At 37.0% G+C, this 69,557-nt stretch overlaps 11 protein-coding genes and 1 pseudogene across 11 annotated transcripts in view; 6 read left to right on the plus strand and 6 right to left on the minus strand.

The window, feature by feature from the left end:
• Positions 1-4,686: 4,686 nt before the first annotated feature.
• Positions 4,687-5,413, minus strand: LOC110744649 (uncharacterized). Its single transcript, XM_021944636.2, has 2 exons — positions 4,832-5,413; positions 4,687-4,721 (listed from the first exon to the last, which is right to left on the minus strand). Exons 1-2 carry the CDS (start codon positions 5,406-5,408, stop codon positions 4,687-4,689), a joined length of 612 nt encoding a protein of 203 aa, XP_021800328.2. The 5' UTR covers positions 5,409-5,413.
• Positions 5,414-10,451: 5,038 nt separating this feature from the next.
• On the plus strand, positions 10,452-12,275 carry LOC110766754 (alpha 1,4-glycosyltransferase family protein). The gene has a single exon (XM_021970118.2). The coding sequence runs from the start codon at positions 10,681-10,683 to the stop codon at positions 12,082-12,084; it is 1,404 nt and encodes a 467-aa protein (XP_021825810.1). The 5' UTR covers positions 10,452-10,680; the 3' UTR covers positions 12,085-12,275.
• A 2,109-nt stretch (positions 12,276-14,384) lies between these two features.
• On the minus strand, positions 14,385-17,755 carry LOC110766753 (putative polyol transporter 4). The gene is made up of 2 exons (XM_021970117.2): positions 17,120-17,755; positions 14,385-16,297 (listed from the first exon to the last, which is right to left on the minus strand). Exons 1-2 carry the CDS (start codon positions 17,337-17,339, stop codon positions 14,934-14,936), a joined length of 1,584 nt encoding a protein of 527 aa, XP_021825809.1. The 5' UTR covers positions 17,340-17,755; the 3' UTR covers positions 14,385-14,933.
• Positions 17,756-19,030: 1,275 nt separating this feature from the next.
• Positions 19,031-24,952, plus strand: LOC110766778 (proline-rich spliceosome-associated (PSP) family protein). Its single transcript, XM_021970148.2, has 18 exons — positions 19,031-19,338; positions 20,180-20,299; positions 20,403-20,525; positions 20,607-20,669; positions 20,760-20,867; positions 21,363-21,440; positions 21,978-22,070; positions 22,196-22,282; positions 22,641-22,742; positions 22,835-22,954; positions 23,062-23,124; positions 23,390-23,526; positions 23,750-23,831; positions 23,924-23,982; positions 24,076-24,121; positions 24,344-24,435; positions 24,521-24,590; positions 24,695-24,952. The coding sequence occupies exons 1-18, from the start codon at positions 19,117-19,119 to the stop codon at positions 24,764-24,766; spliced, it is 1,737 nt and encodes a 578-aa protein (XP_021825840.1). The 5' UTR covers positions 19,031-19,116; the 3' UTR covers positions 24,767-24,952.
• Positions 24,953-27,810: 2,858 nt separating this feature from the next.
• Positions 27,811-29,758, plus strand: LOC110766729 (uncharacterized). Its single transcript, XM_021970093.2, has 2 exons — positions 27,811-29,333; positions 29,604-29,758. The coding sequence occupies exon 1, from the start codon at positions 28,390-28,392 to the stop codon at positions 29,224-29,226; it is 837 nt and encodes a 278-aa protein (XP_021825785.1). The 5' UTR covers positions 27,811-28,389; the 3' UTR covers positions 29,227-29,333; positions 29,604-29,758.
• Positions 29,759-30,133: 375 nt separating this feature from the next.
• LOC110766731 (1,3-beta-glucan synthase component (DUF1218)) lies at positions 30,134-32,050 on the minus strand. The gene is made up of 3 exons (XM_021970095.2): positions 31,824-32,050; positions 30,736-30,935; positions 30,134-30,610 (listed from the first exon to the last, which is right to left on the minus strand). The coding sequence occupies exons 1-3, from the start codon at positions 31,911-31,913 to the stop codon at positions 30,355-30,357; spliced, it is 546 nt and encodes a 181-aa protein (XP_021825787.1). The 5' UTR covers positions 31,914-32,050; the 3' UTR covers positions 30,134-30,354.
• A 1,413-nt stretch (positions 32,051-33,463) lies between these two features.
• Positions 33,464-35,116, minus strand: LOC110766719 (uncharacterized). The gene is made up of 3 exons (XM_021970084.2): positions 34,875-35,116; positions 34,189-34,245; positions 33,464-33,976 (listed from the first exon to the last, which is right to left on the minus strand). Exons 1-3 carry the CDS (start codon positions 35,056-35,058, stop codon positions 33,663-33,665), a joined length of 555 nt encoding a protein of 184 aa, XP_021825776.1. The 5' UTR covers positions 35,059-35,116; the 3' UTR covers positions 33,464-33,662.
• A 4,520-nt stretch (positions 35,117-39,636) lies between these two features.
• On the minus strand, positions 39,637-41,566 carry LOC110770899 (uncharacterized). The gene is made up of 4 exons (XM_021975129.2): positions 41,400-41,566; positions 40,788-40,910; positions 40,322-40,417; positions 39,637-40,002 (listed from the first exon to the last, which is right to left on the minus strand). The coding sequence occupies exons 1-4, from the start codon at positions 41,470-41,472 to the stop codon at positions 39,695-39,697; spliced, it is 600 nt and encodes a 199-aa protein (XP_021830821.2). The 5' UTR covers positions 41,473-41,566; the 3' UTR covers positions 39,637-39,694.
• An 8,892-nt stretch (positions 41,567-50,458) lies between these two features.
• LOC110770900 (monothiol glutaredoxin-S17 pseudogene) lies at positions 50,459-57,902 on the minus strand (annotated as a pseudogene).
• A 4,495-nt stretch (positions 57,903-62,397) lies between these two features.
• LOC110770881 (polyphenol oxidase latent form, chloroplastic-like) lies at positions 62,398-63,372 on the plus strand. Its single transcript, XM_021975107.2, has one exon. The coding sequence runs from the start codon at positions 62,486-62,488 to the stop codon at positions 63,170-63,172; it is 687 nt and encodes a 228-aa protein (XP_021830799.1). The 5' UTR covers positions 62,398-62,485; the 3' UTR covers positions 63,173-63,372.
• Positions 63,373-63,518: 146 nt separating this feature from the next.
• On the plus strand, positions 63,519-64,688 carry LOC110770880 (polyphenol oxidase, chloroplastic). The gene has a single exon (XM_088252514.1). It carries the CDS (start codon positions 63,853-63,855, stop codon positions 64,549-64,551), a length of 699 nt encoding a protein of 232 aa, XP_088108640.1. The 5' UTR covers positions 63,519-63,852; the 3' UTR covers positions 64,552-64,688.
• Positions 64,689-68,445: 3,757 nt separating this feature from the next.
• The window catches only part of LOC110770866 (polyphenol oxidase latent form, chloroplastic), a 2,306-nt gene continuing 1,194 nt past the window's right edge, over positions 68,446-69,557 (plus strand). The window contains exons 1-2 of the mRNA XM_021975091.2: positions 68,446-69,229; positions 69,466-69,557. The exon at positions 69,466-69,557 is cut by the window's right edge and continues 1,194 nt beyond it. Coding sequence (XP_021830783.1) covers positions 68,485-69,229; positions 69,466-69,557 — 837 coding nt within the window. The 5' untranslated portion in view covers positions 68,446-68,484. The remainder of the gene's footprint in view (positions 69,230-69,465) is intronic.

A 69,557-nucleotide genomic window follows, 5' to 3' on the forward strand; every position in this document is an offset into this window, starting at 1 on the left:
GTTATAGATCCGATTCTCACCTCCCTAATATCAAATATATAATATATAAAAACAGTGACTGTGAAACCCCATGTCAAATGTGGATTTCAAATGAGGAAGATGAGGGCTAAACGAAGATGTGGATTTCTCTGTTGAACAAATTGTGGCTCCAATTCTGCTCTAGAGAGAAAATGCAGCTTGTGAGATTTGGATTGTAGAAAATTTATAAGATTATTGTTGGCTTAATGAGAGCATACAATTTATCTTTTCATCATTTTTGGCTGGATGAGTTTAATATGTCTGTTTTTCTCAAACTCTATCGTACAAAACTGCAACTTTGACGTTCATTTGTGAGAATTTTAAGGTAAATAGTCTCACATTGGAAATTTAAAAAACGTTGCAAGAGCTATAAGGAGTTAAACTACTCCCCCATTACCAATTGATTTTGGAGTGAAACCTCAACTTCCTTCATTATTATCCTAAAACTACGACACTATTTTATTCATACCAGGTTTGCCTTTCAACTGTATACATACATTTTGAACCAACCAAAAAAAAATGTAGACATACATAGAGCACTAAAAAAAGTTCCTGACAATGTCATAAAATAAGATGCCACGTGTACGATCAAGATCTTGTAAAACTATACTAGGTCTTTATAACTTAACACTAACCTTGTTCAGACATCTTGATTTCTGAAGGGATCGGCTTAGCTTCTGAGAGGATCTTCTTCTCTATGCAACACCGTAGGCTATTTCTCTAGATGGGGTGAGAGCTGAATTGAGCGTATCTTGTTGCTAGAGAAGGGACCTCTTTATATAGATGCATTACTCGAAAGCCTTGCCCATCAAGGAGCTGTCGAGTAATCTGTTTGCATTAGGAGTGGTTTGTTCAATCCATATAGGATTAGGAATTCTATTACTCTTGTATTTCAATTAGAATAGCTTCTGTACAAGAGTAATCTGATAAGTCTGAGTCTATCTCCTAATCATGCCAACCTCTCGAGTCCTCATTAGATTAGAAGACCACAATTCGTGGTTAAGACAAAAGATTGTCTTACATTCTCCCACTTGGTCGATTAATCATAAGAGTGTTTGCATAGATTACTTTAAGGCCTTGTGAGATATGACTCAAAACAATTCCTACTAAGCAATTGTCAACTATAAAGCATGAAGAGGGGCTATCAAGACTTCTGTGAATATCTTGTACTTCAAGGTCTTTATAACCACACTCATCACCCTTTAAAGCCACATAAGCTTCGATCAAGATTGAACAGCAGAACAACATGATATACTGTAAAAGCTTAGATTTTACCATGTTTGTTCAATGTCCCTGATTTGACTGCCAAGGTCTAATTATAATCACTGTCATGAACACATTTCTGTGCGCAGCTTCTTTAAGCTAGCAATGCTGCTCAATGTCATTCATGTATTTCAAACATAATAACAAATAATAAAATAAAATTTTAAGATGAAATTAACTTGATTTGAACCAAACTGTACCAACATCCATCGAAAACTACAGAAAATAAACAACTGTTTAAACTTGAAGAAAAATGAGCTCCCACTGATTTAGGCATCCATATCAGCTGTCAGTCCCATGCTTGAAACATGTCTATGGAAAACAGCATTTGGTATTCCTTTAGTAAGTGGATCTGCAATCATCTGATCTGTTCCTATGTGATCTATGGTGGTGTATCCTTGACTGATCTTTTCTTTTACAATTATAAACTTTACATCCAGCAGCCTTGAACCTCTTGTTCTTTTGTTTCCCTTAGCAAAAGTCACTGCTGCACTATTATCATTCCATAGCTGAATAGGTCTGTGAATTGATTCTACCACACTTAAACTAATGATGAAATTCCTCAACCACATAGCTTGTGAAGTGGCTTCATAACATGCTAGGAATTCAGCAAGCATTGTGGAACCAGCTGTGAGAGGCTGTTTTATGCTCCTCCATGAAACTGCAGCTCCTCCAAACATAAACACAAAACCAGATGTTGATTTTAGTGTGTCTTGACATCCCGCAAAGTCTGCATCAGTGAATCCTTGTAATTCCAAGTTCTCACTTCTCCTAAATACCAACTTGTAATCCTTTGTTCTTTGTAGGTATCTCATAACTTTCTTCCCTGCAACCCAATGCGCTTGTCCAGGATTAGACTGAAACCTTCCTAACATGCTGACTGCAAAAGCCAGATCAGGTCTTGTACAGACCTGCGCATACATTAGGCTCCCTACTAGTGAAGCATAAGGTTTGTCAGCCATTTCCAGCTTTTCTTGTTCAGTTTTAGGTGCCTGCTCAGTGCTTAATTTATCACCTCTTGCGATGGGAACATCACTGCCTGCACAATCCTGCATATTGAACCTTTTGAGCACTTTCTCTATGTAAGATTTCTGTGATAGTCCAAGTAAACCTTTCTCTCGATTTCTGCTTATATCTATGCCCAAAACATAGCTTGCTTCTGCCATATCAGTCATTTCAAAGTGTTTGAACATAAAACTTTTACAATCATGCAGCATATTGAGGTTTGTGCAAGCCAATAAAATGTCATCTACATATAGAACCAAAATAATAAATTGTCTCCCACTGATCTTCATGTATATACACTCATCCAATGCGTTTTCTGTGAATCCATATGCTTTTACTACCTTGTTAAATTTCAAATACCATTGCCTTGATGCTTGCTTTAATCCATAAATTGATTTGCACAATTTGCAAACCAAATTCTTCTCCTTTTCTTGAATGAAGCCTTCAGGTTGCATCATATAAATCTCTTCTTCAAGGTCTCCATTTAAGAATGCAGTCTTAACATCCATCTGATGCAAATGTAAATCAAATTGTGCCACAAGAGCCATGATTATTCTCAATGAATCTTTGGTTGAGACTGGTGAAAAGGTCTCATTATAGTCGATTCCTTCCTTTTGTGTGAAGCCTTTGGCAACCAATCTTGCCTTGTATCTATCCACCTGCCCTTTTGAGTTTCTCTTTGTCTTAAATACCCATTTACAACCTATTGGTTTGCAACCTTGAGGTAAGGTTACAAGCTTCCAAACTTCATTCTTTTCCATTGAATTCAACTCTGATTTCATGGCTGCCCACCAGTTCTCACTCTTTTCACTCATCATGGCTTGTTTGAATGTCATGGGATCTTCTGTTCTATTTATGTCATGTTCAGCTCCTTGCAGGTACACAAAATAATCATCTGTCAATGCTGGCCTTCTTACTCTATGTGATCTTCTTAATTCTGTGTTCTGCTGCATTTCTGCATCTTCATTTATTTGAGTTATGTTCTGATTTTCTGCTGGCTGTGTCAAATTATTTTCTATCTGCATTGGTTCTGCATTTTCAGTTTGATCTGTGACTGTGTCCTCAATATGATCCGGTTGTAAGTTGTCTAGATTTGTTTGAGGCAATCTAACAGCTTCTGCAGAATTCTGTGCTATCAAACCATCTGCAGTGATCTCATCAAAACTGAAATTTTCTTCTGTAGCTTTCTCTCCATCAGTTTCGATGAATATTGCTCTTGATGTCTCTATGAATCTCATGGTGTGATGAGGGCAGTAGAACCTGTAACCTTTGGTTCTCTCAGGGTAGCCTATAAAATAACAGCTTATGGTTTTAGGATCTAGTTTCTTTTCTGCAGGATTATAAGGCTTGGCTTCTGCTCTACAACCCCAAGTTCTTAAATGTTTTAGGCTAGGTTTTCTTCCATTCCAAATCTCATAAGGGATCTGATTTATGCTCTTGGTTGGAACTCTATTTAGAATGTAATTTGCAGTTTTCAATGCTTCTCCCCAGAGGAATATTGGTAGGTTTGTACAGCTCAACATGCTTCTTATCATGTCTTTCAATGTTCTATTCCTTCTTTCTGAGATTCCATTTTGTTGAGGGGTACCTGGATTTGTGTATTGAGCTATAATTCCTTCTTGCTGCAAAAATTTTGCAAAAGCTCCAGGATTTCTTCCAGTCTCATCAAACCTTCCATAGTATTCTCCACCCCTGTCCGATCGAACTACTTTAATTTTGAGGTTCAGTTGATTTTCTACTTCAGCCTTGTAAATTTTGAACATGTCTAAGGCACTTGATTTTTCTTTTATGAGATAGACATGTCCAAACCTTGAAAAATCGTCTGTAAAGGTTATGAAGTAGATAAATCCTTCATGAGTTGGGTTGGGGAAGGGACCACAGATGTCGGTATGAATGAGTTCTAAGATACCTTTGCTTCCTATTGCTCCCTTTTTCCTTAAATTCGTCAATTTCCCTTTGACACACTCTATGCATATTTCATTTTGATTATCATGATTCATTGGTGGCAAGATTGATTCTTTGCATAGTTGATTAATCCTTTCTTTCGAGATGTGACCAAGTCTTTTATGCCATAATTCATAGGAGATGTCATTGCACATTTTGGTTTGCACAGTGTTAACTTCCATTTTAGTTCTTTTGCAATTTAATTGAAACATTCCATCAATGAGCCTTGCTTTGCCAAATAACTCTTTATTCTTGAAAATAGAACAACCAGTGCCATCAAAATTCAAATTGAATTTTGATTTTACAAGCCTAGTAACTGAAATTAAACTCTTCTTCATAGAAGGAATATAAACTACTTCATCTAACTCCAAAACAAAACCAAAATCTAATTCAATTCTAACAGTTCCTATGAATTCTACTTGAACTTTTTCTCCATTGCCAACGAACACCTTTACTTCATCCTTGCTTGGCAACCTCTTCCTTATGAATCCCTGCAAAGAGTTAGCTACATGAATAGAAGCACCACTGTCTAGCCACCATGAATCATGTGAGTAATCAACCAAATTAGATTCGAAACAAACTAGAATTTGTTCATTTTTACCTTTGTTTTTCTGTTTATCCAGCCACCTTTTGTACTTTCTGCATTCTTTCTTCATGTGTCCTGCTTTCTTGCAGAAAAAACATTTCATTCCAGTCGATGGTTTCAGATATTTTTCAGTGCTGCTGCCCTTTTCTTTTCCAGCTATTGCATTGTGCCTATTTTCCTTTCTCTCCTTGGTCTGAACCATGTTCACCATTTTTGCTCCTCTTTCCCTTATGATATTGTGTTCTTGTTGAACACATATAGTGATCAGATCATTCAATGTCCAGCATTCCCTCTGAGCAATGTAGGTTTCTCTAAGAGACTTGAAATCCTTTGGCAATGAGTTCAAAGCGAAGTGTACCATCATGTCCTCATCAACTGTCATTTTTAGTTCCTGCAATTTGGTTCCTACATCGATCATGTTCAGAATATGTGCCCTCACACAGCCTTGGCCATCATACTTCATGTCGATCAACTTGTTTAGCAAAGTGCTTTTGAGTGCTTTCTCAGATTCCTTAAACCTCTGTGCAATTGCCTCATAGTACTGCTTAGCATTTTCTGACTTAGGAATGCTACCCTTGACTGATGATGCCATAGCCCTTTGCATAATCAATATAGCCATTTTATTTGCTTTATTCCACCTAGCAAATTTTGCCTTGGTTTCTGCTGAAGCATCTGCAGCAGGTTCTTGAGGAGGGTTTTCTGTGAGAACAAAATCGTAGTCCAGGAAGCCAAGAGATATTTCCAGATCCTGCTTCCATCTCAAGTAGTTTGATCCGGTCAGAGTTTCGATGGTGTTGTGGTTCACTGTAAGGATTTTACAAATCATATAAAAACTGTCCCCAAAACTTTACTTAAATATGTCAGTTTATACCTGTGGGTTTAAAAAGCCATATTCCAAAATCCCAAACAGCAAACTGCACAAACTTCCTGCGCAAGAGAATTCACATCTGTGGATGTAGAAAAATCCTGCTAGTTTGTGTAGTCTGCTGCTCAGATTGTTCCACCAATATCGTTATCAATCTATAAATTCCCATCTGTGGATGGAGGAGGTATAGAAGGCTACTTATATTGATGCAATTTTTGATCAAACTGTCGTCTTAAGATCTCTCATACAAACTGAGCAGCTGTGGCTTGCCCAATTTGCACAGTAGATCCCAAAACTTGATCAAAAAACTTTGTATGATCGAGCAGTGATACTATATGCCCTGGATCATACTTAAACAGATAAAATATGCAAGAAAATTTCATGTTGCAGCTTTATCAAATAACAGAAAATTTATATACAGATTTGTTGAAACATGGATTAGATTAAGAAACAAAGCCTAGAGCTCTGATACCACATGTAAAACTATACTAGGTCTTTATAACTTAACACTAACCTTGTTCAGACATCTTGATTTCTGAAGGGATCGGCTTAGCTTCTGAGAGGATCTTCTTCTCTATGCAACACCGTAGGCTATTTCTCTAGATGGGGTGAGAGCTGAATTGAGCGTATCTTGTTGCTAGAGAAGGGACCTTTTTATATAGATGCATTACTCGAAAGCCTTGCCCATCAAGGAGCTGTCGAGTAATCTGTTTGCATTAGGAGTGGTTTGTTCAATCCATATAGGATTAGGAATTCTATTACTCTTGTATTTCAATTAGAATAGCTTCTGTACAAGAGTAATCTGATAAGTCTGAGTCTATCTCCTAATCATACCAACCTCTCGAGTCCTCATTAGATTAGAAGACCACAATTCGTGGTTAAGACAAAAGATTGTCTTACAGATCTCTCATGGGAGAAATCGTGGGTTATCACGATTGAGCTAAAGAGAGGCCATGGAACCATGGAACCATTTCTCCAGAATCTGAGATTAAAAAGTTGGTTTTCAAATGGTACGTAAAAGTTTAACAATCCATTAGAATTGAACTAGAAAACCCAATTAAACGATTTTTTTTCGGTCAATTAAAACCAGTTGAGTTGAGTTCGATAAAAACAGATAATTATATCTTTCTTTAAAAAGTATCCTAAAATATAAAGAGATTCTTAATTTTGTCTACCTATTTATAATATAGCCTCATGAAGCACAATTACAAAAAGTTCCGAAAGCTGAGTTACCAGGGTCCCAAAATAAATTTTGGAATTTCGATTGCGACTTGCAAGAACATTTCGCTGGCTTAGCCGAGCTCAACTTGGCGTGGCTCATGGACTGCTTATTCATAAGGATTTTTGTTTATTTTAATAAGACACATTATCCTTGCAGGGTGAAATGTTCAAAGTCAACATATTATTTTTCTCACTTGTTTGTTTGAAGTCTGCTTAATCCACATCTAATGGAGGTGAATTAGATTGTCTTAATTTTAATATTAGATCTTTCTGTTATTTTAATGACCTTTTATGGTTAGTTTGTATTGATCCTTTGTGGCTAATAGCTTTTTTGGCTGAATTATAAATGCAATTACATAATTTTTCAACCAAAAAAAACTCACACCTAATGATCATGACTTAACACCTAACGTGAAAAATAAGATTATAAAAAATGAGCATAGATGGTACTAAAATTGATGACGACTGAAACAAAATCAAAACCCAAAAGCGAAAAATAGATATATCTAAAACTTGCATGCCCCTTTCGATGACTCAATTCATTTGTCGGTGTTAAAATTTATTTTCCAAACACTATATAATTTATTGATATAAGTTGGGACGGAGCCCAACAACGAAAACTAATAATCTTGGGCCTCGAAACACTACAACTATCTTTAAAAGCTTGCCATTAATATACTATAGGAGTAGCGGCCCAAATTTTAACCAGCCCATCAACTTTTGCCTGAAGTTAAAAAATGCACTTCATGTGCATTGACGTGGGGTATGTCAGTTATTCATGACAATGTGCTCGCTTCCATATATTCACATTCGATTATCCCTCTATGTAAATTTGAGTGATTTAGGGTTTAGGGAGACAAACTCTTGAACCAATTGACCCACTATTTTTTTTAAATATTTTTAAAAGATCTTTCCTATTGATAGGGGCGATAATATACTAAATTCACACATACTACACGAGTGCTAGGACTCGAGCCCAGGACCTTGCATGAAAGAACAATTGTTCAAAACCACTGCACTAGTGGGTCCTTTGCACATTCCTTTCTAAATCACTACAATCAGCCACAGCCCAACAAGGAAAACTAAACAGCCATCATCTTGGGCCCAGAAATTGTCTATACTGTAGGAGTAGTAGCCTAGATCTTTACCAAGCCCATCAAAATTTGGCCAAACTAAACCCTTTTTAGTTAAACCACAAATGAAGGAGGTAATAATTTCAATCTTTTGTTCGTTGACTTAATTTTGGCTATTTTTACCAAAATGTCAAATTTATCGCCATAACCTAATTAGGACAAGACATTTGATTTTCTCCCCATGTCTTTATTTATTATTATTAATTTTTTTTTTGGTGAAGAATAGGGCACAAGCCCAGATACAACAATAAGAACACATCCAGGAAGTTCTTGCAATACATAGACTAAGACAACAACACCAACTAAATACAAGTATTACAAGATTGTTAAAAGATAGAATACAACTTTAAACCCATCTAACAAGGAGTTACAGATGAGGAGGACCCAAATTCTTGCAGCAACGAGTACTTAAAGAAGATCAAGACAGAAAACAATCTCTCAAACTTCATGGGACAGGAAACACCTCAAGAGTGGAGGGCATAACCGCTCAACTTCCACCAGGACATTCCAAAGAATATCACAACATCCCCTAATCTCCTTGATCCCCAAGCACAATAAATGTAGATACGCCAAATTCAGCAGCTCCACCCCAAATACAGAGAGATCTACATGAGATATACCACAATAGCAGCATATCTAACAAGATCATCCAAAAAACCAGCCACAGAAGACTGGAATACAAACCTTAAAGAAAAAGGAAAGAAAACAAAACCTTGCAAAAGCAAGGTGCAGACAAAACCCAACACAAGCTGGGAGGGAAAACTCTCCACAACATAACGGGAGGGAGAGAGGCCCGGATTGTTAACCGAAGGGGGTGGTTCTAGGGGAAAACCCCTGGAACCAAGGAGAATTTCAGATATGGAGTTGGTTTTGGGTTAGGGGAGAAAGAAGAGTCGAGAAGAGTTTATTTAGGTGTTTTTTTTTATTACCCATGTCTTTATTACTGTGTCATTTAGTAAGCTTAATCCTTTTTTTGTTGACGCGTACAAATGACAAAGCCGTTTATGATTGGTTTATCATTTGCTTGTCTTAATAAAAGAAATTTTGTTTACTCAATCACACAAATCTTTATCATTTGCTTGTCTTAATTAATTAATATGAACCGTTGTCACTTTCTTTATTCTTTCACGAATTTTATTTTATTGCATGCATTTAATAAAGCGAGTTACATTCTCAAATTTGGTCAGTATTTTGATTTTTCATTATCCTTCTTAGCAATCTTTTATTTAAATAAAACAAATAAAAGCTTCAGATATACGCGCTAAAAGCGAGCCACTGGCGCGGAGCCAAGCCTAAGACTTTCTCTCTCTCTACAAACACAGAAAAGTGGTGGGAACTTCCACTACCGGGTGTAGGGCTGTGCAGGATCCAAACCAATCCGCTAAAACCGACCAATCCAATCCAATCCAATCCAATTTTTATTGGTTTCGACAACATCGGCGGATTGGATTGGATCAGAAAATTGAAAATCCAATTGGATCGGTTTGGATGGCGGATCAAGTTTTTAAAATCCAACCAAAACCGAACCAATCAAATATATATATATATATATATATATATATATATATATATATAATATTGTTCTTCCCATACGTTCCTATTGATTAAAACTTAATATATTGACCTTACCCATACCAGCATGCTAAACATGCTCAGAAACTCTCATATTTGTTTCCAACAGACAACACAGCATGCTCAACATGCTCACAAACTCCCATATGTTATTAATATATTAGATAGCATGCTTGCTTTATTTACCAAGGGTCCACATGTTTGAACAAGCTTAGAGGAGGGCATTGTTCACTTTGTTGTTATATGCGGTGGATTCGAATCTCATTGTTTGGGAACTGGAACTTCTGGTGGTTTTTTGTGAAAAATTGTGGAGTATTTCTCCAGTTTTGCTCTCTATTTTCTGCTCCTCTCTTGCATATGCAGGCTGGGTTCCGTGGGTGGGGGGCGGGAGCAGGGATCTATAGCCGCCGTCGGGGAGGAAGGGAGGGATGGATCTGGAGGCAAGGGTTGGGGAATGGAATGGGTCTGGGTCTGGGGCTAGGTCTCGGCTGGGGAGAGAACAAAAAGAATGAGGAGGAGGGGGGAGGGATCTGTGGGGTGGGGGATTGATCTGGGGATGAAGGATTGGTCTAAGGGTAGAAGGTGCTGGTTACATGGGGAATGGGAGGAGAAGAAAACCCAAGGGGGGCTGGGCTTGGGGGTTAAAAAACAGAAAGGCGGAGGTGAGGGGAGGGGTTTGCGGGGTGGGGGATTATATTTTCATACAAACCGATCATCCAATCCAATGTACATTGGATTGGATTGGATTGGATCCTGATATTTGATTATATTGGATTGGATTGTAAAATCTGTAATCCAATGAAAAATTGGATTGGATTGGATTGTTAAGAAAGCATTGGTTTCGACCCGATGCTCACCCCTAACCGGGTGTATATTTTTGGTTCCAAACACAACATTTCACTTCAATCTTTTGCCGCTTTCGCCGTTAAAATGCTCTTCAACTTTCTCTGCAACTCTCAAGCTGCGTCCTCTCTCTTGTCAGTAGTCTCTACCATCACAAAACCAGAGCCAATTGAACTCTCTCAGTAAAAGCTAGCACAAACCAGACAACCAGCTAACCAACCAAACAAACCATGTTTGATAATGAAAGTCTCAAACTTCCCAACCCACTCATAGTCTTTATCAACCAATTGCAATACTTAAAAAGATCGATACTTTCCGTTCTTCTTAGCTTGCCCACTTCTCTTCTTGCTCTGCTTCTCCTTCTCCTTTTGGCCTACAATGGCTTCTATGTCTTCTGTATTTACCTTCCTCTTTCCAAGCCCTCGCCGGACCCCGCCATTTTCTCCCCGGGAAATCTCGCCGGGGAATCTGTAAGTAATTGGGTTCCTGCGCATGTTTCTTCTTCTTCTTCAAGTTCAAAAATTTCTTCTTCTGTGATGTACGTGGTGAAGGAAGAAAATGCGCCTATGTTCTTAAAGACCCATTTGCCTCCTCTGCACAACCCAAGAAATTCTATGGTACCCATCTCAAAATTTTCACTCCGAAGGCCAAGGCGGATCAGAAAACACAAGCGCAAGCTCAAAAGCTTACCCCCTGAACCAAAACTCTCTCTGTTTTCAACAAGAATGAGAGACTTCTTTGCTGGTAACTCTTCTTCTTGTAAAGTCAGGTTCTTTATGACTTGGATTTCGTCCAAGACTTTTGGAAACAGGGAATTGTTGGCTGTGGAGAGCTTGTTCAAGTCCCATCCAAATGCTTGTTTGGCCATAGTCTCAAATTCGCTGGATTCAGAGAAAGGAAGTCGAATTTTGAGGCCATTCTCAGAAATGGATTTCAGGGTAATGGCAATTTCTCCGGACTTTGATTACTTATTCAAGAACACTCCTGCAGAAGCTTGGTATTATGAGCTAAGGACAGGGAAAGTGAATCCTGGTGGAGTTTCTTTGGGTCAAAATCTCTCTAATTTGCTTAGGCTTGCTTTGTTGTATAAGTTTGGTGGTATTTATTTAGACACAGATGTTATAGTGCTAAAGAGTTTATCAAAGTTGAGAAATGTGATTGGAGCTCAGGCAATTGATGCCCAAACTGGGAATTGGAGCAGACTGAATAATGCTGTGTTGGTATTTGATAAGAACCATCCATTGATATTCAAGTTTATCCAAGAATTTGCTCTCACATTTGATGGGAACAAGTGGGGTCACAATGGCCCTTACTTGGTTTCAAGGGTGGTTTCAAGAGTGAGAGAAAATCCGAAAAACCCAGGTTTTAATTTCACTGTCTTAACACCCTCAGCGTTCTATCCATTTAATTGGAGCCGAATTCGGAGTCTCTTCCGGGGTCCTAAAGATGAGCTTCACTCAAAGTGGTTACTTGCAAAGCTGAGGCATATTCGTTCTCAAAGCTTTGCACTGCATTTGTGGAACAGCCAGAGTAGACGGCTGAATGTTGAGAAGGGAAGCATTATTGATCATCTAATGTCAGAATTTTCAATCTTTCCCAATTCTTCAGCTTCAAGCTCTGTCAAGATAGAATAAGGTTGATAAATTGTGCATGTGTTACTTTGTCTTGTTCATTGTTTTAGAGGTTGGTTGTTTTTGTATGTAAGATATGTTTCAACTACCAACTCGGTTCATTCAGATATTGTGGTGGTGAATGGCTGGGGAGGAATAAAAGAAATAATAACAGAAAAAATAGAAAATCAAAATTATTTTTTCTTGTATATTTATCATTGGTTCTCATGATGAAGAAATTTATCTTGGCCCTTTTAATTTTCTGCACTTGTACTATCTTATGGAGATCAGAAAATGCAAAGAAGTTTATAGCATTTGAAGATTTCGTTTCCTGCTCTTTTCTGAGGAGGCTTTCTGCATACTGCATGAGGTGTAGGGAATCTTTCATGAACTTAAAATGTCGAAGCTATAGGAGTAGTTTTGGATTGTCTAATTTGTTTGAAGCAAGTTATAAGGAGCAAAAAGCTTATTATAATATATAACCTTTGAATCTCCATTCTGATTACATTATTGTGAAAGCGATATATAAGCTTCCAATCAATATGGGCACCTACTTCCTGGCCTGATGATGCACGTCACTATATGCTTCCCTTTTATATTCTCTCATTAGTCCTAAGATTAGATGCCAAAATTGTAACCCTTAATCCATAATTTATTATGGCCTCTGAGAGTTTCAATTTTGAAAGTAAAGACTTTTCTTGTCGGTGCTTTTGTTTGATGGGTTCAAAATCATCAAAGTAGAAGGTTGACGCAGATTGAATTGGGTTCTATCGGGTTTCGCGTGACTTGTAATGCGATCAAGTACGGATGTGTTTGAGGAGGTTAAGCACTAGCAAATTGTGGTGATCTATCTGAATTCGAGTAAGCATGTTTAGGTGAGGCACATACTTCTTGCTAATTGTCCAGAGCAACAAGGCAGAAGACATGCCGCTTATCATGCTTATCTGCCATGTGTTTTAAGATATCAGAAAAAAACAAGAAGAAATAAATTAATTAATTGAGTGAAAGATGGACTTAAACAAGTCATTGACTTATTGTTTTTCTTCCTCTGTAAAGTTTTCAAGCGATCTTAACGATAAAATTTCATTCAAGTATATTTCAGAACATGCTGAAGTTGCTAACATCAGATCTCAAGCATTAATGGGTTCCAATCTCTGTATCATGGAGTGTGACTCACTACATCTTCTTTGCAGATAGTTTTTTGTATTTTACAGAGTGGCCACATGGCCATATTTATGATCCACCTTAGCCCTACATGCACAATTAGTTTTCTCTTTGTATAAAGACAATGGACTTGTTGCTGAAGCGGTTCTTAACTCTGTATTCTAGGTCATAGATTTGATTCCCCCCCCTCCCCCAATATCACTTTGTACAAAAAAAAAGAGAGACAGTTCTTGTGAATTGGCCTACGTAGATTCTAATTCTTGATTGAATATGCTTGACCTAAAAGGAGGGATTATTTTGGGACCAGTTTCTACTCAAGGACAAGATTCACACTGGAAGTTGTATATGTTTAAGCATCTAAGTATAACCTTTATGTGATTGTCCTTGTCTTTATGTTGAACGTGTTGGTCTCCACCACATGTGGCCTTAATATGTTCTTTCACTTTCACTATGTTCCTGCTCATCAAGTAAATGTTGATATCATCCTAAAAGAACATATTGATTCAGGGATTACTGCTAAAATTAAGGTAGACACGATAGTACTGTCAAGCTTATTCAATCAAACAGCCAGAACACTAAGCAATGCACATATTTCAATTTCTCTGAGATGCTTCTAACATTACACAGATATAAGGCTTTTAGGTAATAGAAGATGATATATTGCACATCTCGAAAGACATAAAGATCAACTATCACAAAGATATCGATGCCCTTTCGGCCAAGAGTTTTGGAAATGCCAAAATCGGATACATGATGAACCACTGAGGTTGAATAACCATGATGCAGATATTCCAACGCTAATGCAACATCTAGCAGTATGTTTAGTCTTTGCAGTAGATCCAAAAAATAGTTGGGAGAATACAACAAATTCTAAAGGCACCCACTAAGCATGCCCTCCAGTATATCTCAAGGCTCTGATTTTGATGAGAGTTCTGTGGCAGATGTTGCTCAATGTTTCACATTCACAATCAGAAGTCTTTGGATGTTGGAAAGTGTTCCTTTGTTCACAGAACTGAAATCTCCTCTGCCTGGCAACCTGCGTGATAAGGTAATGTATTTGCTGGATTTGATGTGTCATGCACGTTTTCTATTTCATTGAACCATATTATCTAACAACGATAATTGGATTCAAAGTACCCTTTGAAGAGTTGAACAGAAACAAGAAAAAAAACTCTCACATCAGCTACATTCTGATAGGAAAAATTGAGTGGAACAAGGTTACAAGGCCTTTGACTAAGCCCTGGTACAAATGGCAAATGAAAACAAATTAAGAGTCCATAGATTATTCAGTAACAAATGAAAACCACCAAGAACCATAGGAACCACACATCTAGATTTAGAGCTGCTTAATAAAATTTATATAGTTGTAGAGAACCAGAAACACAATCCTTATTGTTTCAATTAACTCAACGCCTTCTGATTTCTATCTTACGAGCCTTCATGGTGAAGAACATGGAAGCTCTAAATAAGTTCAAGTACATGGGGGCCAAGAACAAGATGACAGAATCTTGACCTCTTTTGGTTCTGTTATAATATGTGCAATCGGTACACTTCGCAGACAAATCAGTATAATAATACTCAAACAATTTGGTGAAAAATAAGTATACTAGGAAAAAATATGTGTAACCCGCAACCTGCCTAATATGGCTTCGGGCTTGCAGGCTCTACTGATGGAAGTTTGTGGTTTAGCAATCAAGTATGCCTCCCACTCATGCTTTTTGCACTAGACGCTCTGCATCTCCCATTTCAACCTCACCGCTTTGCCATTCTCCTTCATCTTGGAAAAGCATTTCAATTTCTTCTAAAGACTTTCCTTTTGTTTCTGGAACACATGTATGGACAAAAGCAACAGAGAGAGCTGAAATCACTGAAAAAATAAAGAAGGTTCCTGCTACTGTTATTGCTCGAGACACGGAGAGGAAGGACATGGTAATCACACCACTACTGACCCTACTACCAACAGCCCCCAGGGCGGATGCTTGAGCTCGAAGTTTAAGAGGGAAGACTTCAGATGACAAGACCCAACAAATCGGGCCAATTCCTACTGAAAAGAAAGCTACATTTCCACAAACAGTTAATATTGCCAATCCAATTCCCAGTTTTCCATTTCCTGGAAGAGCTAGAGCAAGGCTCAGACCAAATAAACAAGTGGTCATTCCTATTGTGCTCACATAAAGCAAAGGCTTTCTGCCCACTCTATCAATGAGAAAGATAGCTACCAAGATGAACACAGTTTTGGTAAACCCAACAACAACAGTTGCAGCAAGAAGTTGAGTGTTGCCTTTGATCCCAGCATTTTTGAAAATTGTTGGACTATAATACACAGTTGCATCAATACCGGTAATCTGTTGGAAACATTGGATTCCACAACCAGTAATCAGCATTCGACGAACTGCAGGATTAGGACTCAAAATTTCGCTCCATATAGCTTTTGCTTCATACTTTTCAGCATTAGCCATCCCTGCAGCTAATTGTATTTCAGCCAATCTTTCCTCCACATCACTTTCACTCTCATTTGTCTTGGTCAGTACTATTTTTGCTTCTTCAATCCTATTCTGCATCACCAACCACCTTGGAGATTCAGGGATCACAAAAAGAGCAAATGCAAGAAAGACTGAAGGTATGATTCCCACACCAAGCATGACCCTCCAGCTTATATGCACTGGAAGTCCCGAAAAAGCATAGTTTGATATGTATCCAAGAAGGATACCTAGATTTACAAATATCTCAGGAAAAGATGTAAGAGAGCCTCTGGCTATTGCAGGAGAAATCTCAGCAATGTAAACAGGTGCGATCATGACCCCGAACCCTATCCCCACTCCGGCAAAGAGTCTACCAATCATCAGCACTTCAAAAGAAGGAGCAAGAGCCATTATGAGAGCACCAGTCTGAAAGACAAAGGATGCAAATGCAATTGTCCACTTTCTACCAATGGCATCTGATGTTTTTCCACCTGCTAAACTACCCAATAGGGAGATTATGCTCAAAATTCCAACAAGAAGTTCTTGTTGTACGTCTGTGATTTTTAGATCCTCTTGGATGAACAAAATTGCTCCACTCATAACACCCACATCTGCATAGTGATAAATACACATTATAAACCAGGTAGTTGTACTAAACCCACATTACCAGCTAAGTAAAGGGAGATAAATTAGAAAGGTTAAGATTGACTTCAAGAATCCTCTTAAATAAAAACCAAAATCACAATGGATTAGGCCCAGAGAAAAGAAAAAACAATGGAACAACATATTCTCGAAAGGCGATAACTTTCATTGTCAAAGCAGATTCTTTACTTCATTATGCTAGTTTCAATTGCTCAAAGCATTTAAAAAAGAATATTGCAAGATGACACTTTAACTTCAGAGGTGAAATTTGTCACCCTATATTTCTGGAACTTAACCCAAAACATGATATTTCTGTTCACTTGGGTTATCTCAATATATAAACTAAAATGACTCTTCATCTGCATCCAATTGCGTCCACTTAGATGAGCCAACTGTCTTCACGGGCTTGTAACATTTTAATCCAACAAGACAACAAGTGTCTTTTAACAATTAAGTTGAAAACATTCGTCGAAATTTTTACATCAATTGCAGAAAAAAGTTCACTAAAACACCAAGTTAAACGTGCACTATATTTGTGCTATATCTATTGTTTATATAAAATGCCAGACAACTGAAGAAGTTGATTGAGTCTGACACATAACTCCAGTTGATTGAGTCTTCACCAAACAAATAGATCGAATATAAACATATTAAAATAAAGAAAATACATTGAAAACAAAAAACAAAAATAGAAAACAAAAATTGAATAAAACCAAAATAGTATATCAAGAATTAAGCAGATCAAGCTGAAAACATATAGATCATGTTGAAGATCAGGTTCAAGTAACAACCGTATCCAAGAAGCACGGAATTGAGGGAGGCAAAGATGGCGCAGGCAAAGACATATTTCCTGGTATTTCGGTTTTCCTTTGTCAATGGAACATCTTCCTCTGTGTCTACAACCTCGGACTCCATTCTCTTGTACTTGGTCTTGCTCCCAAGTGGAAATTCAGAACCAGACACTCCATTCTCAGTAGCATTCTTATTTTCCTCTCCACCCACCAACCCCATCACCTCTTCTCCTTCTCTCTCTAGATATATAGATGGGTCTGTGTCTACAATGTATATAATATATGGGACTCTCTCTCTCTCTCTCTCTCTCTCCTCCTCCTCCTCCTCCTCTGTGCCGTTTCTGTGTGTTGTTATGAGGAGGAAGAGAAAGCGAGGACCTTTATTACGTGGTCAACTGTTGTTTTGAGCTCTTAAGCTGAGACAACTCAATTTTCCAGAGAAGAACAGAGGATTTTCTATGTGTTTTCTCACGGATCTGAAACAGAGGAGGATGTTTTTTTTGGTAAGAACTAGAATAGAATCCACATATGGTGAGTGAATGAAAGAAAGAAAGAGGTTTTTTATGGACTGACCCGCGTTTCTTACACACATCACGGACATTTTCTCATGTTTTTTATTTTTTTTGTGCGTCTCTTTCCCTTTTTTCTCAAGCAAAATAAGGATTCTGCACATTTAAGAAAGGGTTGCTTTTTTCGTCCAACAAAAAAAAAAAAAAAGGGTTGCTTTTTTTTTTTTTTCTTCTTCTTCTTTAAAATATATAAAATTTGCATTTTAAAACAAATTTTAAATAAATTGACATTTATAAAACTATTTTTCGTTCGGGAATTTATAAAACTATTTATAGAGTCTATTTAATTTATTTACATTTATAAAACTATTGTTTGATCATATGTCGGCGAGACTTATGGAGGTTGTACAATTAAAAGAGTCAAAAAACTGTCACAGCACATCGTCAAAGCTTTGTTAAAAAAAAAAGTCATAAATTCAAATTGCATGGACCAGTCAAATTTTATAAAATAAAAATAAAAATATTAAAATTTATCTCATTGAAGAGGATCACAATGTCATGCATGGCTCATCAAATTTGGAAGGCAATCTTCTTCAGATTCTATCCTTTTTAGAAATCTAACATAGGTACAAAATTCTTAAATTTCTGTTATGTACAAAGGTATGCACATCCATTAATTCTTAAAATTCAACATTGTTTTAAAGTGCTGCTATTTCCACCAATTTGTCATATTTTCTCATCAATTACCATATAAATTTAAAAAAAGACAATTCTATCTTTTTACTCACCATTATTTCTAAAATACCCTTTAATAACATTAAAAAAAAAAAACTCCCTTCTCTCTCTAATTTTACTAATAGTATTTTCATAACATTAAAAATACTCTAAATCCCTCTGTCCTCTCTCCAATTCTCGACTCACCACCACCCCCCTTAGCAACCCCTACCCCAGCCACCATTCCCTCCACAGTTCCCTATCTTTATACGCATTTGATGATAAATTAAATTAAAATAAAGTTAAAAAAAACCCAACTTCATCATAAAGATTGACGTGACTTCATATAATTAAAGGATCTCCTTTTTATTTATTTAAATGAGAACAAAAAAATACATAATTTTTGTTTGAGAGGAGAACAAAAACCATAATTATGGTCCACATCCACATCCACATCATATTATGGTAAGGATTGCCAGCTGGTGATAAATGGATTGGATGTCGCTTTGTAGTTGAGCAAACATTGGGCCTAAAGTCCAAAGTCCAGTTCAAATTTTATCTATCTTGGGGCCAGCGCAATGGGCCTTGACCCGGCCCAACTATTGCTATTGCCTCTCACGTGATGAGTCACGTGCCAGTTCGTGTACCTATAAAAACCAACCCCATCATCCGCCCCCCAATTAATTCCCCCTTTTACACACACACAGACAGTCACTGCGTTGCGGGAGCCTCTTTCTATTTGTTTTCGTTGAGGCCTCAAGACCGATCCTAAACATGACTGCGGAGGTTCTCTCGCAGCCAAACGGCGTCGTCGCGAACGGCGACCTGAACCCAGTCTCTAACAACGCGACCGCCTCCAAGAATTCGAAGGAGAGCGAACGACGTCGGCGCAGGAGAAAGCAGAAGAAGAACAACAAAGCTTCTCAGGCGCCGGAGGCCAGCGCCGGCGACGAAAGCGACGATGGTGATGCCAAGGAGAGCAAAGTTCCTCAACAGGTTCATTGCTTCTCTTTCTGTCTGGTTATTTTGTAAAATGTTTAGTTAATTGTTATTGGTTGCTGATTTCTAGGGTTTTGAAGGTCTGATTTCGATGTCATTATGTTTCGTAGTTAGTAGATCAGTGGGATTAGGGTTTTGGGTTCAATTTCTATTGCTTAAGTAGCGTAGGGTTTGGACACTGCGCTTTGTGCGCTTACTTAGAAACTGCTATGGAAGTCACGAAAACAAAAGGCAATGTTAAGTGTTTAATCATGCCCATCCATTAATTGTAGAAATTGGTCGAACCATATTCTTGCTCTGTCTCTCTCCCTCTAGTTTTCTTTATTTTGGATGTACTGTAAGAAGTACACCTCTTGATTAAATTTCACAAAAAGAATTCTTACCTGGATTGGAATTTATCTTGATATTTAGTCCTTTGGCTGTAACTTCTTACCTTGTAATGAGTATATCGTATGCAGCTTAGGAGTAGCCATTTTCTATTGCATCTTCACCCTGTGTCTTATCTATATCTTAAATGGTGAAGAAAGTGGAATTCCAAACTTTATTTTGTTTCTTTCTTTCTTGTTGTAGGTAGTAGTGTTAATCAATTTGCTCATGTACACGGCGGTGGTAATTTTTGCAAAATCATTTTGAAAATTGTTGAACTACTTTTCTTCTAGTGTATTTTTTTAATCTTGAAAAACTTTATATGTTTTTCTTCAGAGATTCATTCTTCTAATTTTTCTTTCCCAGTAGCATGTGAACGACTGAATAAAGCTTTCTAATGGTGTTGAAATAATCTGCTGATTCTGTTGTATCATCTTATAATGTGTATTAATGTAAGTTCTGAACTGTGTAGATTGTTGAGAAAGTTGAAATTGAATATGTTCCAGAGAAAGCGGCATTAAATGATGGCATGGATGAGGAGTTCAGAAAAATTTTCGAAAAATTCACTTTCCAGGACTCTGCAGGTGCTGAGGTAAAAAGGGAATTTAAAATAAATAAATAAATAAAAGACATTAGTGTGCTTAATTTATTTTGGAAGGATATTGCGCAATGCATTAATCTTTTTATCCATCCAGGAGGATAAGAAGGATGAGTCTCAAGATGGAGCCCCGCAAAAGAAGGCCGACTCAGATGCGGATGAGGACGAGCAGGATAATCAGCAAAAAGAGAAAGGAGGCATTTCAAACAAAAAGAAAAAGGTTGTTGATATTGTTATTGTTAACGTTATTTATTAGCAGCATTATTTTTGTTGCTAAGACAATTTTTTTGTTACCTTTCAGCTTCAACGGCGAATGAAGATTGCAGAATTGAAACAGATCTGTGCAAGGCCCGATGTTGTTGAGGTGTTGATTTAAGTTACTGTTATCTGTTGTTCTTGTTGTTGTCCATTTATTAAGGTTTGAAATTAAGATTGTTTGGCTACATATTCTCAGGTGTGGGATGCAACTGCAGCTGATCCTAAGCTGCTGGTGTTCTTGAAATCATATCGTAATACTGTACCTGTGCCAAGGCATTGGTGTCAGAAAAGGAAATTTCTGCAGGTTAGTGATCCCCCAATGTTAAAACTATTGATTAAAATGTGTATGCATGATTAATGGGTATGATTAACATGATGGGATTAGGGAATAGAGTGCGGGAAGATCACGTCGATGAGGTTTCTCTTATATGTATACATGTGGTTCTTGCAGGGGAGCGGCTGTGACAACCATGGAGCCTGGACTTGTAGGTGTTTGGAAAATGGCACCTTGAATGATTTATCTTTATATGTATCTGCTAGTGGGGGTGGGGATCTAGGCATAATTTAGTACTATTATTGTGGATATTTGTAGCACCTTTGCATGATGGATTTTGGGATTTCATTCACTTTAAAGGCGCTGATATATCTGCTTTGAATTTTCAGATGCCTTCCCATAATGCTTAGTCATCAGGCCCAATACGACTCTAATTTTAAAATTTAACACTGATGGTTTGGATGTGGAAAACTATAGTGGTGATTCTAAATGATTACTTGTATCTCATCTGGATTGATTTTGCAGGGTAAACGTGGTATCGAGAAACAACCATTTCAGCTCCCTGATTTCATTGCTGCAACGGGAATTGAGAAAATTAGACAGGTAAATTGGTCATGAGATAATTATGTTTAGAGTATTCTTCTCTGTGGCGTCAACTTGCATCTAAATTCAAATAGTGAACATGAATAGGCTGTAATTGTCTCGATGAGGTTTAAGTTTGACTTGTGTTGTTCAGCTCATTTGAGCTTGGACTGTAAAAGAAATGAGTGGAGTTCAAAGAAAATATTAGGTTAATTAAACAAGCCAAGCTTAACCTTTTGTACTGTGCTTGAAAACTTGTGAGGAGCTTGGATTTTTATGCGACAGCATGAGTTTGGTTCAAGCTCTACTTGTTCATTAAAGTTTGGATCATAAATGTTAAATTTTTTAACCTTATAACTTTGAAACTTGCATCTACTCTAATCTCACCAGCGATGTATTTACATGGAATTTGTCTTGCCAGTGCTTAATTTCCTATGTACTTGTGAATACATATGCATATTTTCTTGGGTTGCAGAATATAATTATGGTTTTATCTGCCTTGTCATTTCGATTGTCTAACAGTGTTGCTGGTTCATCACTTTTTGGTGTCTTTTGCAGGCGTACATTGAAAAAGAAGATAGTAAGAAATTGAAGCAAAAACAACGAGAACGTATGCAGCCAAAGATGGGGAAAATGGATATTGATTATCAGGTTTCCATTTATTACAATTTCCATCCAGTCTTTGTACTTGTGTTTAAATGCTGTAATTTAGAGGACATGCATTTGCAGTGATCATATGTTGTCTTACTGATGAGACTGTGGTTCCTGTTTGTTAGGTTCTCCATGATGCGTTTTTCAAGTACCAGACTAAGCCAAAGTTGACAACTCTTGGTGATCTGTACCATGAAGGGAAGGAGTTTGAGGTATTATTCCTGCATCTCCATACACAACTTAATGTTCTTTGTCAAGTGAATATTTTCTTTGGTAGCTTATTTGTGACAGCATTTATGCTTTTTATTATCTATACGTGCATTTGTATTGAATTGTTCAGTTGTGTTGCTAGGTGCAGTAAATAAATGAGTAGTTCATTTTGTCTGTGCAGTTGGTTTACCTTTCTTGACTAGAGGAGAATTTAATAACTCTGTACTGAATTCTATTCCATGTAGGATTCAGGCAGTAATCTGTTGTATTCTCTATGCTTCATGACAAACTAATTATGGCACAAGTCTTTGAAGGTTTAACTTAATTTGTATTAATTTTATTTCCCTGTTTTCTGTTCAGGTGAAACTGAGGGAGATGAAGCCAGGCATGCTTTCACATGAACTAAAAGAAGCTCTTGGTATGCCAGATGGTGCTCCTCCCCCATGGCTCATCAATATGCAGGTGAATCTGCAAAGATGTTGTGCTTGGTTTATAACTCTATGGTGTATGCAAACGTTTATTAATGTTGGGTATTGTTGAATTTTTTCTTCCAGAGATATGGTCCTCCACCATCATATCCACATCTGAAAATCCCCGGGCTGAATGCGCCTATCCCCCCTGGAGCTAGCTTTGGTTACCATGCTGGTGGCTGGGGAAAGCCTCCTGTTGATGAAGTGAGTTTTTAACTGCTTGGTATTTTTGTTTTTTGTTTTGTTTTAATTCAAACTACTTTATATAGCTATTGGTTTTGTAACTATTTAACTTGTCTTTCATTGTTTAGTATGGGCAACCGTTGTATGGAGATGTTTTTGGTGTTCAGCAACAAGATCAGCCTAATTATGAGGTACAGCTTGTGATTTGGATCACTACACTTTGTCTTGAAATTTCTATTTTCACACCGCCTTTAGATGCCAAGAGTTTCAAGGTGGCCATTAGGTGTTCATAAGACATCAACTGCTTTTACTAATGCTAACTTTCTTTACTTCGGTGCTAGGTGGACTTCATTAATATATGGAATATAATTCTGATTGGCTTAGATATTTTTACTGAATTGTCATTAGACCATAACCTCTTCTGATTATATTACAATGACATCTTCTAAAATTCAGGAAGAGCCTGTTGATAAGACAAAGCATTGGGGTGATTTGGAGGAAGAGGAAGAGGAGGAAGAAGAAGAGGAAGAGGAAGAACAACTTGAGGAAGAAGATTTACAGGATGGTATTGAATCTGTAGATAGCCTTTCAAGGTATCATGTTTCTTTTGTTTCCCTTCTTTATTTTTGTTTTAATATGCTTTGTGCAGTTGCATATATCTTTGTTGTTTCTGGATTTGGTTTTGTTAATACGTTGGTTTTATTAAGCACAAAAACCAGTTTCTTCTTTTTGGTTTTTCTGCCACTGAAGATTGCAACGAAAAAAGATGTAATATCTGAGTTGTTCTTTTTACTAAAATTTTCACCTCCTTCTCAGTACTCCCACTGGTGTTGAGACACCTGATGTCATTGACCTCCGTAAGCAGCAGAGAAAGGAACCTGAAAGGCCTCTATACCAAGTAAGCTCAGTGATTGGAGACTTTTGCCTAGCATGTGTTGATTGTTATTATTATTATTATTATTCTAATTCTTCTGATTTTATTTTGTAAAGGTACTTGAAGAAAAAGAAGAAAAAATTGCTCCAGGGACACTGCTCGGAACAACACACACGTACGCATTATGCTTTAAATAGTCCCGGTTTATTCTTTGTTTTTCCATTTGTATTTGTTTTAAACATTCTTTTCATATGTTTTCTGTGTACAGGTATGTTGTTGGTAGTGGCACCCAAGACAAAGCAGGGGCCAAAAGGGTAAGAAACTCTCTATCTAGAGGGTGTAAGAGGGGATTATTTGATTGGGAAATGCATATGCTTGATGTGCTACTTCTGTCAGAAAATGGCAAATATGTTAATTAAGCTCTATAAGAAAGCTAGTGACATGTATTGGTACCTTTGTATAATTTGTATTTGCCACCAATTTTTTATTTAATTATCTTTCTTATGTATTGATTCATTTGTCGCTTCTTTCTTTAGGTTGATCTGCTTAGAGGTCAGAAAGCAGATAAAGTGGATGTCACTTTACAACCTGAAGAATTGGAACTTATGGAGAATGTTTTGCCTGCAAAGTAAGTTAAAAAAAACATGAGAATGTTGATTCTTTTTTCCCATTACCTTAGCAGCAGTGAATTTGACATATTTTGTATTTCTCAGGTATGAAGAAGCAAGGGAGGAAGAGAAGCTGCGAAGTCAGCGGGAAGATTTCAGTGACATGGTTGCGGAGGTAAACCTTGAACTAGTGTAGAGATATAGGAATCCAAGAAATAAAGAAGTGGTTGTATTCGGTTGCTTGTTTTGACAAATTCTAATGAGATGTTTTTGGTGCAGAATGAGAAGAAGAGGAAACGTAAGATGCAGGAAAAGGAAGGGAAAAACAAGAAGAAGGATTTCAAGTTCTAGGAGGAGAGAGCCGAGCTCATTAAGTTTTGCTGGAAGCCACCCTGATGTTGAGATATTTTACAAGATTTTGGTGCCAGTGTGTGTCGAGACTTAGTTGTACTTCTGTGATTGTATTTAGATATGATCTATCTTCACCCCAGCTCACTGTATGAACTACATAATATATAATTAACCGCCTTTTGTTCCCCTTTGGCCTTGTCTTAATTTATACATTCATGAGTAGTATCAAGGACGCCTTTTGTTCATTTGCTTGCAGACCTTGTCCTAAAAAAACCTTATGGGCATCCAAGATACCTAATGGTTGCGCGCATGCTTCAGCGTGGGCCCACATCTATACGACTAATGTTATAATATTGAGAGAGAGAGAGAGAGAGAGAGAGAGAGAGAGAGAGAGAGAGAGAGAGAGAGAGAGAGAGAGAGAGAGAGAGAGAGAGAGAGAGAGAGGAGGGCCTTGGCAGATTGTAAAGGTCGAGTGGTGACATAAAATTTGTCTTTCGCATTTTGTAGAGGATTCGTTCCCTGTGTGCTCTAAAGGATCCCATTGCCAAAAGCCTAAAAGAGAAAAAGAAAAGTAAGATTCTAAAGTGAACATAGTCAGGAAGATCACCTCTGTGTTTCATGCATCTTCTTCGCCACTAAGAAATGAGTTCATGTAATTGTCGTATTTAGTACGCAAGGAGTTTGTAGCTCAAATGGTAAAAATTAGTTACTCTTTACACTCGAGATTTGGTATCCGATTCTCTCTTCCTTTAACATTGCTTGTATAAAAAGAAGAAAAAAACTGTCGCATTTGATAAATATAGATTTGGTAGTTGTGGGTTCTAGGAGGGTAGAATTGATATTATGATTAGATTTGAACTACAAGAGCATTAGGCAAAAGTGATGAAACTCAAAAGTCACATGTGACAATTTGCTGGCAGACATGGTTGAAGGGGCTGCCAAACAAAGCCTAATATCAGTCTAGGGTTTTTAGTTGCTCGATTATTGATAAGATAATCCAAATTATTATAATTGTGCATGACGAAGCCAGCCTAATTTCAGTCTTGACTACTACACTTGAAACAATTATATTATGTTTTACTTCCATCCTTCCATTCCATGCATACGATAAACAAATAATGGACCCACCATCACCTCCCTCTACTCTACCACTATAAAAAAGATTATTAGATCTAAGCCGACTAGGCCCCATGTCTACTGTCCAGCTTAATATTCCACACCCCATTTCTTGTGTGTCACAATTGCTTTCTTGACCTACGAATTCTCTTCCTCCTCTCTCAATATGGAGGTATCATCAGTCAATCAGTTGTTCACACGCGCGAATTAGTTCCGGGTGTTAAAATCAACTCAAAAATCAAGTACAAAGTTCAATCACAAGACTTCTCTCAAATGCAGCATCAGGGAATCGAAATTTGAAAATGATGTTTATGATTGCTGACTAGCTAACAACAACTTGTTAATAATAAGTCAAATTAATCAAAGTGACCATAATTAATGTTGCATGCACAAACCCTAAACACTTGGATCCACGTTTCCCCTTGGGACCATCATCAATTGCACTCCCGGTCCAACTCTGGGTCCCCTTCAAACCCATTATATCGCGACACGTGGAGCAATCATCTTTGGACCCCTTCCTAGTTCTTCCTCCCCCCCATGGAAAATATAACTTAATTTTGTGACAACAATAGTAAACAATAAAACGAGCCACCAAGGCGTTGGCAATGGCATGCGTTTCACATATTTTAAGCTTTTTTTTGCAATTCTTCATTTGGTCAGTGAGATTGATTAAATTGTTAATATTCAAGTACGAATGTGGTATGATGGCTTCGTTTCTTTGGTTAACTTATTAAAACTTTTCTTGTTGCTTAATTTGCATTAATTTGCATATTTATTTATTTATTATAAAAGTTTTAACTCGTTTACGACATATAGTCTGTCGTCTCCTTTTGGATTATAATAAAATATGTGTGTGTAAGGCGACTACTAATACTATACAACAAGAACCTCTACCTAACCAACCCATTCGATGTGAAGAAGTTTCATTTCAATTCCTTTCACACTCTGTCTTTTGATCTTTGATCAACTTCTAACAAAGATGGGATTTGCTTCAAATTATTTAATTAAGGACTTCCTGTGGTGCCTTAACTACATACATGCACGTGGCTCTCGTGGTCCTATTTGTTTGACGGCCAACTCCAACATATTCTTATGAAAACTCTCGTATTGTTCTTAATGTAATCTTGCGCGTAACAATCATGTTAATTTTCTTTGTAACGTTCCAATTTTATTTCCGAAAAAAATGAAAAATTATAAGAGGGGAAACAAAATCCTAGGGCCACAAAATAACACAACCCCTTGGGGTTCTGGCTACATTGCAGAACTGCATGGTGCATGGATGTGATATATATGAAGACATAACGCCAACCTATCTACAACATGTAATCACATGTCCATAGGGCCATAGGATCATCAAAACCGTCCATTTGTGACCACGTGATGCTCAAGTGTTCACTTTAAGCCCTACAAAACTGGGGTCTACCCGCCACCCCTCTATATAAACAAACACTTGATTGACGAAGACGAGAGCTAACTAGTCCGTGGACCGTAGTGTACTTTTATTCCTTTACATGCTCATACGTTGATGGCCAAATTTTCTAAAATGATTGTTGTTAATGGTATTTGCCGAACACAATATTATCTAGAGGATCAAGTTTAATTTTGGGGAAACAAATATGATCGATATTCATCGCTCATCGCGTGACACATTTTCCTTCATCTCCTAATCCTTTACATTTTCTCCTCTTTGTTCTCCGTTGATTTAATAAATTTCTATATCATTTGTCAAAAATGGTTCAAATTATTATAATTATGTATTGCCTAGCTGCGTGGTATATGTTCTTTTTACATCGCCAACATATAGAGCACTATCGATGGCGTTGAAGCAGCCACATGTCAACAACCCACCTTCACCTTCGGGGTTAAGTAATTCTCTCTCTCTCTCTCTCTCTCTCCCCCTCTCCTTCTAGTCCACGTTGTTTCTCTTATTACTTACAGTACTAGAATTGTTTTCTTCTATAAAATTGTGCTGAGTAAGGAAGAGCATGGCACTATTGATTGTCACCTAAGTTGCATAATTTTTATAGGGTTGCCACCACCCACCAGTACCAAAACCCCACCTCTATCAATCACACGCTATCCTGGACCATACAAAGCTTTTCTCAGAAATTTTCGATCATCCATCATATCTTTTTATTCTTCTTGTTACAAATTATCAATTCACATTCATAGATATAGTATACATAGTTAAATATAAAATATATTATATATAGAGAGCTTAAAATTATTAAGATAAGGAGACTGAAAGACATGCTCGCTTCTCATCAGCTTCCAAGGCATTTCATTGCACCTGATATTAAAACCAGACAATCATCCCTTTCCTCTGATCAACTCGGTACCCTTTTGCTTATAAACAACATCAACCCCATCCTCTTCCTCTTCTTCAGATTTCTTTCTCTTCTTCGCGTCCCTCGTTTCAAGGGCTAGACATACATCTTCATCTTCATCTTTACTTGCAGGGTCGATCTTAATCTTTGTGGTTTCAGGTTTTGAGGGTGTTTGGGGAGATGGGTTTGAGTACCAAGCAAGTTTCTAGTGATGGGCTCGATTGGAGCCAGGCCAGCTTGTTGCAAGCTCAGACTTTTCAGCTCCCAAAATCACCTTCTGCCATGAGGAGGCAACAACAGCAACAACCTGAGCCTTTGAAGTGCCCAAGGTGTGAATCTACCAACACAAAGTTCTGCTACTACAACAACTACAACAAGCAACAGCCGAGGCACTTCTGCAGAGCTTGCAAGCGGCATTGGACCAAAGGCGGCACTCTCCGGAACGTCCCTGTTGGCGGTGGCCGCAAAAACAAGCGCCTCAAGAAATCATCAAACAGTACTTCTGCCTCTGCTGCAGCCACAACAACCACCACAAACAGTGCGGCAATTGATCAAACAGATCACCAAGAGCAGAAACTCATGTCTCAAGTTTTCTATCAGGCGCTGCCTCAACAGAATTTGGATAATACTATCATCTTTTCGTCCTCATCATCACCGGGTTTGAGTGCCAGTACTCTGCCTTTCCTTCATCAGAGTAGAAACTTGAGCTTTCCCTTCTCAAGCTCAATTAGCACCACTTCAAGTTCCTTTGACACAAACTTGTCTTCCATCTCAACATCTTTGCAATCCTCAAATGTTTATAACTACGCCACCGCGGCAGCGGAAGATCAATTCAAAGCCATTGAGGAGCCAACCATTACAAGCATCATGCCCAACATTTCTCAGCCTAATTGGAAAGTGCCCACTTCAAGCAACGCCATGGATGTGTACTCAAACGACTGGAACTGGGAAGACATTGAAACCCTTGTTTCTACTGATCTCAATCTGCCTTGGGACGGTTCTGATATAAAACCATAAGAGGAATTAGGTTTCTGTTTGAATTGGATGTGTTCATGAGGCAGGGGAAACAGTCTCCTTCTTCTCTTACTGTCATTGTCAGTTTGTCACAGTTTCTACTTGACCAGGTGATAAATAATTTCTTCTAGTTATGAAATTTATGCAGAGAGATGTAGACTGTTTGAAGCTGTCTTTTTTACTTCTTTTTTTTTTTAAAAAGGTTTTTCTTCTTAAGAATTAAGATGTCCATGAATTTGTAACTCTTTCCAGGGCTCTTTCATTTCCATTAACTTGATGGAAGGTGCCATTTTTATGTATGTAAAAGTAGGTTCCTGAGTTTGTTCATTATTACAATATGAATGAAAATTGATAGAGTGTGAGTGCGTGCTTTGTGATAGGGAAATGGGGTCTCCTACAGCAGGGCTGACAGACAGACAGAAGAGAATGTGATGGAAGATTCTTGTGGATATATATATGTAATGTATATTTGGATATCTGAATTAGATTACATGGATTTATTTGCCCATATTTTAAGACCACTGGTTCAGAATCATGCTTTGCTTCAAGTCCCGACAGAAAATTTGGGTTGTAAAGTAATTTTCCAAACATTAATTTTGATGTTCTTATAGGAAAGTATGCTTGAAAAATGTGTGAATCTGTTTCATATTATTTGATCCTTCATAAAGCTCTTTCTTTGATCACATTGCAAAGGGGTCCTCCTCTTCTCATCTTCTCACTCTAGTTCTAGAGACTACCATGTGCATGTTGGGGCCACAATTCTGAGACAGATACTTCAAACGTAGGTTTATCTCAGATCTAAGGGTTAAAAAAAACAGCCATTAGTTTGAATACAAATAGAATTCTGAAGCAAATTGTCATTGATGGATGGCTCCAAAAGCACCAGTCCAATGATAGTGCTGTAATGAGATTATGAGAGGGACAAGGACAAAATAGTCCGATGCCAGACATTAATTTATAGCGTAAAATCCTCATCCAATTAAACTCCATATCATACATAAATAAAAAATAATCAATCATAATGCGTTCTGTTAAGTCAAGTACATACATCATAAGATGAGCACGACAGTTGCTAATCAACCAACTACATCTGACAATAGAAGATCACTCTCACTTCCCTCAACTTGGTTTTTAAAGGTTCTGCATCCTCACGCCAGTGTCTCGGCTATAGGGAGTCTCCAGTTCGTTAGCCCTGGAATAGCTAACATAATAAAGCTCGGAGAATATCCCCGTGAAGACGACAAAGGCAGCGCCAGCCCCAAAGATTCCTTTCCTCAATGTCTCACATGAAAGTTTTTCGTTCATAAACACAGTCCTGTACTTGGTGTGGTACGCGTTTCTCACCGAACCCGCAAGAAGGCATGCCTCAGCAATAAGAAAAAACACCCTGAAGTTTCAATGTGATGCCAGTAAGCAGGGTTAAGATTAATCGTCCGGTTATGATCTTGTGAAAGTCTAAAGATTATTAACCAATATAATTTCTGAGCATGACCAAATTATAAGAGCACATACCAGCAGGTGATGAAGAGCATGATTGCCCATGACCTAGAACCGCTGGGTCTCAAGGCCTTTCCACAGCACAAGCATCGACTTACCCCCATTATAAGAACTTGACTTGCCAACAGGAACAGAAACGACCCCACACCTAAGCCAGTTGCAATGTCAGAATCATATACACAATAGCTGGAATTTGCTAGAGTTTGAATCTTGGCCTGCAAGGGAGAATAATAGATGAATTACAACCCGACCACGCATAGGAAATCTTACATGCGCTCCAGTTAGACTGAAGTTACTCAATTACTTCAACTAACAATGTTCCAATTGTAGGAGAAACCAGTTTGATGCTAATAATTTAAACTATTAGAGTGTGTTTCCTCCTAGTTCGTGTTTATGCCGTACTGAAAATTTAAAAGTGAACTATCCCTCACTGCAATTCTTGTAGAACGTTGAGGATGCACACATCTTATGAGATTTATCTCCTTTCTCTGGCTTTTGTGAATCCCAACTTAAGATTTATTAGAAAATTCACATTCTAATAAACTAAATCACAGATGTATGCACTTACAAGCAATTTCTACATTTCCCTCTGTAGCCTACGGTTTGATGGGATTTCTCGGGTTTGAAAATTACCCAGATTCAGACCATACCCTCTAATCAAACACTAATTAGCCATTGCAAGTCTGCGCCGGATCTATCTCCAAAGCAAAATCATTTCCTCCTCACCAACAAATTTAATATCATTTTCACAAGGCGATATTTTACACTACTTTAATCTATAGGGAGGGAGATTTGAACTCGTATGCAAGGGTGCGGGCATATTACCCTAGCCAACTCGCCTAACCACATTTCATATTTTGGTTAAAAATCTCTGTTTCATGTTTCCCGCAAATTTTTCCATATCCATGGACAGACAATGAATATAGCAATAAGACAGCTATTTTCTATGTCTGAAGGCCAAAGCAAAGTGTGGCTGCAATAACCCCCTAAATCTGATAACAAAAAATATGGAAAATTTACAACGAAGATTAAAAAAAAAACATGAATAGTTTATAATTTCTAAATATAGAACCATATGAAATAATTCCAAGAGAGAGACTTACACTGGACCTTCGTTGCTCAGCAGCAACAGCAAGCGCAAAAGCAATCAGATCAAATACAAAAACGACAACCAATAACACCGTTGAAGCCATGCTTCCTTCGAAATCCCACAGAACCTCTCTTCTTTCTTCAAAGTCTAAAACCTCGACAAACAAAAACAGACGCAGACAGACACAGTCACACAGAAGAAGATAAAGCGTCTCAGATGTTTTAATCACATCACATTATAACGTTGTTGAACTATAGAGGCAAAACACACGCACAGAAACGCACGCGCTTCTGAAACCCCCACTTTTTCACCTTTTTCACTTTTTAAAAAAAAAAAACTTCATTTTTTTTTTGATTAAGAAAAAAAAAAAAAAAAAAAACTTCATTGGTGAATATAACATAAATAAAACTTTCTCAAAAAAAATAAAAAAATAAAAAGAGCCCCAAAAGGGCAAAAAATAAAAATTGAAATAACCCGGCCGCCGCCCCAGCAAATAAAGGTAACCTAGATTCTCTCTCCTGCAAAGGTTCACACTATTTGGGCTGGGATAATTGTCCGTGTACTCAATTTGGTTTGTTATAGCCCAAATGCCGATGGCACATCAAACACTATTGTTTGGTCGTATGTCAGCTGGACTCATTTACGCAGGTGGTCAAAATCCGCATGACACACCACTTTCAGGGAAATATTTTTGCTCACTTATCCTCATTGTTCTTTTTAATATTTGATACGTGTCCATTAATTATGGTTATGCATATAGATACGTGTTAAATATTAAAAATGGTGATGATGATACACTTTGGGTTAAAATGGTGAGAAAATGCTCTCCACTTTTATAATTATAATAGCACATCATCAAAGTTTTGTTAAAAAAAGTCATAACTTCAAATTTCATGGATCATTCAAATTTTATAATACATTGTTGCTGACGAAAAATAAAAAACAAATCAAATTTAAAAAAATTTATCTTATTGAAGAGGAAGACAATCTGAATTGATGGCAATGCACATGCAGATATGGACTTAGCAAAATTGACTAGAACAGATGATTTGATTTCATGAGTACATACATTATTGAATTAGAATCCACATATTGAAAATTCCAATTCTTGTCCTACGAATTACATCAACGCATCAAAAGAAATGGAAATAAATAAAAGAAAAAAAAAACTAGAATATATGCTTGCTGATTTATAAGAATTGGCAATTTTGTATGTAAGAGAATCTGAATCCAGATTGTCAAATGCTAGGGTGGACATCTCTATGGAACCTAGCCAGAAAATTGTATTGTGAATGACAATTACTCAATTACTCAAAACTACAATTGCAACTAGCACCACCACAAGCAACAAAAACATGGTAACCAAATCCTCATCAACTACTAAAAACAGCACTTAAGCAAAGGCTATCAGGAAGTAACTCATCTCAATGTTGAGGATATACTTTCGCCCTTGGCATAGGGCTAAGGGAAACCATGGGAACATACTTACATATATTAGCCATTGCAATAGGTGATGGTAATCCAATAATTATGTTAGCAACTATGAGATGATGTGAAAAATGTTGTCATTTTTTTCTTAAATCACGAGCAAAAGAAAATCTGCAAACATAAATCTCTTGCTCATTATTAGAGCTTGTAAATCATGAGTATTTTATAAGGAAGTTCAATTGTGAAGTTCACTTAACAAAAACATTATTAAAAAAATAAAATATACATATTCGTTAAATAGTAATTAACATATAATGTTTTAAAAATATTTGCTTTGAATTTAGAGTCCCAGAAACTCTCCGTTCTCTACTATTTCAATTGACAAAAGTTCTCACAAACCCGAAAACAAAGCAAACCTCAGACCTTATTGAGAGGCCAGACTTTCTTTATTACCCGGATAATAGCTATTAAAGCCACGATTGAAAGAAATATCTTTCTGGCGGAGTGGACTTGGGCACATTGAAGGCCAGTGTTCACCAATCTTCCCACAAATACAACACACCTTGAAAATTGCATATGCTTCATCTTGGTGACAACGGCTGCCTCCACAGAGTCTTTCACAAGCCGAACAAACTATATCGCAACCACTGCCAACTGTTGCATTCTTTGGGACACGCTTCCTGTAAGGGCAGGCTGAAGAAGGATGCTCATCCACCTTTAAACAAAACAAACATTCACCTGTGCACAAATATATAGATATTACGTCATAATTGAGAAGCGAAAAAATGAAAGCTATGATGAAACATAGAGAAGCTGCATATGCAAGGGTTGAATGAAAATGCCTGAGTGTGGAAGGGGAGGAAAGGAGTTGGGAAAAGGTGGGAGGAGGGAGGAGGCAATCTATTGGTTTTTTTTTCTTTTCTCTACTGTCTCTAAAATCAAAAGCATACCAGGAGGAACAGGAGGTTCCCAGCCGAAAGGAATATAATCAAGATCAGCCTTGCTACCTGTTTGCAATTACATTGTCAAATACCAATATAACAAAAAGCGATGATGTGAAAACCCAACAAATCAGTTGAATAATAACAAATACATCAATATAATGCCAAAATGGAGCAACAAACTCAAAAGTAATTTTCCTCTAAAAGTATTTCCAAACCAATTGATTTAGGATATTCTACTAAACAGTGGCAGATTCATGAATTTTCTTCTTAGGGCAAGCAAAAACTACGACCAACTCACTATCAGTGAAGATTAATAAACTCTTTAACACTAGAGGGAATGGCTAAACTACTTTCATAGAGATTCCTCATCATCATCATCGTTCATCCTCATTCATGGACAAAAAAAAAAGGGGAAGCAAACAGAGCACGTGAGTTTTTTTTTTATTTTTTATTTACAATATTTTAAATAATCAGCATCATATAAACTGGACATCAAACACTTTGCACCTATTTATCAAATAATTCCATGGAAACAGTTTGCCCTAATATATCATCACCGTCCTGTCCTACCACTACATGTACCAAAAAGTAAATAATTATCACTGTAAAAAGATAATGTTTCATACACATAAAATTTAAAGCCCACGTAGATATTCATCGTGACAAACCCTTAAATTAAAGGAAAAACATACAATTTGTAAAGCCAAGTTGCAAAAGTGGAGACGTATAGGGATCCAGGGGAACCATCTTTGGCGAGCAAAGGCCCTTTCCGCTGTCGTCCTCCGCTTCGGTGTCACCGTCAGCACGGATTGGCGTATCACGGTTGAGGGGGACAATATCTGGCAAGAAAAGGTCTTTTCCGCAGAAGTTGTCCATGGCTGTGTGTGGAGCTTGGTGTTTGGCTTTGCGGTTGTGAGAGAAAAAACGACTGGCGGTTTGGGTGTAGGGTTAATTGTGAGATAAAGAAGGAAGGGCATTAATATATATATATATATATCAATAACCGACCATATTATGACCATATTCATCAATATTATTTTTTCCATTTCAGTCCTGATTAAATAATAAATTATCATTAAAAACTAATAGACCGCAATGCACGCATCTTTAATAAGCAGGGCATTACTTTCTAGTTTTGATTTTCCGATTTGGCTTGGGATTTTGGTTTTCTCAACTACAGCAGGAGAAATTATAGAATAGTACGGTTGGGGACGAAGGGTTGTTGGAAAATTCTTTCTTTCTTTCTTTTTTATTTTTCTAATTTTATTTTAAAAGATAAAAGTTAAGTAAGTCCAGTTGTAATAAAGTAATTATTATTATTTTTTAAAAATAGACACATGTCAAAATTTAAATGGGAGTATCATACGCTGACGTGGTACATCCGTACTATTCTATAATTTCTCCAACTTTTAATGTCAGTTTTTATAAAAAATTTCAAAAATAACCAAAAACTCACCTTAATTAATAGACTCAAAATATATTGGAACATTTTACTATTTAAGGGCATTTGTGTCTATTTAGGTGAGTTTTTGGCTATATTTGAAAGTTTTATAAAACTGACATTTTTGAAAGTGGGGGGATCAATTGTGGCTATTTTTTTAAATAAAAACTCATGAGTTGACTTAGCAAATCTACATGCAAAGCTAATTAGGTAAGCCACAAATTCAGGCATCCTTTCCTCTTGTTTTTTTCCTAAAGAAAAGGCAAGTTATTTCGGTTTAGTAAAATTTGAGGTAATTTATTTAGTTTTCAAATGTTGCCCTTTGTTTGTTTGAGTATCAAAATGTTGCCATTTGTTTTGTTTTGGCTAAGAATTCGAATTTCTATTGATTATCACAGTTACTATAAGGACGGGGATTCCCAGATTAATGTAATCACAGGCTTCATTATAATATGCATCTTGTTCAGACTTCTGAGATAGTTGTGTGATCCATTTTATGCGCTTCATTATCTCCTTTTCTAATTTCCCAACTTGCTACTCTATGAACAATGTCCTATATCATCACAAACTTGCTACTCTATGATGAGATTGTTTATAACTCTTTCTAACATAGCAAAGCAAAAAGCATGCATAATATGCAATGCACACTCACCAATTCATACACTTGCCGAGTCTTGAGTCTTTGGACTCTTTACTATTTTTTCAGTGTTACCATTATAAAGTTATACACTAATCATACATGAACACTTACTACTTTGTATTATCTGCTCACTACCGGATTTATCATTGCAGGGTGAAATTCATCACACTATAAATCCAGATCCATACCGTTGAATCTTTGGCTCATGCTAAAGATCGATGTACAAGATCATACATTGATTATGGAACTTCAGGAAAAGGTCCTGGGTTTATATCTGAACCAATTCAGGTTGATACTGAATGTTGTTTCAGATGTGGCTTTAAATTATATCCAAAAAAGAGAAAATATGTGATTTTAAATTGATACATATGGCGCCCTGTGATTAGGAAGCTGATAATTAATTCAACTTTATTTATTTATTATTCCCACATTCTCTTACTGAAACTGCAGGAGTTGCAGGAGTTGCAGGAGCAGTTGAATTGGCCTCTGGATATTTAAAGCTAAGCTAGTTTATGACATTGTTCGCAAGGCTGGAAGTCATCAGATTTGCAAAAGAATAGGAGAAGAATAAATAAATAAATAAGAGAAGAAGAATGAGTGTTGGTAATCACCACGTAGAAATTTAAAAGCAAGAGGACTTATACCTCTCTCTGGCATGCAGAAGGTAAGGAAAGAAAAAGTGAAGTCCATTATGGGACAAACGCATTCAAAGCAATAAAATTAGTTTCACAAATAAAGCCAAATATTTGCAACACAGATCGGGTTCATACTAATACCCAACATAATTAAAAGTCATTCTGCTTTCTCTTTCTCCAAACGAAAAATTAATATATAAAGCTTCTATACTTAAGCACAGTATATGGATGGATAAACTTAATTCCAAGTACATGCACATCAGTTGAAAAACTCAAGGATTCTTCTCAACGAACTGAGGTGTAGGTCCAATGATTAAAGCGAAAAGAAAACAAATAAAATAAATTAAGGGGTTAGAGGTTCTGGGTGTCCAAAACAATTTAACAGTTTGAGTATTTTAAACTTTCGGAACCAATAATACGTAGTGTAACAATCCACAAACCAGGTGCTACACGTCTCGTAATAATTTCACCAAATTCTGTGTTGCTTCACCAAATACAATAGGAGAATCAAACCCTTTAAGTATAATCCATGGTAGATCTCGAACTTCACGAGGCACATCGCAGTCATAAAGATGTTGCGGTTTCGGTTGTGAATGTATTTCAAAATTTCGAACCCAAAATGTACACGACTCTTTCAGTTGCTCAAATTTTCCATAAACTGGGCACTTAAAATGTAGGAGTCGCACAACGAATTTCCTATTTTTCCCCACGACAACACTGTAATAATAATCTCGAAGTTCTTTTTCCAATACTTTCTCCACTTTCTCATTATGCACACAAGTATATTCATGATCACAATTGTACCAGAGAGAGAACAACGAATGTGAAAGATAGTTAGCCATAGCATCGTAATGATTAAACAACACCTCTAGAACTCGTTGGGAATAAACCTTATTACAGCCAAATGGTCTCACCTCAGCCACGCGCAGAATACCACCACTCCTTCGATCCCAAATTGCTGCATATAATAAAGCCTCTTTCATAAGTTCTAACATTTCTTCTCTACTGTTGCCTTTCTTGTGATTCTTATAATATGGAAAAGCATATTCTCCGCCTGTTCCATTTGTATATGCTTCGTAATTAGTGGATGTATGCGCAAATTCTTGATCATTGACGCCATATATATAAGGATGAAAGCTCTCATTATTGTTCTTCCATCCAACTATGAGAGCAGACCCATCAAATTTCTTTCCAGCCTCTGATTGCCATCTTTGGATATATGCACGGGCTAATTCTGCTGCAACATGGATGTCTCCATTTACTCCATATATTTCCATTGTGTTTTTCACATGATTTAACATTTCTTTACATAGAGTGGAATTTCCTGCCATGGTTGCAAGTATGTTGTACTTGATTTTGAATAATTTTTTTCCTTTTTCAGTTATGATACATGCGTTAGTGTTAGGATCTGTACCCCTCGCATCGACACCAACAAAGACTGTGTTGTCACAGATAAAAGCGAGGTTTTTTGTGCCCACACCATCCACCTGTGTAAAATTTTTAATTTTATTAAGTATTATCGTCTTGCACAAGGTTGTTTAGAAAAGAAATATATAGGAGAAAATAAGATGAAATCTACACCAAATTAAAGAATTGGTAAGCTGTATGCACACATTTCTAACAACACGACAACATAATTTATTTGTTTTTTTATCCTTTTTAAATCAAATACAAATGTTGGATTTGATAAACTCTAATCAATATTTGATTTGATTAATTAATGAATTAAGGAATTGGGATCATCGGATTTAGAGATATCCCTAATTAATAAGGAGCAAAACATTTTTCTATTATTATAGTAGGATATGACATTTGTTGTTTACCTTTTCCTTCACGAAAGAGTTGAGTGAGGGAACTTTCACAATTTATCATTGACATATTGGTCCAAAATGTCGTCGTTTCGATCTCATTTACATATGATAGCTAACGAGAATGAATGAATTCAACAAACACCTAGTCCTTTATGCGAGCCATAAGCTTATAGTAATTGGCTATATATCGTACGATAACAACTAGGTCACCAATTATGACATGATTAAACTGCAGAACAAAAAAAGCATTCCTGGAGACCTAGATAGAAGAAATTGAATCGTTAAATTTCTTGGCATTTTTTAAGCTAATGCTTTGGCAGTGGCACTGTGTAGGTATATGGTTGTGGCATGCTCCAGAAGCTTGCTCTGCTCCATAATGTTTTAAGCTTACTGTAGTTCAGAGGTTGTCGATACATCACTTGGCCCTTATATCATATGCATGCATGACACTGCAACCACTTGGCCCCGCCTTCCCTTTTTCTATGTGTCCGATTTTATTATTATTTGACTTGTCTTCTATTACAACTATTAATATCTTTGAATGTATTTCAACTCGATCCTTATTCTTCTTAGGATAATATGGGGAAGGTAGCCAGCCTAGTCTCTTCGACAGTTAACTCATTGTAAAGTGTTATAAACCACGGATGTGAAAACTCATTATAATATATATTACTAAACTTTTCCATTTTACATTTGTTATTTTAACAAGCCATCATTCAATTCAAATCGTGGTCATTCATGCCTAGTTGTTTAGCAAGTCTTCAAATTAAAATAAAGTATACTAACCCCATAAGAGAAAAACAAAATCATAAGATAAAAACTAGTTCAAGCATAAGAATATAATAGACCATGTGATGCAAATTGCAATTCATTTGCGATAAAAACAATACACGATGTTGACATCAAAATGATAAGATGCATGACATTTATGGCAAACAACATAAAAAAGCACTTCTTTCTTCTTTGCTTCAACTCTAGAGTACAATTAAGGGCAAATATCGACCAAAAAAGAACGAGAATAAGGGTCGAAAGTATAATCAGAATTCGGCTCGAGTTCCGGGCACTCAAATTCCATGTGTTCACCTCGCTTCCCACATATAAAACAATCCTTGAGAAGTGCACGTCCTAGGGTTATGCCACAATTAGCACAACGTGAGTCTCTAAAGAAGCAGCCACATACAAGACATGTAACCACACAACTCTCGCCAACAATTGCGTTCTCTGGGACCTTATCAATATAAGAGCATAGTTCTGTATGGTGGTCATCCACCTTTAAACAATACTTACATTCACCTGTGTGCAATTAGTAGATCCATTGTTAAATACAATGAAAACAATAAAAATAATTTTTTTTAAGACAATAAATGAATGAAGATGATAAAACCCAAAAATCAGTATTACGAGCACATTACATAAAATAACAACAAATACATAGATATTATGTCATAAGAGAGAAAAAATGTAAATATAGAAGGTGCATGCACATCTTTTTTGTCCCTAAAATCCAAAGCTTACCAATAAGATTAGGACGGAAGAGGCTATCGCTTACCAATAATATAGTTAGACTATCGCTTCTGTTTTTAAAAAATCAAAATCAAAATCAAAAGCATACCAATTTCTTCATCCTCTGATTCTTCAGTCTCTGATTCTTCAGGCTGTGGTTCTTCAGGCTGTGGTTCTTCAGGTTGTGGTTCTTCAGTCTTGCTCCCTGTTTCCATGCAATTACATTGTGAAATACAAAAGGAAAAAAAGCAAAAAAAAAGGTGATAATGCAAAGAAGTTATAAGGAATAACATCAATGATCCCATCAACAAATAACTATATTATTAAATATTGGTTATACATGATGCAAACCCCAAAATAACTTTGCTAGAGAAATCATCTTTTTAACATACTAGTTGTTTTAAACATGACATAGAACAACTACAAATGCATAGATATTATGTCATAAAATAGAGAACGTACATATATATTTTTCTTTCTTATCTCTAAATTAGAGAGCATAGCAATAGAATTAGGAAGGCGGAGGCTAGACTATGGCTTTTATTCACACACACACACACACAAAAAAAACATACCCTTAGGACTAGGAGGGCCCTGGAACAGATAAAAATAAGAATTACTATGAAGTTCTTTCAGAAGTTCTTCTTTCGTTAGTTTTGTAGTCTCTGGTTCCGTCTTTAGTTCTTCGGCCTTGCTATCTGACAAAAAAGGAAAAAAAAAGTAAGAGAATGGGTTATGATGTTGAAGAAGTTAGAAGGAATAATATCTATGATCCCACATCAACAAATAAATACTGGCTATCCCCAAAATAACTTGGCTGGAAAAATCATCTTTAAAAATTGATTAAATTTTTTGGCATAATATATATCCTCTAATTACAACAAAAGAAATAAAATAAAAACAACACTTTCTTTTTTCCAAACCACACAAAGCCCAAGCAAATTTCATATAATCTTCCTCAGAAACCCTAAAAACAAAAATCAAGAGCACTAGCACATAAGGGAGGATATATAATAGAACAATATGACTGAGTGGAGGAAAGACAAAAAATTAAATATTTTCAATGTAAAAAGATAATTTTTCATACACAAAAGTTGTGGCATAAAATTAATTTAAAGCTCAAGCAATTCAATTGCAGATAGTCTTGGTCACCCTTGAATTAAAAGAAAAAGGAAAAGCATACACACCGATTATTGACGTATCGCAGTTGAGAGGGGCCATAGCTGGCGAGAAAAGGTCCTTTCCGCATACGTTGTCCATGGCTGTGTAGAGCTTGGTGTTTGGCTTTGCGGTTGTGAGAGAAAAAACGACTGGCGGTTGGGTGCAGGATGAATTGTGAGAGAAAGAAAGAACGGCGTTTCTTTCTTACATGTTATATAGGCGGTTTGAATTGATTGAATAACCGATCATATTATGAACATATTAATCAATATTATTTTTTCCATTTCAGTCTTGATTAAATAATAAATTATCATTAAAAACTATTAGACCCCAATGCACGCATCTTTAATAAGCAGGGCATTAATTTCTAGTTTTGATTTTCCGATTTCGTTTGGGATTTTGGTTTTCTGAATTAGAGCAGGGATATTTTGGTGATTTTGAGTCCCAAATAAAGGAAGTTAATTAATGTGGTTTTTCCTTTGTTTTACCTTTCTTGTTTTACGTTTCCTTTTATTTTCAAGTTTGTGCTAATACTTCCGAAATTTGTGAGTCTTGTTTGTGACTCTTGCATATATACTTCCAATCCAATCCAATCCAATCCAATCCAATCCCTCTGTCCTCCTTCCTCTTTTCCTTTCTTTCCATCTCTTCCTTGGACTCCTCCTGCTCTGTTGCATGCGTAGGTATCCTCACTAAAATATTTTACTACTTCTGAATGTTTTGTTTGTATATCTCTTATTACTGCATCTTGAATCTTGATTGTCTATATGTTAAATTTACCCGTATTTTAACCTCCTTTATTTGTCAGTTTTTAGTTCATAGAACTAGTCACCGAATAATGTAATGGAAAAATCTAGTCTCAAGTCAAGTAAGCATTTCTTATTGGGCTTATTTGGGTGGTTTTGTTTCATTTCTCTATTGCTTTAACTGGCCTCAATCTTCTTCTTCTTCTAACAGACCTCGTAAGCTCTGTTAACTTTGAAGCAAAATAATAGAACTTTCATTATTGTACCCATGTGAAAGTCTACAAATCCCATAACCTCTTCTAATTTTTATTTCAAAGGAAATCTGTCTTTTTTTTTTTTTTTTTGGGAGGAGGGGAGGATAAGAAATATAATCTCATCATCAAGCAGTTTTTTCAGAGCATCTCATCCTTGTCCTCGGTAATTCCTTGATAACCATGGAAAAAAAGTTTTCGCCAATAACTTCTTACAAAATTTCTGATTTCACATATGAACAGAGGAAAAAAAAAAAAAAAGTATTTTCATGTAATTCAGAGATTATCTCCAAAATTTGTCCCAAACAGTAGCCTATTGGCAGTGAGACTCACAAGTGTATTCCCATAACAGACACAGTTAATGGTTTCAATGTTTCCACAACACATTGTTTACTTACTCCAATTTCTGTCACAAACTGACAAGAGGAACACCTGATGGATGAAGCTCCATATGGATACATCAGAAACACTGCACGACTACCACATTTAACTTGTCCAACCTGATCAACTGATAAAAGAAGATTGAGTTTTAAAAAAATATAACATAGTTCCATCATGACAGTAATTGCGTAACTATTGCACACTATTGTATAAACGATGACTCGATTTTAAGTCCATTGGCACTTGTGGTTTAGTGCTGAACTATTGCACACTGCATATGGACCTTCGAAATTGCAGAACACATTTTTCAAGAAAAAGAATTGATTGCATGACCCTAATCAACTCAAAAGATTAGGTCTACATATTCTATATTTCATGTCAGTTTAGATCACACATTATTGTGGGGTCATGCACTGCTTCTTTGAATGAAGTTCAATGCAACTGCAGTCTCTGTTTCTCCTTTTACATTGTTATCAAATTTTGGCAATACTTGCGCTAGGTGTACAGTATCATCACAAGATTACATGAAGTAAGAAAACCTGCAACAATTTTGGAAAAGGAAAAAGAGGAGAGAATGAGACTGAGAACGTTGCTTACTAGGTACACTAAGTATCTAAGTGAAAGAGGAAGAGAGAAGAACCTTGTAGCACAAAGTTGACTATTTGACAGCATGAGCATTGAACATGCCTGGCTCCTCGTGGATATATTTAAGCAGGCAGCGGCAAGAACCACAAACCATTTGAGCTAATTCTGCATCACAATTAGATAGCTCATCAGGCAAGAAAACCTTTCACTATGTATAAAACCTGAGATGAAGGCTCTATGGAACATTCTTCTGAGGAATCTAAAGATCAACATAATACATTTAGTAATTCAGCAGTCCCAAAAATCAGTATTGCTGCTGGCCAGATGTAGGCACTAGTACTGTATAATTTCTAGTACAAGGGGTCGAATTAGATATTGCAGGAGATTTTTTCCTGATTGAATAATAAATTATCTTTAAAAACTAATAGACCCCAATGCAGGCATCAATGACGTCTTTAATAAGCAGGGAATTAATTTCTAGTTTTGATTTTCTGATTTCGTTTGGGATTTTCGTTTAATCAACTAGAGCCTACCGTTTCAGTAATTTTTTTGTTGTTTTTACAAACAAAAGGGTAAGTTGTTTATTGATTTACTTGAGGTTCAAGCACGGAAAGTTTTAGTTTAGATTTACTTCCTAAAATAACAACTCAGCTCTTATAAAAGAATGGCTGCCGCTGTTGAACCTTTTCAAAACTTACAGAACAACTTATCTTTATTTTTCAACAGCAAATTGATGATTGTAGCCGAGTTGAACTTTTGTTTTGCAATATGAATGAGGCATACTTGAAGAAAACCAGCCAAAAATTGAAGGTTTGTGACATTACCGCTATTCTTTTTTCTATCATACGTATTTTTTTTATATAGTTAAATCTATTATACGTACTTGGGCATCCATATCTCTTGAACCCAATTTCTATGTGCCCTCCCTGTCCCCCTACCTATGTTTTTGTCATCTGCCCATCTAGCTAACCAACTAATAACTCTCTTAAATCATTTAATAAAATTAATATAATATATTATTTCCTATCCCTTCACTTTCCCAGCCCATCAACTTAGTACCGTCGTTGAGCAAAGCTTGCGCTTGGACCTCCTCATCAAACGAATTTTGTTGCAGTTGAGTTTTTCTTTCAAAACTTGGACCTATTGGGTTTAAACTTTTGAACCATGGCTTGTTCGATTTTGTGGTCTCTTATTCGTGAGTTTTTTAAAAAGAATTTTAAATAAGATATTCCTCAATATTATAAGTTGTGAATCCAATAAATTTATCCTAATCAATAGCATGAGAATTCAATCAAAATTTAGTATATAAATCTTATGAACACAAAAACCCCAAATATGTCTCCTTTGGTTTAGTCATCTGTTTTATGTTTCTTCTTCCTATCGGTTTATTCATCTATTTTATGTTTCAGTTGCTTCATCTGTACTTGGTTGAGACATATTCTCATCTTTTTTTTTCTTATCTTTTTTTACCCAATAAATTTCAAATTCTTATTAGGAAGAAAGATGGGGCACAACAAACATCGCTTTTATCGCTAATGAAGGTTGTGACGCAATATATGTTGGTGTCGATTCGAGGAGTACATCTAGTGAGAGTAAAGGATTCATAGTACGAGAGGATTCAGACAAATTTTTACATATGAAGAGTTGCAATGTATTTGCAATTAGGGCGGGAAATGCCGATAATGGTCGTGAAATGTTAGCCAATCTGGAAGAGTACTTTAGCAATCGTGCAGAAATAGTCAATGGCATCCATGATGCACCAGAAGAAGCCATGAAATATATTCAAAGCTGGGAAAAAATATTGACAGAGGAATTATTTAAAGGGTCTACTAGTAGATTGGTACGGGAAGACTTTAAAGCATCTACTATTATGGTTGGATGGGGTGCGGATCAAGTTCCTTATGTATATCTGTTGTGAATTGAGCACAAAACTCAACTCACCCTCCCCTAATGATCTTGTTGTTGATGGACTTTGTGACACACACAATGATGGATGAATCACACACACACACTTGAGAAACCAACCAAGCACAAAGTGACACAAGTATTTAGAGGTTCAGCAAATGCCTACATCCTCTTGGTGATCCCCTTGAGAAATTCACTTCATGAAAGAATAAGTTACAACTTTGGTTTTACACAGAAAACCCCCTTAGAACTCTATTCTCTCCCCAAGCTCTCTTTTCTCTCACACCCCTTTGCTCAACACTTTGATACACTTGTGAACACTCTCACAACCCTTGGTGTTTCCCCCCTTTGGTGTCTAGACTTTCAAGACTACAACTCAGCTCCTATCTTGAACTGATTGCCCTCTCTTTATTCCTCTCTTGGTGAGATAACCTCCATATGCACACAATAGCTCCCAGCTACTTGACAACTTTGAGATTAACCACACTATTGTTGTTTTGCTTCCTCTTCCCTTTAATACACAAGCCTTTGGACTTAGGAGAAGGCTCCACCTTTTCCTCCCACATTCTCCCCTTGGTTTCCAGACTTGGACCACAGCTTTGGCAGAACAAAGGCTAGGCATTGATAGCTGCAACTTCAGCCACCCTATCTAGAGCTATAGGGTAGGTACTCTTTGAAACAAGTCAACAACCCTCATTCAATGGTGCTCCAGCTTTTCCAGCACCTTGCTAGACCTCATAGAACCCATAACACACCTTAGAGGCTCGAGGGATTAGGTAGGGAACCAACACATGTGAAGACCTCTTGAAAAAACGCGTGGAAGAAAACAGCACAGCAGCACTGGCGACCGGTCGCCCGTTACTGGCGACCGGTCGCTTTACACTCTGCCTGCAAGAGACCGGTCGCTTTTCGCGACTTCCAGCTTCTCCTTCAGAGTTTGACTCTGTGCAAAAACGACCGGTCGCTCTCCTTCACTTGCAACCTTAAATGTGAGCCATTTTCCAACAATATCAAGTTGACCGTTCTGGATACCAGGGAAAATCCAAATCCAATTGTTGCAATGGATTTGTGGGTGGAAGCGGTCGTCCACATGTTTTGAAATACTTAAGCAGTTGCATGCGCAATATGAAAGTCCAGAATTCAAATGAATTGTTACAAAATGTGATAAGGGCTTTATTATATGCAACCCTTTTTTATGCGAGTAGCGGTGGATCTGTGCGCGTGTTTGACGTAAAAGAAACAAACGTTACAAAGGTATATGACCGTCCGGTTCTGGGAGCGCTTGTTGATCATTACGATGCGTTAGCTAGGCATCTTTCCAATTCATTGTTCTTTCTCTTTGACCAAGATCATTACAAGTATACACCTGACAATAATGCGAAAATACACCCAATGTTCCGAAGACAGTTTAAAGGAGAGAAATATGAAAGGAATGTTGTCGTATTGCTAGGAACAAGATTCGTTGTACGACTCGTACATTTTGAGAACCCAATTGATAAACTATATGAGAAGCTGCAGAGTAAAGACAATCAACTGAAAAGAAAAAATAGTCAACCTATTGTGCCTCATGAAGTTGAAGATCTACCGCTAGTTGAAGTTAAAACTAAACTTGGTCAGTTTGGTATTTTGTGTGGTCAGCCAACACGGGAGTTCGTGAAAAATTTACAGGATCGGCAACATCTTCTTTAAAGAATGCATTCGTTTAGACTAGTGGGTGAAATAACCCATTTATTAATTTATTTCATTTGTTTTCCTTTTTCATTAATCAGTGGAATACACCTCAATTGGTTGAGAATCCTTTAACTTTTCTTAAGTCTTTCTAGTAGTGTTCATGTAACATCATACTCATTTGGAATTAAGTTTGTGCATATATTGTTCTTAAAGTATAAAAGCTTATTTTAATTTTTCTTTTGGACCAAGCTAAATGAATCTAAAGATCAACATAATACATTTAGTAATTCAGCGGTCCCAAAAATCAGTATAGCTGCTGGCCAAATGTAGGCACTACTGTATAATTTCTAGTACAAGGGGTCGAATTTCTATATTAGTTTGGTATAGCCGCCGGCTATACTCGGTTTGTTCCAATTTGTTTTTAAAAAATAAATAGTATAGATGCGCGGCCATACTCGGTTGTTTCAATTTTTTTTAAAATATAATGTCTTTAAATAGTATAGCCTCGTTTTTTTCCTTTTTTTTTTAAACAAAAACAAAAACAAAATAGTATAGCCGCTCGGCTATACTCGGATGCCCCAATTTTTTTATAAAAAGAAATCGTATAGCCGCGCGACTATACTCGGGTTTTTCAAAAAAATAAAAATAAAAATACCGCGTAGCGTTACTCGGCTCCTTTTTTTTATATTTTTTTATAATAAATAGTATAGCCGCGCGGCTATACGCTTTATATATATAGTATTTTTTTTAAAAAGTGGGTGTACATTTTGGTTATTTTTTTATAAAAACTCATGAGTTGACTCAGCAAATCTACTGCAAAGCTAATTAGGTAAGCCACAAATTTAGGTATCCTTTCCTCATTTTTTTCCCTAAGAAAAGACAAGGCATTCCGGATTAGTAAAATTTGAGTTGATTTATTTAGTTTTCAAATGTTTCCCTTTGTTTGTTTTAAGGGTAATTGTGTCTATTTAGGTGAATATTTGGCTAAATTTGAAAGTTTTTATAAAAGCAACATTTTTTTTAATATAGGAGGTAGATTTTGACTATTTTTATAAAAACTCTCAACTCAAAACCCCGGGCCAATGTCCACCGTAATATCAGGGACTGTCCTGTCCCTCATGCAAAAGTAGCACCATCCATCTTAGTAAGTTTTTTTTTTTTTGGGTCAAACAGTTTTTTATTTTTTTGATGATGGGGGGAGAACCCCATACACAGAAACTTGACCATGTCTTGCTTAATTTCGTTGTCTCTTTGTGCCACCAAGGTTATGTTATGTTTGATAGAAAAATTGGGAATAGACTAGCAGCTAGACTTTTGAATCCAAAGTTTTGATGGATAGAAACAATATCCTCGTCGTTATAATAGTTGGGCTGGCCTGAAAACCATCCCTCCATGCAGTGGCGGAGCCAGAAATCGAAACACAAGGGGTCTTAGTGTAAAAGTCCCAAAAAAAAAATTTAGGATAGCATCAACATATATATTCTACATATGCAAAAAAATAAAAATAAAAACTCACATTGTTACTGGAAATTAGTGCGATAAACATCTCTAAGAATCTCATACTTCACTTACGCACTAAACACATAAACTTGAGACATCATTTTATTTGAGATCACATAGAAAAGGGAAACATACAACTAGAATTTATTAGTACAGACTTTCAGTGGGTAGACATTTTCACTAAACCTCTTCCAGCACTCATGAAACACAAAAACATGTTGGATATCTTTTCCGCAAATTGGACATCTTTTCCACCGAATTAATTATAAAATAAGGAAAAGAGGGAGGAGGGAGGAGAGAGGAGATTATGTAGTTACCCTAAATTCCTTAATTAAACTGCTGCCTAAGTTTTAAATTTATAAATAAAAAAAATTAGAATGGCATGCACAGGCTGAGGCGCAAGAGTGGCAGAAGTTGCAGCTTCAGATGGATATTAAAAATATAAACTTTGTTATTACTGGGGGCAAGAATGCTTTGTGATGGTCCAGAGGCCAATAGATAGCAATTTGCCATTTTGCTTTGACTTCAATTGTAGCGTCTCACAGGCTTAGGAGCAAAGTCTTCTGTGTGGCCAAGAATATGTAAAATACATTTGAACTTTAGCTTAAGGACAAATTCCGTCAAGTTGTGTTGTGGAGAAGCAGTGGCTGGAGAGGATACGCTGGTCTTTTCCAATTTTTTCAAACCTAGCCCAAAACGACGTCGTTTTGGCCAGGTCGTTTTTATAAATAAAAAAAAACTAGCGCACGCCAGCCTTCTACTTCAGCCTGCAACCCATCGTTCTTTCAGACATTTCGTCGACCATATGGTGTGCAGCTCCAAGAGGTCGCACCAGCAGCTCCAATGGACCTCTAAGCCTATTTCCATGGCTTCCAAGAGGTCGTGCGACCCCAATGACCCCACTATGGCTCCGCCTCTACCTCCATGAGCACAGTATTTAGGCTGGGATAATTGTCCGCGTACTCAATTTGTTTGTTCACATCCCAGATGCCGATAGCTCAACAAAGATTATTGTTTGGTCATATGGACACGTGTCAATTATTGAGAAGGGTGGTAATGATACACCTTGGGTTAAAGTTGTGAGCAAATCCTCTCCACTTTTACAATTATAATTGCACATCGTCAAAGTTTTGTTTTAAAACAGTGATAAATTCAAATTTTATAATACGTTGTTGTTGAAAAATAAAAAACAAATCACATTTTACAAATTTTCTCTTATTGAAGAGGAAGACAATCTAAATTGGACGGCAATACACATGCAAATATGAGCTTAGGAAAATTAGCTAGAGCGGATGATTTGATTTCATATGTACATACATTTTTTACTCTTCTTCTCCCTTCTCTATGTCTCCCCCCACCCCCAATTCAAGGCATTGAAATACAAATGAAAACCTTTGTGACTATATAGAAAAAGACCACAGTGAGAAAATTAATTGTGGTATCTTCCACATCAATCAAGCCAGGCTTGAAAACAGCCTCTCCATAATCAATTACATTCTCCACCTTGGATTTTCCATGATTTTCTACTTATTTAACAATGGAAACAATCTTCCCCTCCTTTGCCTCAACTGCTCATATACAAAATGCGTTGGTATATACGCAGAAATTTGTTCATGCAAATTGGAATGTTTTTTGTTTGGTACAACTTTCAACATCATTAAAAACTTGTAGTAATAGGTGAGGAACTATAGAATTCAAAAAACGAATTTAGAGAGCAAAGTGACATTTAGATAATAGTTACAATTTAGTGTATATTATATCTTCATTTCACGTCGAGAAAGTAATCCCATTAAAAATTCTTGATGGAATATTATATTATTGAAACAGATTCATTATCCATTTGGTTATATATCTCTAAGCCACTTGCCCTAGTGTACTATTCAAAAAAGAAAGTAACCCATAAAAGAAACAGAAATTAGCTAGGCAAATAAACACTTTAAGAATCAAAACATTACATTACAAATACCTCAATATATTTTCTTTTATCAAAATCACATTTTGCAAAAGCTCAGTGCTTTCTCTTGTGCAACTTTTCTATTGTGTAATCTATCCAAACTCATTTGGATTAGATGGGCAACCTTTCATTAGAGTTCCTATGTGACGAAAACCACGAGCCCTCCCTTCAAAGTAGATATGTGGTAATAGTGGCCAGTTAGAATACTTTTGTATCCCCTCCATGACTTCATTGTCCATAAGAAGATCAAAACTTCCAAATTCGACCTCATGTCTCTTCAACATGTTAACAACCATTTTGCTAAATTCACATTTGGGATCCTCAGGGGTTCCTTTCATGAAAAGCATGACTCGATTAGAGTCAATCAGCTGTTGCAGCCGCCTTTTCAAGGCATCATCAAGGCCATCTTGCGCTTGAATTTGCTCTTGGGAAGATTCATTTTCTTTTGTCAACTCTGGAGCAGGTTCTTCAGGCTTAACTGCAACTTTATTAGCCAAACTAGATGGATATGCACCTTCTAATGTATCAGCCACCTTTCCATCCTGCCAAGAGACAGCACAAACAATTTTGGAACAGGCAAAAAGAGGAGAGAATGAGACCGAGAACGTTGCTTACTAGGTACACTAAGGCCCCGTTTGGGATTGCTTTTTTTGGCCAAAAACCAACTTCACTTTAAAGTTAAGCAGTTTAAGGTGTTTGGTAAAAATAAAATATGCCGATTATTTTAAAAGCAGTGGCCTTTTGACAGCAGCTTTTAAAAGCAGACTCTGGGTTGCTTTTCAAAGCTGCTTTCAAAAGAAGCAGAAATGAACATTTAATGAATTTTTTTAATTCCCAAAATACCATCATTCATTTTTTAAAAATGACACCACCTCCACTTCCACATCCAACTCCACCACTTGCACCACCACATTCACTACCTCCACAACCACCATCACCACCACCACCACCACCACCACCACCACCACATCCTCCTCCTCCTCCTCCTCCTCCTCCTTCGCCACCACCACCACAACCACCACCTCCACCACCACCACAACCACCACCTCCTCCACCATCTCCACCACCACCTCCTCCACCTCCACCTCCACCACCATGTTGTCACTGCCACCACCACCACTACCACAACCACCAACTCCACCTTCATCATAACCTGTCTGCCGCGCAAATCTCACGGCCTGGAGTTCCGGGCCGAGGGGATGTGCGTTAACACGGGGTTTCCTGCTTTTGGGTGCGGTGCAGTTGTGCGCGGGCGTGCCAGCACGGTTTACCGTGCATTGATGTTTCGATGAGTTTTGGATGGGTGAATGGTGCGCCTGTTTGATCTGTCTTCCTGGTCAAACGATTGTAGCCGAGAGAGGAACTGGTCTCGGCTGTTAGGTTCACGGCCTGAACTACAAGGCCGTCGAGTGATGGTGTTGGTGGTGGATTCTGGGCGGTGCTCCGGCGCGCTGCTCAGGGAGCGACGGTCGTATGATATATGGGGTGAATGAACGAACAAACAAGGATGATGCTCCGGCGCCTTGAAAATCAAGGGTCGTATGATATATTTGATGAATGGATTCTGCTTACAACCTAACACTACTCCTAGGAAAGCAAGTAAAGATATTGAAAGTGCATTACAGGAAAAAATAAGTTGCTCCGTGGGAGGCTTGTTTTGGGGTTTGAACCCTTTGAATGTAGCTCGAGTCTTGTATTTATAGGAAGAGTCCCTGGATGAGTAATCGAGGCTGAATTTACGCATAGTGGAGTCTAATTAGCGCAAGTGGGCAATCCAATCGACATTTGGGATCGTGAAGTATGGTGATGAGACCCCAGAAATCCTGGTGAATCTCGGCCGCCGCGCTCAATCGTGGGTTTTGAACCTCTGGCCGTGGAGACGCATTTATTGCTTGGATAGCTGGTGAACCAACATCTCAAGCTGTCAGAATCCTTGTGAGAATGTCCACGTCTAATCACTCTGATCTTCATCACCAAATCCTGACTTCAGTCACTTCCCACCTTCCCTCATGCATTAAATGCTACTTTGTGGCCAATGGGTTTTGCTGCATTAAACAGGCACTACTTCATTAAATGAAGCCTGGGACCCTGCTGTCACGTGATGATTTGCCTTTAACGTCTTGGCCGTAATTTTGCTCTACCTCGGCCTCGGCCTCGGCCTATGCTTGAGGCCGAGATGATCATGCCTTAGCATTTCCTTCTTTTATTTTTAAGAAGGTGAAGTACCCTGGCGAAACGCTGCGTTTCAGTCTCTGCAAATAAGTGTCAGGGCCGAGAGAAAGGGCTCCTTCGGCCAGCTCGTGGCCGTGATTTATCAGGCACAAACATAACCACCACCTCCACTCCATCACCACCACTACCACCACATGATTAGTACATAACACTTTCAACATCATGTCTATTTTAGTCATTATTCATAATTACAACAATTTTATATTAAAATTTACCAAACGGTTTTGACACTGCTTTTTGTATTAACAGCACTTTAAAAATATTGTTTACCAAACATGGAGCTGCTTTACTTTACAGCTAATTATTTTCAAAGCACAGCGGAAGCAACTTTTTTTAAAAGTGACAGCAATCCCAAACTAAGCCTAAGTATCTAAGTGAAAGAGGAAGAGAGAAGAACCTTGTAGCACAAAGTTGACTGTTTGACAGCATGAGCATTGAACATGCCTGGCTCCTCGTGGATATTTAAGCAGGCGGCGGCAAGAACCACAAACCATTTAAGCTAATTTTGCATCACAATTAGATAGCTCATCAGGCGAGAAAACCTTTCACTATGTATAAAACCTGAGATGAAAGGATCTATGGAACATTCTTCTGAGGAATCTAAAGATCAACATAATACATTTAGTTATTCAGCGGTCCCAAAAATTAGTATAGATGCTGGCCAGAGGTAGGCACTACTGTATAATTTCTAGTACAAGGGGTCGAATTTCTATATTAATTTGGTACAGCCGATCAGCTACACTCTGTTTGTTCCAATTTTTTTAAAATAAATAGTATAGCCGATCGGCTATACTCGGTTTTTAAATATTTTTTAAAGATATAGTCAAGCCGGGCGGCGATACTCGGTTTTTTATTGTTTTTAAAAGAAATAGTATAGCCCCCCGGCTATACTCGATTTTTTTAAACTTTCTTAAAGAAATAGTATAACATTCATATGTATACCTCCTCCGTAGATAAATAGCATTCATATGTATACCTCCTCCATAGGTAATTTACCTATCCATACCTAATTAACATTTATGTATATTCCTAGTCCATAGATAATTATACCTCCTCCATTGGATTGTAAGAAGAAAAAGAAGAAAGAAGAAAGAAGAAGAAAGATTATAGAAAATTTATTGATTTATTTTTTGTATCAGCGCATGTTGATGGGATATTCAAAATTAAAATGGATAGACACAAAAATATTTTAAATTCTATCATAAGAATTGGACTTATGCTGAATTATTTATTTTATCTACCATGATCTACTTGACTTTTGTTCTCCACATGACGCCTAATCCAACGGATTTAAATTGGATACATCTTCCTTAAAATAAAAACTCAATTTACTCTAATTTTTTAAATAAAAAAAGCCCCTAACTTGACTAACGCCTAAACTTAACGGCTGTAGCAGTTTTTTTTTCTCTTCTTCTCCCTTCTCTGCACGTCTCCCCCCACCCCCAAATCAAGGCATTTAAATAACAATGAAAACCTTTTTGAGTATATAGAAAAAGACCACAGTGAGAAAATTAATTGTGGTATCTTACACATCAAAGGCATGACAACAGCCTCTCCATAATCAATTACATTCTCCAACTTGGATTTTCCATGATTTTCTTCTTCTTTAACAATGGAGACAATCTTCCACTCCTTTACCTCAACTTCTTTAACAATGTGGTTTCTAAAATGTACAACGGACAATCGTCCAATTCGAAACTATTGTTTGCACATGCCTGCTCCATAAATGACCCTGTTAGGCGTCACGATGTCCTTGCTGGTTATCCAGTAATGTTGGTAAGTAAGCAGGCTGCAGTTTTTCTGATATTGCTGTAAAATAGAAAGTAAATTAAAGTCCATTATGACACTGAAATTGCAATGCAGAGCCAAAACAGAGGAAGTCAAATACTCAGTAGAATTCATAAACAAACCAGCAAACCTACAACTTCTTTCTTGACGGGTGCTTCACCATCATCTACACAGAAATATGCTCATGCGTATACAGAATGCATTGGTATATACGCAGAAATTTGTTTATGCAAATTGGAATGTTTTTTGTTTGGTACAACTTTCAACATCATTAAAAACTTGTAGTAATAGTTGAGGCACTATAGAATTCAAAAACGAATTCAGAGAGCAAAGTGACATTTAGATAACAGTTTAGTGTATATTATATCTTCATTTCACGATGATAATAATATTGTGGTTATATATGTTAGAACAGAGTGCTTCTAAACATTGCTAATATTGTGGCTGTGGGTTCCATTTTCCACATGTGCTTCTAAACATGATGATAATATTGTGGTTCATGCTAATTAGAACAGAGTTTTTTTTTTGTCATAGTTGGAGAGCATTTGAGGAAAAGGTTTATGGGTTAGGATCAAGATCCTGTTCTTGGTTTTTCTCTGCTTCTTCTGCTTAATTTTTATTCTAAATTTTCCATCTCATTGAAAAGTCATCCAAAAACTAAAATGTTGACAGTGACACCATTTATTTATAACTTTTTCAGAATAAGAAGTATATATTTTATGTGTTCTCTTCTCTTTAGAGATGGAATTTTCTTCCTCGTATAGCTTCACCACATCAAGAAGCGCAATGATAGTACACGTTATGGCTAACTAAATCACCAGAAAGGAGGTGGGCGACCAAGTTTTCCTTTGAAGCTCAATTGGGGTTCAGAAGATCTCGTTTGCTCCGCCGACTGGACAGTGACAAATAAGGACTCTTAAAGATGGCCATGACTAAGAACATGAAGATGAGAATGGCAGTTCTATCAATGAACCAACAAGACACCGCATTAACTCACCTATTATATACGAAGAATCCTTTTTTTTTTTTTTTTCTTCCTCCATACTTTAACTCCGAGTGCATCAACATACGCCCCTCCCAAACACGAACTTTATTTCTGAATTCTTGGGTAAGGGCTTGAAGAGCAAATCCAATAATTAAAGAACCCCACCGCAAAGTGAAAGCAAAATAAACCCCGCAATAATAAAACAAGTAAGCAAGCAGATAATATAGAGAAAGTGGGCCCCACATGATTTGCGCACAACTATACCATCATATTCATATATGATTTCTTAAAGTGCAAAGAATGGAAAGTCGTAGTTCTGTAGGAAGATTTTTAACTTCCCTAAACAGAATAACGGTTCTCTTATAAAAGGATGGCTGGTAGTACTTTGCAACCCCACTGCACATTCAATGTCTCGTGCTTGCTTCTCAATAAGAAAGAAATAAATAAATTCATGTATGGCTTCAGTTATATTTATATCTGCCTTGGTTTTTTTTTCAATTGTCTTCATCCTTCTATTTGCTCTGGTTGCTTTTAATACACTTATTTTCTAAAAAATTTTTAATAATACACACAAAATTCACGTATTATACATATAATTCTCACACATTATTGAATACAAATAATATATGTTAAAAATATTATATAGTGGCTGAACTTTTAAATTGTAATTTGCCAAATTTTTGCCAAATAAAACACGTACGTATATTGGTATAGCCGCGCGGCTATACCAATATTAATATCTATAAAGTATAAACTAATGCAACTAGGAGGGTCCTTTTTTCATAATTTTTATTTATTAACGAGTATAGCTGAGCAGCTATTCGAGGGTTTTTCTAATTTTTTGTATAAAAAGAAATAGTATATATAGGCGCGTGGCGGCATGCCTTTTTTTAAATTTTTTTAAAGAAATAGTATAGCCCGGCGGCTATACTCAGTTTTTAATTTATTTAAAGGAAATAGTATAGCCGAGCGGCTATACAAGGGTGTTTACAATTTTTTTTAAAAGGAATCATATAGCCGTGCGGCTAGACACGGGTTTTTCCAAATTTTAAAAAAAATTAGTATAGCCGGTCGGCTTTACCCGACTCTTTTTTTTTTAAATTTTTTTAAAAATAAATAGTATATATGTTGTGATCCTCGTTTTCTTTTATATTTTTTCTCCGATTTTTGTTTATCAATAAGAGTAGTTTAGAGCATTATCCATTACTATTAGGCCATTACCCGAGTCTGTATTGTCCCCTTTTGATTTTTTACTTTTTCAGAGTTATTACCCATATAAAGAATTTAGCAATTTCACGTTTAATATTGTACTATACATGAACGTACCTATATTTCAATAATACATCCGTGTTTTGTACACGTCTTAAAGACTCGGTAAAATTCACGTTTCTTAAAAAGCAAACATACAATACTCGTATTGAACATGTATGTATGTATTTTTCATTTTTGAAACGGGTGGCTATACTTGGGTTTTCCAAATTTTTCTATAAAAAAACATATAGCCGCACGGCTATAGGTGGTTTTTACAAATTTTTCTATACTCAGTTATTTTCCAATTTTTTAAAAAATAAATAGTATAGCCGGCGGGCTATACTCGGTTTTCCCCAAAAAAAAATTATAAAAGAAATAGTATAGCCGAACTGCGATACCCTGTTTTTTCGAATTTTAATTAAAAAGAAATACTCGGATGTCCTTTTTTATAAAAGGAATAGTATAGCCGCGCTGCTATACTCGGTTATTTTTTTAAAAAAAATTAAATATAATGTATTTAAATACTATAGCCGTTCGGTGATACTCGGTTTTTTTATATATAAGAAATAGTATAGCCGCTCGGCTACAGCCGGTTTTTTTTTTTCAATTTTTTAAAAATATTTTACTTCTTCTGAATGTTTTGTTTGTATATCTCTTATTATTGCATCTTGATTGTCTATATTTTAAATTTACCGTATTTTAACCTCCTTTATTTGTCAGTCTTTAGTTCATAAAATAAATGTAATGAAAAAAATCTAATCTCAAGTCAAATAAGCATTACCAACATGTCAATCCCAATGTTCGAAACAAGGTGGTAGGCGGGCTGCAAGCAGGGGTCTAATGCCTAGAGAAGTAATCGGGGGCCCATGTCTTCTTTTTGTTTTTTTCATCAACATATAAATGCAATTTTCCTTCTCAAACCCTAACTCTAACAACGAGTCGTCTTCCAGCCCCTCTCTCAGACATAACCCGCGATCTATCTTCTTCCTCAATCCTCATCTCTCTGTCTCTCGCTCATAGCACCATCGTTCCCTGACCTTGGAGATTCCAAATGGCGTTTTTTTTTCTAGGCGCTAGCGTCCGCCTAGCCCGCCCACCTAGACCGCCTAGACCGCCTAGACCACCTAGCAACCGCCTAGCCCGCCTAGCCCCCGCCTAGCCCGCAAATCTCTATGTATTACCTTCAAACAGGAATCATGGTGGAGATAAGGAAGCCCTCTAGCAACACCCTGAATAATCTTGAAGCGTCGACCCCAATCAAGCACTGCTACTAGTGTCATTGGATAAGTAGTGGGTTCGCTCTCCTCATCATCAACGCGTAGTTTTTTCGCATGGTTGATGAGGAACTCAACTCCTTCATCACAACCAACTCTAGCAGCAACGTGGAGGGGAGTTTCACCCTTGTTGTTGGTGGTCCAAAACAATGGCGATTGTGGTGGAATTTTTTTGAAGAAATCTATGTGCTTGAACTCAGCGGCAATGTGTGAAGTATATTATTGTCCGTAGGCGTTTTCTGATGGAGAAGATCATCTGGTACGTCAGCATTTTTATTTTTTCTCAAGAAACCAACGTCACCTGATCTTGCTGCCTTATACAAGGAAGGATCCATGTGTATCAAGTAATTTTTATTGATATTTTAGTGGCCGCTATATGTAAGCATCTTGACTTGTGATGAACTACACAAAGCGTTTATACAAAGATTATTCCAATGCGAGAAAGTCTTTTCAGATTCTTTGCTCTTGGTCTTAAAAATATTGGATTCTTGTCTCTTCTCTAGGGTGTATCTTCTAGTAGTCTCACTTGACTGGACTTCAATTGAAACAGTACCATCTTGTCTTCTCTGGGGTGTATCTTCTAGTAGGGTGTATATATACAAAGATTATTCCTGTTCCATCTTTATCAATGAAACAGTTCCTGCTATTTTAACAACAAAACAATAAAAATAACATATACGCACCAAAACTTCTAATTGTAAAGGAATTTTGATCATGCGACACGGGAAAGCCTACACGTTCAAAGCCTAGTTGCTTGAACTGGAACAAGTTTACGAAAAACCATATAGCTAGTACTGATTATGAGGGAATAGTAACAGTTTGGGATGTAAATACTTGGAAAGTATGTGATGTTACTTACACATTCTGATTTTTTGTGTGTGATTTGAGTGTGTGTACTTATTCCCTCAACCTTCAATTTTTGTTGCTCATGCTTAAATTTTCTATCAAAGTGTCGTGGAATATAGACAACATGAAAGCTTTAAACTGCATCTACCCAAAATAAATCGTAATTTTCATTTTGAAAATCTAGTACAATGCAAAAGCTTCAGTCAAAGAGTTAAAAGGTATTAAAGCAATAGCAGTACGGGAAGAAAGACACAACCTAACAAATATGATTTATTCGAAATACATGTAAGATAATACTTTGTTTACTACAGTTTGAACCAAGCGGCAAGTGGTAATCTCATCAATCAAGTATTCAATTTAGGCTTCAACAACAACACGGAAAGAAAGTAGTTTTAATCTACAACGGCTTTAGATTGTTATAAAAAATATACAAAATATAATTTTCCTTTTCTGTAAAGCCAAACACAAAAAAATATTATATTATAAATAACATATAAATAAATAGGAAAACTTTTAAGGTATAACGAAATTGAAGAAAACAAAATAATAGGTAAGTAAATAGAAAATAAATAATAAGAAGGTGAGTTTGGTACGGTGAAGCACGTCAAAGACGCTATCCTAAAGCCTTTGTAGCCTCCCTACGTGCAGGTACTGACGGTCTACAAGACTCCAAGATACGACCCCTTGTACACAAACTCAAGATCCGCTATGAGCACGTTCATAGACGGATATGGGTATCCAAGTCACAGAACCATTGCCAAAATAATAATATAAAGTAGAGAATATATATAAAAGTAGAAAATAAGAGAATTAGTTTGTGGTGGTGATTGTGGTATGTGATATTCTGATGGTGTACTGTGTGTCTATCAAATGTGAAGGAGGAGTGGCCTTTTATAGGCACCCAAAAACATGTAACCTTCACCAACCATAAAAGTTCACCAACCAAAAAATTAAGGCATTCACCAACCAGAAATAAAACTTGAATATTAAATATTTATAACCCCCACAATAAATAAAATAAAATAGCCAAAATAAATAAATAAATAAAACGGTTAAATTTTTAAAACATTTTAAAATTCCAACACGTTGCTTACTAGGTACACTAAGTATCTAAGTGAAAGAGGAAGAGAGAAGAACCTTGTAGCACAAAGTTGACTGTTTTGACAGCATGAGCATTGAACATGCCTGGCTCCTCGTGGATATTTAAGCAGGTGGTGGCAAGAATCACAAACCATTTGAGCTAATTATGCATCACAATTAGATAGCTCATCAGGTGAGAAAACCTTTCACTGCGTATAAAACTTGAGATGAAAGGCTCTATGGAATATTCTTCTGAGGAATCTAAAGATCAACATAATACATTTAGTAATTCAGCGGTCCCAAAAATCAGTATAGCTGCTGGCCAGATGTAGGCACTACTGTATAATTTCTGGTACAAGGGGTCAAATTTCTATATTAATTTGGTATAGGCGGGCGGCTACACTCGGTTTCTTCCAATTTTTTGAAAAAGAAATAGTACAGCCGCACGGCTATATACGGATTTTTCAATTTTTTTAAAGAAATAGTATAGCCGCTCGGCGTAACTCGGTTTCTTCAATTTTATGATTTGCATCTTCCAGGCTTACAAATTTTTGGGATTGAGAATTAGAGAGAGGTAAGAAATAAACATTGTAACAAACAAAAAAATGTTTCCTAGCCAAATGTACCATTTCATTTGTATCTTTATGTGTTGTCCCCCAATTTAACAATACAACATGTCACACTGTTTTATAAAAGAGCACTAGCCGTATGACACTAATATAAAAGCTCAAATTTAAAAAAAAAAGTAGAAATTTATAATATATAAATGAAGTATCAAGATTTCAAACAAAATATGCAATAACATAATATTCAAAGTCAATACATTGCTTCCAACAACAACAAAAAATAATCAATACATTGCAAATGCCTCAATATATTTTCTTCTTTCAAAATCAAAATCGAACAAAAGTTCACTCCTACACGACACGGGGCCAAAAGGAAAAGCTTCACTCTTCTTTCAAAATCAAAATCACATTACTTTCTCTTGTGCAACCTTTCAATTGTGTATTCTAACCAATACTTTGATTGATGATCAAAGGGTAGTTTGTTTCACCCCCGGGTTCGACCGTCCAATTCTTCCAAGAGGAACAAGTTACAATTTGGAGAATGAATGCAAATTACAAGAACACCCATCTATAACAATTGACCTCTTCTAGTGTGAACCATAATCAACAACGTCATCTGTCGCATCAGAGCTTTTGAGTTAATTTCTGCCACCAATTTCCTTTCACATTCCTTCAAGTGGATACCATCCATCTCAGATTGCAAGCCACCACTCTGTCACTTTTGGATTCATATTCATCTTATAATTATCTTATTTCTTTTGTTAATTATATGCAGACTATAACCAAGGGAAAAAAAAAAAGAAAAAAAAAAAAGAGAGGTGACCATTGTTTATACCTTGGCACCAAAGTTATCACCAGACTGTTATCATCTTCAACTCGTCCCCAAACAAGTCCGTTATATCTATATGCAGCCTTTTTTTTTCTTCGTCTTATTCTGTTATATCTAATAGTTTGCATATAGAGATAACGGACTTGTTGGAGGACGAATTGAAGATGGTAAAAACAGTCGGGTGATGACTTTGGTGCCAAGGTATGAAAAATGGCCACACCAGTTTTGTTTATGCATAGCCTGCTTATAAACTATATGTAGTCAACAAAGACTGCTTATAAAGTAACATATCAAATTACAAATATAGAGAAAACAAACCCACAGAGACTCCAAAGCTTACTCTAACAGGAGCTAAGAGCCTGAGAAGTGAAACAAGAGAAGAGCATCCATTAGAAGAAGAGGCTCAGGCCATACATGGATAGAGTAGAGTGACAGAGGAGGCTGTGTTTGATAATTCAATAACACCCTTAAACTAATGCTAACTAGTTTAGCAGTAGAGGGAGTTAGTGTTGCTGCAAGCTCATTCTGTTGCATTGATTTTATTGTATACAAAATATAAAATGTACATTTCTTATGCTGAGTACATTAGTACACATCTTCTAAGATGTAGTACAAATTGATTTGCAATGCAGTGCACTAGTACTCGTACTACAATGCAAGCTAACTTAAGATATTCCAAATAGTTTTGGTAGTTTCTCATCTCCCACTCTTAACTCAGTGATAAAACACAGCCTAATTATTGCTTGCTCACATCACAATCCAGTAAATAAATAAAAACATCATTGCAGCAAATGATGTATGCCGGGTTTGATAGAAAATCTTTGGACCAATCAACCAACTAACACTTGGTATAGTGACACATTTTCTATCAAATTCGAGTCTCCCGATCGATGGGGAAAAACAAAAATTGGGCCAGCAGCTACACTTTGATAAACGGAACTTAGTCTTCGATCGTCATTATAAAAGTTGGGCTGCAAACATCTCTCCGTGAGCACAATTTTTGGGCTGCACTAATTTAGCGTGTACATAGTCTTCATAGCTGACAACCCAAAGAAGAGTGTAGATATTAGAAACTTGGGACGTGCCTAATTCCAAGTCATGTGAGGTGGGCGTGATTTTGACAAGTGTAGGCCCTGATAACAATAAGAAATTTTCGTCGTTATCAACAACTATGCCTATGTAGATTTTATTTCTGTGGCTGTAAATTGTCAAATACAGCACTTCCACTTCCCCAAATTGTTCATACAAAAAGAAAACAAAGCAAAGCCATGGCTTCTTCTTCTTCCCCATTATCATCCAACACAATTACCACTTTTTACTCCACCGCCCCTTCAATCTGTCATATCTTTCCAAACAAAACCCAGATTTCCTTACTCAGAAATCGTGTCAGAGGATCATGTAAAGCAACAATCAATAGTGACCAAAACCATGTAAAATTTGATGGGAGGAGAAATGCGCTTGTTGGTCTAGGAGGGCTCGCCTTGGCTAATCTGAGCAGCATAACAAGGCCTTTTGGTGCAGCAAATGCGGCAGAGACCCCAAAAAAAGTAGCACTGGTGCAGAGCAGTGAGCTGCCCATAGCTTTGGACTCGGTGATCAGTGTGATTGTGGAAAGGCCTAAGAAGTCGAGGAGCCAGAAGGAGAAGGAAGAGGAAGAGGAGGTTTTGGTGATTGAAGGGATTGAGTTTGTGGCAGATAAGGCTCTGGTATTTGATGTGCATGTGAACGATGATGAGAACTCGCTGAGTCGACCCGACAAGTCCGAGTTTGCTGGGAGCTTGGTGTTTTTGCCGCAGTACAAGAAGAAGGTGAAAACCAGCCTGCATCTTGGGATAACGAACTTGTTGGAGGAAATTGGAGCTGACGATGAGAGCTTTATAAAGGTCACTTTGGTGCCAAGGTATGTCCTGCGTCCTGTCACCATTGGTGGGATCAAGATCGATTATTTTGCCTAGCCTTAGACTGAGCCTGCAACTAGATAATGAATTAAGATACTGAATCAAGTTGCTCTGTTTCATCCTCTATAAGTTTGTGTAACACATACGAGTTAAGTAGCATTGTTCTGATTAGTTAACCACAAAATCATGCAAATAAACATTTTCTTCATTTCGGGAAGACAAGTTTGAACAATCAATCTATATGTTATATTGGGAGAGACCCCAAACCTTCCCAACCCCAAAGGTCACAAGATGCCAAGCAAATGCAGATAAAAGTGAGGATGGAAGCTCCCGTAACACGTTCTTTTCTGCAGTAAAATTTTGGTGGAGTGCTCTCAAACAACACCCCAAAAGACAAAAAGCTATAAACTTAAGCAACAGATTATACTATTATTGGTTTTTGAAGTTGCCGCAAGAGATATCATTTATTATGGGCTTTTCGTGTATGCAAAGTCCTCTATGGATTTGAAAAGGTGTTACACTGTAATATCCAATTTCTAAAATTAATTAAATATTATCTTGGCGAGTGCAAATTAAAGTCATTTTATTTGGGAATTTAGCTGGAGAGATCGCATTATACAATGAGTCTTTGTTTTGTTTATACTGCCGACACCAACTAGTCAGTCAAACATTTCGTCGAATAGTTGATAGACGAAAGCAACAATTAAGTATTAAAAACCCAGAGCCATCCATCAGCTATGGCTTCTCTTTCACTTTCACCTTCACCGCCATTACCCGTCATTCTCAATCGTAATCGTACCACCGCCTTCTCCACTTCCTCAATCTCTCAAAACCATTCTCGAATTTCCTTCTTGGGAAATCGTAAACCAACAAGCTTTCTAGTTAAAGCAGCGAAATTGGAAAGGAGAGCGCTTCTCATCGCAACTCTAGGAGGGTTCGGAGGTTTCTACGGCAGATCGAAGATGAGCCAAGCAACAGGGGATTTGGGTGAACCAGCAGCAGCATATGCGGCCGAGACTTCTTCAGACAACAAGGTTGTGGAACTCACTCAGTTCCCGATCACTCTTGACTCGGTGATCAGCGTGGTTGTGCCGCGGCCCAAGAAGTCGAGAACCAAGAAGGAGAAGGAAGAAGAAGAGGAGGTGCTGGCGATTCAGGGCATTGAGTTCTTGGCAGACGAGGCTGTGAAGTTCGACGTGCACGTGAACGACGACGAGGACTCGCTGAGTCGACCCGACGCGTCCGAGTTCGCGGGAAGCTTTGTGTATTTGCCGCATAAGAGGAAGATGGTGACGACCAGCCTCAGGCTTGGGATCACGGACTTATTGGACGACGTGGGCGCCGACGGCGATGACAGCATCAAGGTCACTCTGGTCCCCAAGTATGTGAAACGACCTGTCACAATTCGTCACATCAAGATCGAGTTTCTAAAGTAGCTTAGGAGAGGAGAGGAGGTGTGCCGTATGATCTGTTGTGATGTCGTTTTTTGTTGTTGTATTTTCTGTTGTTAATGCTTTCTGTAATTCTGTTTGCTTTCGCTAATTAGCAGTAATTATCCTTATGGCTTGCTTTCTGTTTCTCTTTTTTTTTCCTTACAGATAATCAGACTGATTATATTTACTTGGGAAAATGCTAGATTTCATCCTAAACGAATATGAGATTTAATTTAAGAAACGAATGGATAGAAAATGGTGATTATTTATTTACTTGCTCCATGTCCTAATACTAGAGCTCTCAACAAGAATTCTATAATGAGGACCTTATATATGGCTAGGGGTCCATCGAGTCCCATCGAGAAAAAGCCCGGCCCGGCCTGTTGTGGGCCATGGGCCGGCTTGGCTGGATATTTAATGGGTTGGGTTTGGGGTTAGGTGTCTAATGCTCAACCTGGCTCGTTTGAGCCCATGAAAGCCCGGCCCGCAAGGCCATATATTTTATATAAATATAAACTTAGTTTTAAAATGAAAGGAAATGGAGACAAACACAAGGGGTTTAGGGTTCCGAACCCCGACCATTTTCATCCCACTTCCACACATTATCCACCATGCCATAGACGACTTAATGATTACATACTACATCATTTGATATTTATATATGCTTTCAAACACCTTGCCACAACTAAATTTAAGCCATATCAATAATGTTGGAGCTACATCAGACTATGTCAACTTAGAATGCACTTCTTCCATGTCCTATTTTAGAGCTTTACGGTGAAGAGAATGTCAAGAGTTCATATAAATTTTGTTGTATTTTTCTAAATTTTAATTTATATTTGTGAATTTATGAAATGAACAAAGAAAAAAAATGAAGACATAAACATATAGATAAATGTAAATAGAGAACTATGAAAAAAGGAAACATAGAAACACACCAAAACATAGAAAAAAGAAATTGACAAAAAAATCAATATTAAAAAAAACAAAATAAAGTAGGCTCATTTCGGCTCGGCCCGTTGGGCTTAATCCAGCTCGGCTCGATGGACTTTTTCAAGCCTAGCCCATGGGTTGGGCTTGGATTTTGAATTTTAAAAAAAAAACCAATCCAACCTGACCTGGCCCAAGGCCATTAAATTTGGGCCGGGCTAGTTTGGCACAGCCCATTGACGAGACCTATATATGGCATTTAGGTGAGATCATATTCTTTAACTGTTGAATCAAATCGAGTAGCCATTGGATCAAAATGATTAGCTTATCCAACGATTAATAGATAGAACCTCACCTAAGAGTTATATATAAGGCCCTCGCTATAGAATTACTCAAGCTCTCAATATTTACTATACATCAAATATGGTGATGATTTTGGCACTTCAAACAAAAACAAAGTCATCCTTATGGTGTGTTTACTAATCAGGAATTGGAATTCTCATTAGGAATTGAATTCCACATAGGTAGAATTCCCGCGTTTACTCATATCAAGGAATTGAAAAGTAAGTGGGGCCCACACAAAATAAGAAATTGAATTCTTGATTTTGGAGGAATTCAATTCTTGGGTGAGAGGTGGTATTCTAATTCCTGAAGAATAAACCCATTAGGAATTCATTTTTCTTACTCATTATATCCTCACACAATATTCAAAATTTCAAATTTGTCATCTACTTTAACCTAACAACGAGGACATTTGAGTAATTAGAACCATTCAACCCCAATTCCATGTTGTTTAGTAAACAACTTAAAAAGGAATATGAAATCTAACTCCCCTCAATCCATATGGTTTAGTAAACAACTTAAAAAGGAATATGGAATCTAACTCCCATCAATCCATATGATTTAGTAAACAACTTCAGTAGGAATTCGGAATCTAATTCTCCTCAATTAAATTCCTCCCTTAATTCAATTCATCCTTAATTCAATTCCCCCCTAATCCAATTACGGATTAGTAATTAATGGATTGAAATTACGCATCACATTTTGAGTCATCCAACTTTAACTCGCTCACAAATTCAAAATATTGGGCTTGCCCAAAATCAGTCCAACACAAGAGATTCATGCCCAATTTGCACATAGCCTCCTCATTGGTCAACGTCGGGATTGTAAATTTCAAAACAAAAATAATTAAAAGGAAAGTGAGGCCTTACCAGATAATAATAATAAGAACTTATTTATAACAAGAATATTACTATTTTACTATTAAAAGGAAAGTGAGGCCCTACCAGATAATAATAATAAAAACTTATTTATAACATGAAGATTACTATTTTACTATTTTCAACCAGAGTCTATCCTACTAGACACACCCAAAATATTACTATTTTTCTATTTCCAACCAGAGTCTCTCCTACTAGACATACCCATGTGCATGTGTACGGGAATTGTATTAAATTTGGTCTACCTAAGTGTTACTAAAATTAAATGCAATATTAATATAATGGATAGTCTTATCCTCTCCTCCATAAGATTTTGTAGATCTTCGACTTGGTTTGTGGATGGATCTAAGCACACGTCTCTACAAGGACCTTCGGATTACCACATGTGATTGTCATGCCTTCACTATAAATCTCACTGACTGCCATTACTCATCTCATCTGCCCTCCACCCTTTGAGATTATGACACCTTAGAATTATTTTTAAAAATATAAAATTCTCTTTTTAGATGTAGGTTATGCTATTTGATTAGGGCAGTGAATTCATTTGCTTGTATCTAAGTTCGAGTCTCATTGCTTTGCATCTAACTTCGAGTTTTATCTATAGATATATTATATTAATATAGAATAATTTGCACTATCATTGGTATATTTTTTTAAAAACAAAATAAACTAATAATTTGCACTATGATGTTTATATATTTTGTCTAATTATTAACAATTAATATACAACCATGCTCGCTATCAAATTACTAATTTCTTATTAAAAAGCTCGAGTATTATTATAACACAAATTTTGTTATATATAGTGTTGTATTGTAATACAATGAATGCAAATTGGAAGAGGAGGAGAGGGGATCCATTATCCATATGCCAAGGCTCGAGGTCGTCTGCCGAGTCGAGCTGTAGCTGATGATGGATGATATGACAGGATATTCAGAGAGATGACAAAGTGGACCCTCCCTCTCTTCCCTGGTGTTTAATTCTTACCGAGAACAGTTATGACTTTACCTAATCCTCATGGTCGGTGGTTCTAATCGGCCACCACTTAATATATTGCCCTTACCCTGCGGTTACTGCATTCCCCTCTCATCCTCTCTCTCAACTTCGCTACGGCTTCGACTATTAATTCTGTGCGCCCACAGATATGATTGTAAATAGAGATAGATAAGATTGTAAATATGCCAAATTAATAAACCTTTCTTTCTGGATATTTTAATTTGAATGCCGACACTTCTTGTCCATCATTAATATGCATACAGCGAACAATTCAATTCGAGTTTTGTAAGGAATTAATTGCCATTTATGTTAAACGTTACAAAAAGTAATTCCTACATCTGTCATGTACAGTCAACACACTGATACTATACGCATATGCCACACCCTAGTAATATCACCCTAGTAAATATCCACATTCAACGTGGGTATTCTATATCATGTATCATACTATAAGGTTTAGGATTGTCCTCTACTTATATTAACACGTACGAGATGAATCACGTGACCGTATGATTGTAGGATTCTATAATCTCTCCGATGAGAGATTTTGCAATAAATATTATGTGCTAGATCGAATAACTTCTGGCATAGGTATTAATAAAAGTAAATTAAAGTCTAGAGATACGTGATGTTTTCGTAAAAGATAATTTTTAATTTTTATCTTTTCAATAAACATCGTTTTATAGGAAAATAAAAATAAAAATAGTTTATTTTACAGAATTTGGATCCTCAGTTGGCCTTTATAAACAAGAGCAAACACGTTGAGCGCTGCACCGACCGAAGCAAAGCCATGGCCACTGCACCCTCTCCCACAACCATGGGCACTTACTCTTCTCTCATCTCCACCAATTCCTTCTCAACTTTCCTCCCAAACAAATCCCAACTTTCCTTATCTGGAAAAAGCAAGCACTACGTTGCACGCAGGTCATCAATCTCATGCAAAGCCACAAATAATAACAATAGCAATAATCAAAATGAACAACAACAAGAATCTTCTCGTTTGTTGGGAAAATTGGACAGGAGAAATATCCTCATTGGCCTCGGCGGCTTGTATGGCGCCACCACCCTCGACCCGAAACCATTCGCCTTCGCCGACCCGCTGGCCCCACCCGACTTAACCAAATGCACGCTGGCTGAAATCACCACCGGAGGTGAAACCGTTGCCTGCTGCCCTCCAGTGACAACAAAGATCAAAACCTTCAAACCAGACCTGTCGATCCCCTTGCGGACGAGGCCCGCAGCCCAGCAAGTGACTGACGAGTACTTGGCCAAGTTCAAGAAAGCCCAAGCCGCCATGAGAGCCCTACCCGATGACGACCCACGTAGCATGGCGCAACAAGCTAAAGTTCACTGTGCCTACTGTAACGGTGCATATCCACAAGTAGGGTTTACGGACGTTGACATCCAAGTTCACTTTTCATGGCTCTTCTTTCCCTTCCACCGCATGTACTTGTACTTCTACGAGAGAATCCTCGGCAAGCTCATTGATGACCCAACTTTCGCTCTTCCATACTGGAACTGGGACTCTCCAGATGGTCAGTTTTTAATTTCTTTTTTCCTTATTTTACGCTTAATTAAATGGTATGTTTGTATGGTTAAATTGAGAATGTACACATTATATTGTCAATATAAACATGTCTCCGAAAATAAGTAGAAAAATATACATTTTCCACTGCATTTTTCTGAAAAATTTGTCTCAATACTTTTGTATATTTTCATATGGCTCCTTAAAATTGTGCTCCTCACTTTGACACTTGCTATGTTTCTGTAGGCTTCCCAATTCCGGACATTTATACTGACACCAGCTCCCCACTCTACGATCAGTACCGAAACGCCGACCACCAGCCGCCGGTTCTGGTGGAC

The sequence above is a fragment of the Prunus avium genome, chromosome 4 (assembly GCF_965620075.1).
Source record: "Prunus avium chromosome 4, drPruAviu1.hap1.1, whole genome shotgun sequence".
NCBI lineage: Eukaryota > Viridiplantae > Streptophyta > Magnoliopsida > Rosales > Rosaceae > Prunus > Prunus avium.

Bases quoted from the DNA above. Each gene is read 5' to 3' on its own strand.
- LOC110766778 (XM_021970148.2), top strand. From the start codon at position 19,117: ATGACTGCGGAGGTTCTCTCGCAGCCAAACGGCGTCGTCGCGAACGGC. The intron at 20,300-20,402 runs GTAAAAAGGGAA...TTATCCATCCAG, and splicing joins AGGACTCTGCAGGTGCTGAG to GAGGATAAGAAGGATGAGTC. The intron at 24,122-24,343 runs GTAAGAAACTCT...TTCTTTCTTTAG, and splicing joins ACAAAGCAGGGGCCAAAAGG to GTTGATCTGCTTAGAGGTCA.
- LOC110766729 (XM_021970093.2), top strand. From the start codon at position 28,390: ATGGGTTTGAGTACCAAGCAAGTTTCTAGTGATGGGCTCGATTGGAGC.
- LOC110770881 (XM_021975107.2), top strand. From the start codon at position 62,486: ATGGCTTCTTCTTCTTCCCCATTATCATCCAACACAATTACCACTTTT.
- LOC110766731 (XM_021970095.2), bottom strand. From the start codon at position 31,913: ATGGCTTCAACGGTGTTATTGGTTGTCGTTTTTGTATTTGATCTGATT. The intron at 30,936-31,823 runs GTAAGTCTCTCT...TCTCCCTTGCAG, and splicing joins CTGAGCAACGAAGGTCCAGT to GCCAAGATTCAAACTCTAGC. The intron at 30,611-30,735 runs GTATGTGCTCTT...TTGAAACTTCAG, and splicing joins ATGCTCTTCATCACCTGCTG to GGTGTTTTTTCTTATTGCTG.
- LOC110770899 (XM_021975129.2), bottom strand. From the start codon at position 41,472: ATGGACAACGTATGCGGAAAGGACCTTTTCTCGCCAGCTATGGCCCCT. The intron at 40,911-41,399 runs GTGTGTATGCTT...CTTTTTTGTCAG, and splicing joins CTGCGATACGTCAATAATCG to ATAGCAAGGCCGAAGAACTA. The intron at 40,418-40,787 runs GTATGTTTTTTT...GCATGGAAACAG, and splicing joins GGGCCCTCCTAGTCCTAAGG to GGAGCAAGACTGAAGAACCA.
- LOC110766754 (XM_021970118.2), top strand. From the start codon at position 10,681: ATGTTTGATAATGAAAGTCTCAAACTTCCCAACCCACTCATAGTCTTT.
- LOC110766719 (XM_021970084.2), bottom strand. From the start codon at position 35,058: ATGGACAACTTCTGCGGAAAAGACCTTTTCTTGCCAGATATTGTCCCC. The intron at 34,246-34,874 runs GTATGTTTTTCC...AATTGCAAACAG, and splicing joins GCAACTTGGCTTTACAAATT to GTAGCAAGGCTGATCTTGAT. The intron at 33,977-34,188 runs GTATGCTTTTGA...ATTTGTGCACAG, and splicing joins GGAACCTCCTGTTCCTCCTG to GTGAATGTTTGTTTTGTTTA.
- LOC110744649 (XM_021944636.2), bottom strand. From the start codon at position 5,408: ATGGCATCATCAGTCAAGGGTAGCATTCCTAAGTCAGAAAATGCTAAG. The intron at 4,722-4,831 runs GTAAAAATGAAC...AACTCTTTGCAG, and splicing joins GGATAAACAGAAAAACAAAG to GGATTCATAAGGAAGAGGTT.
- LOC110766753 (XM_021970117.2), bottom strand. From the start codon at position 17,339: ATGGGGTTGGTGGGTGGAGAGGAAAATAAGAATGCTACTGAGAATGGA. The intron at 16,298-17,119 runs GTTGTTACTTGA...ATCACTATGCAG, and splicing joins TTCCGTGCTTCTTGGATACG to ATGTGGGTGTTATGAGTGGA.
- LOC110770880 (XM_088252514.1), top strand. From the start codon at position 63,853: ATGGCTTCTCTTTCACTTTCACCTTCACCGCCATTACCCGTCATTCTC.